At 38.3% G+C, this 72,089-nt stretch overlaps 4 protein-coding genes across 6 annotated transcripts; 2 read left to right on the forward strand and 2 right to left on the reverse strand.

Moving 5' to 3' along the window:
• Positions 1 to 2,422: 2,422 nt before the first annotated feature.
• LOC132601440 (uncharacterized) lies at positions 2,423 to 16,904 on the reverse strand. The gene is made up of 3 exons (XM_060314520.1): positions 16,704 to 16,904; positions 4,656 to 5,199; positions 2,423 to 2,982 (listed from the first exon to the last, which is right to left on the reverse strand). Exons 1-3 carry the CDS (start codon positions 16,902 to 16,904, stop codon positions 2,960 to 2,962), a joined length of 768 nt encoding a protein of 255 aa, XP_060170503.1. The 3' UTR covers positions 2,423 to 2,959.
• Positions 16,905 to 18,512: 1,608 nt separating this feature from the next.
• On the forward strand, positions 18,513 to 22,439 carry LOC132601441 (uncharacterized). The gene is made up of 7 exons (XM_060314521.1): positions 18,513 to 18,577; positions 18,876 to 19,185; positions 19,350 to 19,557; positions 19,664 to 19,901; positions 19,952 to 20,268; positions 20,359 to 20,456; positions 22,398 to 22,439. Exons 1-7 carry the CDS (start codon positions 18,513 to 18,515, stop codon positions 22,437 to 22,439), a joined length of 1,278 nt encoding a protein of 425 aa, XP_060170504.1.
• Positions 21,016 to 37,530, forward strand: LOC132603356 (alpha-aminoadipic semialdehyde synthase). Of its 3 annotated transcripts, none has more exons than XM_060316379.1 (25): positions 21,016 to 21,236; positions 22,398 to 22,693; positions 22,775 to 22,861; positions 22,946 to 23,075; positions 23,280 to 23,453; positions 23,601 to 23,683; positions 24,203 to 24,319; positions 24,944 to 25,019; positions 25,537 to 25,708; positions 26,270 to 26,366; positions 26,465 to 26,631; positions 27,085 to 27,142; positions 28,170 to 28,310; positions 29,577 to 29,915; positions 30,476 to 30,556; positions 30,787 to 30,852; positions 31,329 to 31,446; positions 33,699 to 33,828; positions 34,357 to 34,436; positions 34,774 to 34,932; positions 35,581 to 35,818; positions 35,966 to 36,074; positions 36,158 to 36,316; positions 36,406 to 36,475; positions 37,268 to 37,530. In XM_060316379.1, the coding sequence occupies exons 2-25, from the start codon at positions 22,442 to 22,444 to the stop codon at positions 37,318 to 37,320; spliced, it is 3,156 nt and encodes a 1,051-aa protein (XP_060172362.1). In that variant the 5' UTR covers positions 21,016 to 21,236; positions 22,398 to 22,441; the 3' UTR covers positions 37,321 to 37,530. The 3 variants fall into 3 exon arrangements, with proteins under 3 accessions (XP_060172362.1, XP_060172364.1, XP_060172363.1); XM_060316381.1 differs by having other exon boundaries at positions 21,019 to 21,236; positions 22,398 to 22,690; XM_060316380.1 differs by lacking the exon at positions 21,016 to 21,236 and adding an exon at positions 21,476 to 21,646.
• A 977-nt stretch (positions 37,531 to 38,507) lies between these two features.
• LOC132603358 (uncharacterized) lies at positions 38,508 to 47,468 on the reverse strand. Its single transcript, XM_060316382.1, has 6 exons — positions 46,625 to 47,468; positions 45,950 to 46,047; positions 44,177 to 44,201; positions 39,639 to 39,759; positions 39,409 to 39,543; positions 38,508 to 39,018 (listed from the first exon to the last, which is right to left on the reverse strand). The coding sequence occupies exons 1-6, from the start codon at positions 47,076 to 47,078 to the stop codon at positions 38,796 to 38,798; spliced, it is 1,056 nt and encodes a 351-aa protein (XP_060172365.1). The 5' UTR covers positions 47,079 to 47,468; the 3' UTR covers positions 38,508 to 38,795.
• Between the last annotated feature and the right edge of the window lie 24,621 nt (positions 47,469 to 72,089).

The following is a 72,089-nucleotide window of genomic DNA, read 5'->3' on the forward strand; positions in this document are numbered from 1 at the left end:
TATTACTCCGTATGTTGCTGGTTGTATTGGGGTGAAACCCGAGCCAATTAAACCCTTTGAGGTATCTACTCCGGTTGGTGATCCCGTGATAGCTAGACAAGTGTATAAAAATTGTGTACTCGTGATATGCGATCGCCAGACCAGAGCTGATTTAATTGAGCTGGAAATTCTAGATTTCGATATGATTATGGGTATGGATTGGTTGGCTTCATGTTATGCTAATGTCGATTGTCGGATGAAAATAGTTCGATTTCAATTCCCGGGAGAGCCCGTGCTTGAATGGAAGGGTAATACAGCATCTCCGAAAGGTAGGTTTATTTCCTACCTTAAGGCAAGGAAGATGATAGCTAAGTGCTATATTTATCACTTAGTCCGAGTCCATGACATCGAAGCAAAGTCGCCAACTTTCCAATCCGTTCCGGTAGTGAATGAATTTCCAGATGTATTCCCAGATGAACTTCCATGCCTTTCTCCAGAAAGAGAGATTAATTTCGCCATCGATGTGTTGCCGGACACCAAGCCTATTTCTATTCCTCCTTATCGAATGGCTCCGGCAGAATTAAAAAAGCTAAAGGAACAGTTGAAAGATTTGCTTGAAAAGGGGTTTATTAGACCCAGTTCATCACCGTGGGGAGCACCAGTCTTGTTCGTGAGAAAGAAAGATGGTTCCCTCCGAATGTGCATCGATTATAGGCAGTTGAATAAGGTGACAATAAAGAACAAATATCCTCTCCCAAGGATTGATGACTTGTTTGATCAACTACAGGGTACCAAGTGGTTTTCTAAAATAGACTTGAGGTCGGGTTATCATCAAGTGAGAGTTAGAGAAGAAGATATTCCCAAAACAGCCTTCAGAACGAGATATGGCCATTATGAATTCCGGGTGTTGTCGTTTGGGTTGACTAATGCTCTGGCAGTGTTCATGAATTTGATGAATAATGCATTCAGTCCACTCTTGGATCTATTCGTGATAGTATTCATTGATGATATTCTGGTATACTCTCGCACGGAATCAGAACATGCAGATCATTTACGTATTATCCTTGGAATTCTTCGAACCCGAGAATTGTATGCAAAATTTTCAAAGTGCGAGTTTTGGCTGAATTCTGTAACACTTTTGGGCCATGTTATTTCAGATGATGGCATTCGAGTCGACATTCAGAAAATTGAAGCTGTGAAGACTTGGCCAAGGCCTACGACGCCTACGGAAGTCCATAGTTTTCTGGGATTGGCAGGTTACTATAAAAGGTTCGTAGAGGGATTTTCCTCTATTTCAGCACCATTGACGAAGCTAACCCAGAAATCAGTTAAGTTTAAGTGGAATGATGCTTGTGAACGCAGCTTCCAAGAGCTGAAGGACAGATTAACCTCAGCTCGAGTCTTAACACTTCCAGAAGGGCCAGATAGCTATGTTGTGTATTGTGATGCTTCCGGCGTTGGGTTAGGATGCGTGTTTGTCACGACCTAACCCCGTAGGCCGCGACTAGTGTCCGTGCTGGACACCCAAACGTACCCAATAACCCAAACCAACATATTATCAAAATATATTAATATAAAGGTTAGTTGGCGTTACTAAATATCACAGATGAACAGATTTTGCACGTAGAGGCCGATAAGGCCATCACCGATCATAACAACCCAAAACATATACAGAACCCACACAAGTATGTCTACAGACCTCTACAGAACATAACAGAATCATAAGATGGGACAGGGCCCCGTCGTACCCCTAAATAGCGTACATATATACAATAGCAGAAGATTGTACCAAAATATAGGCTCCGGATAAAGGAGCGCTCCAAAATAGCAGAATAAGATCCTAAGCGGACGGATCGGCAAACCTGTCGTCGGTACCTGCGCGGCATGAAAACGCAGCCCCCGAAGAAAGGGGGTCAGTACAAAATATGTACTGAATATGCAAAGCCTGAATTACAGAAACAAAATCATAACTGGTACAGAACGTACAGAAAGTAAATAGAAAACCCAAAGTATCAGATACATATTTTCAAAACATGCAGAGTGTGTACAGAAACATATGTCACATCAAATCCGGCCCCTGCCAAGGGACTCGGCAGACAGAACGTGGCCACCCTCCCGACGCTGGTGCCACAACACAGAAGAATCAGAACAGGGGCATAACCCTGTAACATAATATGTCATATCAGATGGCCATAGCAAATCATATCAGAACAAGCGTACATGGCACAGCATACTCCACAAACCCATGTACGCGTATACCTGCCCCCTCACATCGAGGCACGGCGAACAATGCAAAAGATCACGCTTGACAACATATCCTGGCCCGGGCTCAGTGGGGGAAACATTGAGGCATCCACGAACGGAGTAGTGAGAAACTAAATGCACTAAAAAATACCATATATATATTTCCAGAGACTCAATGAGGCATATCGGATGTCAAATCAAATCAATGAAATCGGACGGAAACATAGTAAGTAAATTTAGATGTCATAACGGGTTACGGAGGCATAATCTATCCGAGATCGTTTTCAAGATTCAAAACAATTTATAAGACTTAATGAAATATTTAAAATAGTTTTTATTTAGTAGATAAAGGAGTAGTTAGAGTATCTCTAACGAAAACGCTCGAAGACAAGTCATAGACACATAAAGGGTAAAATTGGAAATAGTGGGCCCACCTCGGGACAAACGAAGCGGTGGGCTCAAATTACGTATTTTAAGCTTATAAAGTCACCTACGGAGGTTCTAGGGACATTCCAAAATTTTCTAGACAATTTGCGGAAGTTTGCACAATTCTTTCAATAAAGCATACTTATAGGGTTCAATTCAATTGAATGAAAAAGGGGTATTTTCAAATGCAGATTCCGATGAGCAGAATACTTTCCGAGGCTCAAATCCGATCCTAGTACACCTAGGACATGCCAAAAGAAGAATCGGGATAGCCTTACATACCTTATATGCTCTTTACGCCTTTCCAAATTCAATTCCCGTTTCGCCCAAAATCTGCAATTGGTCACATTTACCAATTCTCAATTTCCAATCTTTAAGTATTCAGTCTTTATTCATAATTGCCTACAGAAATTTGGGCAGCATCTCCCCTATACATATGGCATCCCCGAGAATTTAACTCGGCCAAAACAATCAACAACAACCCAACAACAACATCAACAACAACAACAATCACTATAAACACAATATAACTTAACTAGCTATCTTTCCAACATAATGTCATAACCTTCATTTCAACTTCAATTTCCAAACTAATCTCAATGGTTTCACATTCATCATTAATCTAGATCATCACAATATAATTTGGAAATATTTCATATCATTTCTACGAAATATTCACAAAATATACAAACTTTCCACCAAAACATAATTCACCCAAAACTTCAAATCTTCAACCTACATATTCATAACATATTTTCATCTTCCAATTTCATCAACCATAATCATAATTCACATCTTAACAACTTCATTTCCATAATATCACAAAATCATTCTAAAGTGACATAATCTTCTACATTCCAACTTCAACCAAAATTCATTCAACTTTCATTCCCAATATAATTTTCACCATAACCACAACTAGAATACAACATAAAATTCAACTCATATATGTATACGACATATATACACTCATGGCTACATATATATATACATACCCACTTTGCAAACTTCCTTATTTCCATAATTCTACTCATTTCCACATACCACAACATAAACAAACCTTCATAACATAAGAAAAAGGAATTGATTCTTACCTTTTTCTACAACTCCTTCACTTGAACAAGTTGTCAACTTGAAGAAATAAGTGCTCCTTCTTCCAAAACAATTACACCAAGTTGTAAAGGACCCTTAAATTAGTAGGAATACCACAAGAAAATAATTTTTGGAGGAAGATTTGGAGGGGTGAATTTTCTATGGCCAAACCCGAAATGGCCCTTTTTTTTTTTTTTTGCTCTTGTTTTGTTTGTTCTTTCTCCTTCTAAGTTTCTTGAATCATCTAAGGGATAATGATCCCTTTATAATTAATTTGCCACATGGAAATTAATTAATTTGGTGGGCTTGGACCAGGTATGGCCGGCCACCCTCTCACCTTGGGCCTAAATTTTTCTTTTCATTTTTTTGGGCCAACTCGGTTGGTCCCGAGTTGGGCCTAGCCCACTGACCTTTCGACCTTAAAACGTCCATATCTCCTTGTACCGACGTCACCTGGGAACCCACGACCTATGGTTGGAAAGATAATTCAATTATCTACAACTTCTACTTCTTGGTATGTTTCCAAATTCCAAACATATAATACCGTGTTTTCCCCCCAAAGTCAGGTCACCCGAAAACGTTTTCTTAAAAATATTCGTTTGGAGGACTTCCACTTTGATTTGGCCCAAGGGTCCTTCTTGAGTTGTGTTTAACTTCACATATGTGATTCATATAATTTGTTACATGTCCCAAAAAAAAAAAAAAAAAATCTTGACGTGTGGGCCCCACCTCAGCTTACAAATAATCCGACGTTCAAAAATACGGGATGTAACATCCTCCCCCCCTTTAGAACATTCGTCCTCGAATGTTAAATTAATCTTATAGGGTCTTGTAAGCATTTTGGGGAAAATATATCACAAAGTAGAGGCTAGATCTGTCAATACACTTATATTTCGAAAAAGACATTAGTATACCTGTATCCGCGTTTGGTAGCGCCTCCGGGTCCTGTCGACTAGTCAAGGCATAGATGCGGTTCGAAGGACCGCTTGAACTGGGAGCCCCGCCACTACCTCTGCCGCGGCCTGCTGATGTCGACGTACCCTGCCCCGCAGGGCGCATGGCTATCGAAGGAGACGATGACCCAGCGACTGATCCGGTAGGCTGCGCTGCACCTCCCAAATTACCCTTATACGGACACTCTCTCACAGTATGGCCCTGACGGCCACAAGAATAACAAGCACCTGTAGCACGGTAGCACTCTCCAGGGTGGTATCTCCCACAATAAGAACACTGAGGCCTGGGTGGCCTCGTCTGACCGGAACTCCTGTCTACCCGCGAACCTGAAACCCCGGAGCTCTGGCCTGCTCCTAAATACCCTGGGCTATCAAATCTCCTGCCTGAGAACTGCGGAGGTGTGCTCTGTGCCGGCTGGGAAGAATGCCTGCTAGACTGCTGCTGCTGCTGAGGCTGCCCACTCCGAAATTCCTCAAAATACCCAGATGATCTGGCCCTCTTGGGCTGTCTTCGATCCTGACTCCTATCGGGCTGATGACCCCTGTGCCGGTCCTCCATGCCCTGAGCGTGCGCCTGAATCCGGGCAATATCCATATCGGGCTGAGCGGCCAATACCAAGCAACTGTCGACAAAATAACGGTCCAGGCCCATAATATACCTGTGCATCCTGTCAGCCATAGTAGCTACCACAGCAGGTGCATATCGGGCCAATGAGTCGAACTCCATACTGTACTCTCGAACACTGCAGCCCTTCTGTCTCAGCAATAAGAATCTGTCAACCCTGGCCCGCCGTAACTCCGGAGGCAGAAAATGGCTAAGAAAAGCCTCAGAAAACTCATCCCAGACTGCTGGGGGAGCACCAACGCCTCTGGCTAACTCCCAAGACTCGTACCAATTTGCTGCTACATCATACAACCGGTACGAAGCCAACTCGACTGACTCTGTCGCAGATGCCTTAATCAAATGTAATGTGCGCCGCATCTTCCTAATAAACTCCTCAGGATCCTCCTCGGGCTTTGTCCCGAAGAACTCTGGAGGATTACAGGTCAGGAACTCACGAGCTCTCGAACTGTCACGTCTATCTGCACGACCATCCCCAAGTCCGTGCCTATGAACCTGCCCTGCTACCAGTCTGGTCAACAACTGGACCGCATCTCTCATAGCCCGATCCTCAGCCCCTGGCTGTGGAGCTGGAGGCTCAGGTACTGGAACCTCTGGAGCTACTGGTGGAGCTGCCCCAGACTCCTCTGATGATGAAGACGTAGCAGAGTCTGCTGGCCGGGACGCAATATCAAGCATCATCTGAGCAAGGGTCCGAGTACCCTTCTGAGCCCGGCTGGTCTCTCCTACCACGCCCTTTTTCTTCTGGGCAGCCGTCGCCTTTTTCGGAGGCATCACTGAAAGAAAAACAACAACGGATCAGGACAGAATCATCCTAATAGCACAGCTCTATCGCACGATCTAAGATTTCAAAAAAAGAAACACCCTAAATGTCCTGTAGCTTCCTGTTTATAGGTGTGGTGCACAACACACCGATAAACAAGACTCTACTAGACACGGTCTGTAGACGTTCCGAGGACGAACCGCTCTGATACCACTTTTGTCACGACCCAACCCCGTAGGCCGCGACTAGTGTCCGTGCTGGACACCCAAACGTACCCAATAACCCAAACCAACATATTATCAAAATATATTAATATAAAGGTTAGTTGGCGCTACTAAATATCACAGATGAACAGATTTTGCACGTAGAGGCCGATAAGGCCATCACCGATCATAACAACCCAAAACATATACAGAACCCACACAAGTATGTCTACAGACCTCTACAGAACATAACAGAATCATAAGATGGGACAGGGCCCCGTCGTACCCCTAAATAGCGTACATATATACAATAGCAGAAGATTGTACCAAAATATAGGCTCCGGATAAAGGAGCGCTCCAAAATAGCAGAATAAGATCCTAAGCGGACGGATCGGCAAACCTGTCGTCGGTACCTGCGCGGCATGAAAACGCAGCCCCCGAAGAAAGGGGGTCAGTACAAAATATGTACTGAATATGCAAAGCCTGAATTACAGAAACAAAATCATAACTGGTACAGAACGTACAGAAAGTAAATAGAAAACCCAAAGTATCAGATACATATTTTCAAAACATGCAGAGTGTGTACAGAAACATATGTCACATCAAATCCGGCCCCTGCCAAGGGACTCGGCAGACAGAACGTGGCCACCCTCCCGACGCTGGTGCCACAACACAGAAGAATCAGAACAGGGGCATAACCCTGTAACATAATATGTCATATCAGATGGCCATAGCAAATCATATCAGAACAAGCGTACATGGCACAGCATACTCCACAAACCCATGTACGCGTATACCTGCCCCCTCACATCGAGGCACGGCGAACAATGCAAAAGATCACGCTTGACAACATATCCTGGCCCGGGCTCAGTGGGGGAAACATTGAGGCATCCACGAACGGAGTAGTGAGAAACTAAATGCACTAAAAAATACCATATATATATTTCCAGAGACTCAATGAGGCATATCGGATGTCAAATCAAATCAATGAAATCGGACGGAAACATAGTAAGTAAATTTAGATGTCATAACGGGTTACGGAGGCATAATCTATCCGAGATCGTTTTCAAGATTCAAAACAATTTATAAGACTTAATGAAATATTTAAAATAGTTTTTATTTAGTAGATAAAGGAGTAGTTAGAGTATCTCTAACGAAAACGCTCGAAGACAAGTCATAGACATATAAAGGGTAAAATTGGAAATAGTGGGCCCACCTCGGGACAAACGAAGCGGTGGGCTCAAATTACGTATTTTAAGCTTATAAAGTCACCTACGGAGGTTCTAGGGACATTCCAAAATTTTCTAGACAATTTGCGGAAGTTTGCACAATTCTTTCAATAAAGCATACTTATAGGGTTCAATTCAATTGAATGAAAAAGGGGTATTTTCAAATGCAGATTCCGATGAGCAGAATACTTTCCGAGGCTCAAATCCGATCCTAGTACACCTAGGACATGCCAAAAGAAGAATCGGGATAGCCTTACATACCTTATATGCTCTTTACGCCTTTCCAAATTCAATTCCCGTTTCGCCCAAAATCTGCAATTGGTCACATTTACCAATTCTCAATTTCCAATCTTTAAGTATTCAATCTTTATTCATAATTGCCTACAGAAATTTGGGCAGCATCTCCCCTATACATATGGCATCCCCGAGAATTTAACTCGGCCAAAACAATCAACAACAACCCAACAACAACATCAACAACAACAATCACTATAAACACAATATAACTTAACTAGCTATCTTTCCAACATAATGTCATAACCTTCATTTCAACTTCAATTTCCAAACTAATCTCAATGGTTTCACATTCATCATTAATCTAGATCATCACAATATAATTTGGAAATATTTCATATCATTTCTACGAAATATTCACAAAATATACAAACTTTCCACCAAAACATAATTCACCCAAAACTTCAAATCTTCAACCTACATATTCATAACATATTTCCATCTTCCAATTTCATCAACCATAATCATAATTCACATCTTAACAACTTCATTTCCATAATATCACAAAATCATTCTAAAGTGACATAATCTTCTACATTCCAACTTCAACCAAAATTCATTCAACTTTCATTCCCAATATAATTTTCACCATAACCACAACTAGAATACAACATAAAATTCAACTCATATATGTATACGACATATATACACTCATGGCTACATATATATATATACATACCCACTTTGCAAACTTCCTTATTTCCATAATTTCTACTCATTTCCACATACCACAACATAAACAAACCTTCATAACATAAGAAAAAGGAATTGATTCTTACCTTTTTCTACAACTCCTTCACTTGAACAAGTTGTCAACTTGAAGAAATAAGTGCTCCTTCTTCCGAAACAATTACACCAAGTTGTAAAGGACCCTTAAATTAGTAGGAATACCACAAGAAAATAATTTTTGGAGGAAGATTTGGAGGGGTGAATTTTCTATGGCCAAACCCGAAATGGCCCTTTTTTTTTTTTTTGCTCTTGTTTTGTTTGTTCTTTCTCCTTCTAAGTTTCTTGAATCATCTAAGGGATAATGATCCCTTTATAATTAATTTGCCACATGGAAATTAATTAATTTGGTGGGCTTGGACCAGGTATAGCCGGCCACCCTCTCACCTTGGGCCTAAATTTGTCTTTTCATTTTTTTGGGCCAACTCGGTTGGTCCCGAGTTGGGCCTAGCCCACTGACTTTTCGACCTTAAAACGTCCATATCTCCTTGTACCGACGTCACCTGGGAACCCACGACCTATGGTTGGAAAGATAATTCAATTATCTACAACTTCTAATTCTTGGTATTTTTCCAAATTCCAAACATATAATACCGTTTTTGCCCCCCAAAGTCAGGTCACCCGAAAACGTTTTCTTAAAAATATTCGTTTGGAGGACTTCCACTTTGATTTGGCCCAAGGGTCCTTCTTGAGTTGTGTTTAACTTCACATATGTGATTCATATAATTTGTCACATGTCCCAAAAAAAAAAAAAAAAAAATCTTGACGTGTGGGCCCCACCTCAGCTTACAAATAATCCGACGTTCAAAAATACGGGATGTAACAGTGTTGATGCAGCACGGTAGAGTTATTGCTTATGCTTCGAGACAGCTGCGGAAACATGAAAAGAATTACCCAACTCATGATCTCGAATTAGCTGCAGTTATTCATGCATTAAAGATGTGGAGACATTACTTGTATGGCGTGCATGTTGATATCTATACAGATCACAAGAGTCTTCAGTACATTTTCAAACAAAAGGAGTTAAATCTGCGGCAGAGGCGATGGTTAGAATTGTTAAAAGACTATGATGTGAGTATTTTATATCACCCCGAGAAAGCAAATGTAGTAGTTGATGCGCTTAGCAGTCGATCAATGGGCAGCCTATGTGAAGTTCCTCCGAAAAAGAAATAATTAGTTCATGAGCTCCATCAACTAGCTAATCTCGGAGTACGTGTAATTGATTCGAGTAATGCAGGAATTAATATAAATGATCCCACAGTTTCGTCCTTGAATGTAGAAGTGAAAGAGCGTCAGTATGAAGATCCTGACTTGTGCCATTACAGAGACATATCTCATGAAAAGGAGAAGTCTCCATTTGAATTTTCCACGAATGGAATTCTTAGGTACCGAGGCAGGCTATGTGTGCCGAATATTACAGAATTGCGCCGACGAATTCTAGAAGAAGCCCATTATTCTCGGTATTCTATTCACCCACGGGCAACAAAGATGTATCACAATCTCAAATTGATGGATTGGTGGGATGGCATAAAGAGAGACATAGCAGAATTTGTAGCTCAGTGTCCAAATTGCCAGCAAGTGAAAATCGAACATCAAAAGCCAGGAGGATGCAAGCAATAGAAATCCCTACTTGGAAATGGGAAGTGACCAACATGGATTTTATTGTGGGGTTACCTCGTTCTCGAGGAAAGTATGATTCCATATGGGTGATTATGGACAGATTAACAAAAGCAGCTCATTTTCTTCCAGTCAGAACCACATACTCAGCAGAAGATTATGCGAGGTGGTATCTAAAAGAGATTGTGTGACTCCATGGTATTCCTCTATCCATTATCACAGATAGAGGATCGCAATTTACAGCCAAGTTCTGGAAGTCTTTTTAAGAAGGTCTAGGTACCCAAGTGAAGCTTAGAATGGCATTTCATCCGCAGACCGATGGACAGGTCGAGCATACTATTCAGACCTTGGATGATATGCTAAGAGCATATGTTCTGGATTTCGGAGGAAGTTGGGATGATCATTTGCCTCTAATCGAATTTTCATACAACAATAGTTACCATTCCAGTATCCAAATGGCTCCGTATGAAGCTTTATATGGAAGAAAGTGCAGATCCCCAATTGGATGGTTTGAAACAGGAGAAGTCCAGCTAATAGGCCCTGAATTGATTCAGTAAGCGGGAGAAAAAGTCAAAGTGATCCGATATCGATTGTTGACAGCCCAAAGTCGCCAAAAATCTTATACGAACAACCGCCGACGAGACATGGAATTTCAGGTTGATGATTGGGTATTTTTGAAGGTTTCGCCAATGAAAGGGGTGATGAGATTTGGCAAGAAAGGGAAGTTAAGTCCTCGATACATTGGACCTTATAAAATTATCCGCAAGGTGGGCCATGTAGCCTATGAATTGGACTTGCCTTCAGAACTTAAATTAGTCCATCCAGTCTTTCATGTCTCAATGCTCCGCAAGTGTATTGGAGATCCCACGAAAATTGTTCCAATAGATGTCGTTCGGGTGACAGAAAAGCTAGCATATGAAGAAGAGCCCATTGCCATATTAGACAGGCAAGTACGGAGACTTCGAAATAAGGAAGTAGCTTTAGTTAAAGTATTGTGGCGAAATAACAACCGAGAAGAAATGACGTGGGAAGCAGAGGAGAGTATGAAATCCAAGTACCCGCACTTATTCCAACCCCCAGGAGAGATTCAAGATGAATCACCAACATTATGAGGTATGTATGCTTACTTTTCATGTTTTTGGTCGTGTGTGGCCATAAATATATTGATATTGTATTGTAGCCCTGTGAGGCAATATTATTATGGGTTGTTGCGACAGGACGGTAGTGCCATGTTACAGGGGAAACTCTGGCGAAATTTTCGTAGAATTCCCAAGTGTTTAACATTCGAGGACGAATGTTCCAAAAGGGGGGGAAGAATGTTACACCTTGGAAATTTCATGTCGTCACGTAGTGAGTGAACTACTGCGAGCTTAAGAGTAACAGGAAGTTCTTAAGATAACAAGATGGATAATTAGTGGTCTTAGAATGCCTACGTTAAGATCTTGGAGCTATATGAATTGATGGAATAAGGATGGATAAGAATAAGTGGAGTATAAGTGAGGTTTAGGAAAGGTTTCGTAAATTATTGCGTTAAGAATTGTTTGGTAAGGCCTTGAGGACGAGTTATAGGGATGCTTAGATCATTAATGAATTATTAAACAAGTGTTAAGAAGGTTGTATAAGGATTGGAGATCAAACGAAACGACGAGAACAACTTCGGAAAAATTGTGAGTTACACGACCATGTTATACGGCCCGTGGAATGTTATACGGACCATATAATGGTCCGTATAACTCAACAGCAACTAAGTATTTCATGGTGGTGAACTACGACCACTTTCACAGACCGTGCCATGTTCCACGGACCGTACAAGTGTCCGTGGAAGTCCCGACGGGCTGAGTAAGTTCAATTATATAAATGTGATTCCACTTCAATAATTTCATTTCCCACACACTTCTTCATCTCTCTCAAGACTCCTAGAAGGTTCCACATACTTCATCTTCAAGAATACAAGGGAAATCAAAGTTTTATACCATAGATTCAAGTGAATCAAGTGCAAGGAAACTCACTAGGGTTCCTCCAAGTCAGGAATTCTCTTGGGAGTGAAGTTAGGGTTTTCTCCAAAGGAAGTATTACCAACCAAAACCCGTTCCTACGCATTCAAAGGTGATTTTCATGATTATTCTATGTTTTTTAAGGTATGAAAAAGTTGAAACACTTGGATTATGGAAGAAAATGGGAAATGGATCACAAAAGGTGAGATTAGTGACAATTGTGAATAGTGGATTAATATGAATCATGAATCTTGATATGTTGAGGTTGTAATCACGTTATGAATGATGTTAGGAGTATGAGAGAAACATTAGATGAGAATGAATGTAACGTTGTAGTATGATTATAACTATGGATGACCATGAGAGTAAATTGTAGGAATTAAATAATGACGATGATATTATGAATGTTATTATTGACGTTTGGGAGTTGAAATATGATATGAGGAAAGTAGTAGAAACAAAGGAGATGCGGCTCAATTTTCTATAACTTTAGTTCAATCACACTTATATTGTTGATTATCTAATACGAGTATGAACTCTCTTGAAGGTAGAGACGTGAATATTGAAGAGGAACGTTCGAGCGATAGTGTAGCTAGACGAAAAGGTATGTAAGACCAATCCTTTCCTTCTAAGGCATGAATCTTTCAAATTTTCCATGATCTTCCTATACGATTGAGACTATGAGTCCATGAATATACAAAGCTACATACGCCCATGATTAAGAAAGGAAATATGATACGAGCATGATGATGATGATGATGAACATAAGTAAGAGGAATCCTAGCGTAATATAAGATGTCCATGAAGCTAATGATTCTAAGTATGGTTTCATCGATGCTTTTCTTTGCATACACTCACCTTAAATTGTTAGTTCCTTCAAGGTGAGATATGATGTTGATAATTACTACATAATATAATCGGGGGTTCACGACCTTATGTCACCCCGACATAGCTATAGTTGCCTCCAAATTCTAGTGTATGTTCTTAATGATAAATGTCTAATGATGCTAAGTCATGATATGTATATGAGATGATCAATAATGTAAGATTATGTTATGCCTGTGAGATGTGTAAAAATGATGAATTTATGATTGATTATATGACGATATGATTCCACCGTGCCTAAACGACCGGGCATGTCACCGCCAAGGCGGGCTGCATATGATTCCACCGTGCCTAAATGGCCGGGCATGTCACCGCTAAGGCGGGTTGTTATGTTTACACCGAGCCTAGAGGGACGACCATGATCACCACTAGTGGGCGGCATATGATGGTTACCCGGACGCGGGTTAACGATGAGGATTATGATGTGATGATATATGCACTGTGATGACATATGTACTACGAGTATATAAATTTACGATAAATGTATGAAATGTATTCACCTATTAAACTCATGCAGGTTATATATATATATATATATATATATATATATATATATATATATATATATATATATATATATATATATATATATATATATATATATATGTATATGTATGTGTATTTTGGGCACGACGAGGTCTTGTCCCATCCACATGTCTAGTACTCTAGTAGAGGCTCGTAGATACGCATGTGTGGGTAGCATGGTCTCCGATGCTACGATTGTATATATATAGTAAAATTATTTTGATAGCCGAAGGGCTTATGTATATAAAATTAATTATGTTTTCTTTGGAAATTTCATGTCGTCACGTAGTGAGTGAACTACTGCGAGCTTAAAAGTTACAGGAAGTTCTTAAGATTACAAGACGGATAATTAGTGGTCTTAGAATGCGTACGTTAAGATCTTGGAGCTATATGAATTGATGGAATAAGGATTGATAAGAATAAGTTGAGTATAAGTGAGGTTTAGGAAAGGTTTCGTAAATTATTGCGTTAAGAATTATTTGGTAAGGCCTTGAGGACGTGTTACAGGGATGCTTAGATCATTAATGAAGTATTAAACAATTGTTAAGAAGTTTGTATAAGGATTGGAGATCAAACGAAACGACGAGAACAACTTCGGAAAAACTATGAGTTACACGACCATGTTATACGGCCCGTGGAATGTTATACGGACCGTATAATGGTCCGTATAAGTCAACAACAACTAAGTATTTCATGGTGGTGAACCACGACCACATTCACAGACCGTCCCATTTTCCACGGACCGTACAAGTGTCCGTGGAAGTCCCGACGGGCTGAGTAAGTTCAATTATATAAATGTGATTCCACTTCAATAATTTCATTTCCCACACACTTCTTCATCTCTCTCAAGACCTCTAGAAGTTTCCACATACTTCATGTTTAAGAATACAAGGGAAATCAAAGGTTTATACCATAGATTCAAGTGAATCAAGTGCAAGGAAGCTCACTAGGGTTCCTCCTAGTCAAGAATTCTCTTGGGAGTGAAGTTAGGGTTTTCTCCAAGTGAAGTATTACCAACCAAAACCCGTTCCTACGCATTCAAAGGTGAGTTTCATGATTATTCTATGTTGTTTAAGGTATGAAAATGTTGAAACACTTGGATTATGGAAGAAAATGGGAAATGGATCACAAAATGTGAGATTAGTGACAATTGTGAATAGTGGATTAATATGAATCATGAATCTTGATATGTTGAGGTTGTAATCACGTTATGAATGATGTTAGGAGTATGAGAGAAACATTAGATGAGAATGAATGTAACGTTGTAGTATCATTATGACTATGGATGACCATGAGAGTAAATTGTAGGAATTGAATAATGACGATGATATTATGAATGTTATTATTGACATTTGGGAGTTGAAATATGATATGGGGAAAGTACTAGAAACAAAGGAGATGCTGCATAATTTTCTATAACTTTAGTTCAAACACGCTTATATTGTTGATTATCTAATACGAGTATGAACTCTCTTGAAGGTAGAGACGTGAATATTGAAGAGGAACGTTCGAGCGATAGAGTAGCTAGACGAAAAGGTATGTAAGACCAATCCTTTCCTTCTAAGGCATGAATCATTCAAATTTTCCATGATCTTCCTATACGATGGAGACTATGAGTCCATGAATATACAAAGCTACATATGCCCATAATTAAGAAAGGAAATGTGATACGAGCATGATGATGATGATTATGAACATAAGTATGAGGAATCCTAGCATAATATAAGATGTCCATGAAGCTAATGATTCTAAGTATGGTTTCATCGATGCTTTTCTTTGCGTACACTCACCTTAAATTGTTAGTTCCTTCAAGGTGAGATATGATGTTGATAATTACTCCATAATATAATCGGGGGTTCACGACCTTATGTCACCCCAACATAGCTATAGTTGCCTCCAAATTCTAGTGTATGTTATTAATGATAAATGTATAATGATGCTAAGTCATGATATGTATATGAGATGATCAATAATGTAAGATTATGTTATGCCTGTGAGATGTGTAAAAATGATGAATTTATGATTGATTATATGACGATATGATTCCACCGTGCCTAAACGACTGGGCATGTCACCGCTAAGGCGGGTTGCATATGATTCCACCGTGCCTAAATGGCCGGGCATGTCACCGCTAAGGCGGGCTGCTATGTTTACACCGAGCCTAGAGGGTCGGGCATGATCACCACTAGTGGGCGGCATATGATGGTTATCCGGATGCGGGTTAACGATGAGGATTATGATGTGATGATATATGCGCTGTGATGACATATGTACTACGAGCATATAAATTTACGATAAATGTATGAAATGTATTCACCTATGAAACTCATGCAGGTTATACCTTCCTCTCATGGCTCATGATTCTTCTAGTATGTTTATTTCGTTCTTGTCTTACATACTCAGTACAATGTTCGTACCGACGTCCGTTTTCTTTGGACGCTGTGTTCATGCCCACAGGTAGACAGGGAGGTGAGCTTAATCCAGACTCGTAGGAGCTGTCAGCTGACTTGAGCGCACTCCATTGTTCCGGAGGTGCTACTTGGTTTATTCCTTTGTGTGTGTGTGTGTGTGTATATATATATATATATGTATATGTATTTTGGGCACGACGGGGTCTTGTCCCGTCCACATGTCTAGTACTCTAGTAGAGGCTCGTAGATACGCATGTGTGGGTAGTATGGTCTCACGATGCTACGATTGTATATATATAGTATAATTATTTTGATAGCCGAAGGGCTTATGTATATAAAATTAATTATGTTTTCAAATGAAAAATGGTTGTCTTATGATTATGAGTATTTGAATGATAAAGAAGTGTATAATGACTATGACGAGTAAGGAAATGAGTGGTGCTCGGTGGTTAGCCCCGAGTACCCGTCATGGCCCCTAGTCGGGTCGTGACAGTATGGTTCTCAGCGCAAATGGCGGAATGGTCAGATGACACGTGGCTTGTTCCATAATAGATTTTTCGAACCTATATTGAGTATGCTCTCTTCAGGCTCAGGTTTTCCGTGCACATCAAAATACCCTCAGTTTTGACGCAGAGTTGAATGTACGCATGACCCCTCGATTTTTGTTCCTATCAGTTGTTACGACCCTATTCTCCTTCGATCTCATATCGGACGGCGTTAAACTTTACCCCGGTTCTTACCAGGTACAAATTGCATCGGTTTTTACCGTATACATTATGGATTAATGAAGCATACGTAAGTTTTGTTGGTGGTTCTCCCACAACTTGAAGCTGGGGAGAAGGAGACTCGGCCATAGAGGCCTCAAATTCTCCATAAAATCGCCCAAGAGATGAGAGAGAGCACCCATGGGGTTTGGGGTTAAATTCAATCTCTCCGGTCATGTTGTACTCTATCCAAACGAAAAAATGATGTGTGGTACTATAAATGTAGGGAGCAGTTGTCTATTTTTGATTTATTTTGGTGTGGCAAACAGTCTTTCTATCCCGTAGGGGTAAGATCTGCATACATCCTACCCGCTCTAGACCTCACTTGTGAGATTATACTGAATATGTTTTCGTTGTTATATCTATAGTGCAGTTTTTTGTGTTATATATTTTAATTTTTTATGAGACTTTTTTTTGTTTATGGTCCTTTTTCATTAATCTAATTAAGATAACTATTGAATATTTAATGGAAAATAAAAATATTAACTTCTCACAAATTTAAATTGATAAAAAAATATTCAATACATACTTAAAGGACTATTTTCAGGGGTGGATATATGTTGGTCCAAGGGGTGTCACGTGACATATATGAAAAATCAATGGAACGAAAGTAAAGGTAAAAAGAATAATGTAACACTGCTTCAGCACAAAGGTGTGCGTTGGTCTATTGGTAAAGAGCTTCATTTTGAAGGCAAGGTCGCGGGTTCAAACCCGCCTGGCAATAATTTAGCCATTTCCTACTCTAATTCTATACCAAATTGATCAAGTAACTTAAAAGCTAAAACCCTAAAAAGAACTCACAAGTCATAACCTTAAAAATTCTTTTATCAATTAGAATATAATTGATGGCTGCCCACCTTTCAAATTAGAATATAAGTTCTTCTCATTCTTTATCCCATTGCCACATCAGGTTAGCACTTTCTTCACCATAATATTTTATTAAGTGCTTGCAATGTTTTCACGACAATAATTTATTTTCTTTCTAATTTCTACAATGAAATTTTTTAGTGTTCATTATATTGATATTTAAATTTACCTATGTTTTATTGTTTCTTTATGATTTTTAATCCTCGTAAGAGCTATCGACGTGAACTTTTTATTTTGTGTCTTGCTAATATCGAGATGGTTAAAAGTTCAATTTGAGAAAAGAGTTCAATTTATTTTCTGAAGGCATCCATAACACAATATTTAATGCAATTATATATTGTAGTTACTGAACTAATCAATATTATATCCTATTTATGTATAGTACACGAATCCTGTCGAATTTTAGAAAAAAGAGAAAAAGTCCAGATTGTCAAAGGGAAAATGCTTTCAAACTTTTTATGTCTTATAAGTTATAACAAAAAATAAAAAGTTAATTCTATCATATCATTCTATCTCTAAATAAATATTTGATCCTTAATTACTAATTTTGCAGATTACATCGCATTAGCCTAAATTTCAATCGAGCGATATTATCATAAAGTATCTTCCAAGCATCCAAAGCCAAGTTCAACAACTCCAGATTTAATTGACTCGGGAGAAAAAATTAATGAGTCGGAACAACATCGACAAAATGAAGGAATTGATTTAAGTTCCTTACCAACTGATCCTGGAGAAAGATTAGTTATTCGAAAATATCATCCAAATGACCATGATGCAATAAGGAGATCGTACATTCATCAAGGTCCTTCCAACCTCGAAAGCACTTGTTTCCTAAGAGATATATGTATGGTAAGTGGCGTCGTTTTAATTCTAAATGGCTTGATGAGTATGATTGGTTGGAATATAGTGTAACAAAAGATGCAGCTTTTTGCTTCTACTGCTATTTGTTTCAAGATGAAAACACCAATCAATGGGGAGGAGAGGTATTTTCAAGTATAGGTTTTACAAGTTGGAATAAGAAGAAAAGTTTTAATGAGCATATTGGCGGACCAAATAGTGTTCATAATCAGTCAAGAAGAAATGTTGAAGATTTGATGAGACAAAAACAATCCATTCAAAGTGTACTTGCTAAACAGTCTGATCAACAAAAGTTAGAATACCGAAATCATTTAGAAGCTGCAATTGACGTGATAAGATATCTTTTGAACCAAGGATTATCATTTCGGGGGCATCGTGAAGATGAATCGTTTTTAATAAAGATAACTATATTGAACTTCTTAGATGGTATACTAAACGATGTGATAATATTGCTGATGCATTTAAAAAAGCTCCAAAGAACAATCAGTTGACTTCTCTATACATTCAAAGGGATATTATCACTGCATGTAAGATGGAAACTGTTAAGTATATCATTAAGGATTTAAATGATGATTACTTTTCCATATTAGTTGATGAATCTCGTGATGTGTCATGTAAAGAGCAAACGGCTATTGTTTTGAGGTATGTTGATAGAAGGGGGAGTGTAATTGAACAGTTTATTGATATTGTTCATGTTCGTGATACTAGTGCTTTGTCCCTAAGAAATGAAATTGTGATTTACATGCTCAACATTCTTTAAGCACATCTTATATACGTGGACAATGTTATGATGGAGCAAGCAATATACAAGGAGATTTAAATGGGCTTAAAATCTTGATACAAAAAAAAAAAAGTAAAGCTGCTCATTCTAATCATTGTTTTGCTCATCAACTCCAGTTAACTCTTGCTGCGATTTCTAGAAGATGTTATGAAGTGCAGGAACTTTTATCGTTGGTTTCTGATATATTAAATATGGTTGGAGCTTCTTTCAAGCGTAGAGATGAACTTCGTGAATCTCAAGCAAAAGAAATTGAAGAAGCATTACGTAAAGGCGAGCTTGAAACTGGTAGGGGCTTGAATCAAGAATTAGGTCTTGCTAGAGCCGGTGATACTAGATGGGGATCTCACTACAAATCCTTTAAAAAAAATTCTTATGTTTGGTCCTATTATTGATGTACTTGATGCTATTGTTGTTAATGCCCGTTTTGAAGAAAAGTGTAGGGAAAAGGGATATCTTAAAGCATGTTTAACATTTGAGGTTGTCTTCATGTTGCACTTCATGCGCACTGTTTTAGCAATCATAAATGAGCTTAATGCAGCTTTTCAAAAGAAAGAGCAAGACATTGCAAATGCCATGCTACTTGTTGGGATGGCAAAGGAGCGACTGCAAAAACTAAGAGAAGAAGGTTGGGATTCACTTATTTATGAGGTATTTAAATTTTGTATCAAGTATGATATTTCGATACCTAATTTGGTGAGTTTTATGTTATCCTTGAAAGATCACGTCGAAGAGTTGCTGAGTATATTGTTTTACATCGCTACCAAGTTGCAATATTTTATAAAATTATTGATTGGCAACGTCAAGAACTCAATAATCGCTTTGATGAGGAGACATCTAATTTGCTTCTTGGAATTGCTAGCTTGAACCCACCTAACTCTTTTTCAAGCTTTAACATTGAAAAAATATTGAGATTAGCTGAGTTGTATCCTGATGATTTTGATAAACATGCTAGGATTGACCTCCGTTTTCAGCTTGAGAATTATATTGTTGATGTATGTGGTCATGATAAAAGGTTTTTCGATCTTAAGGGACTTTGTGATTTTTCCAAGAAACTAGTACACACAAAGAATCATGGAACTTATCCTCTCGTGTTCTGACTAGTGAAATTTGTGTTACTTCTGTCAGTTGCTACTGTTACAGTTGAAAGAGCTTTCTTTGCGATGAAGTTGATTAAGATTGACTTACGAAATCGAATGGATGATGAGCTTTTAAGTGGTTGTTTGGTGCCTTATATAGAAAAAAGAAGTATTTAGTACTATTTCTAATGAGGCTATTATGGATACCTTTCAAAAGATGAAATCTCGTCGAGGAGAATTATAATAATGTACTTGGAATGAGTTTTATTAATATAATTTGAGTTATCTTTTTATAATATGATATCATTATAGTGATTTATTCAGTTATTCACTCTTTTATATAGTGACACTACTTATGAAAAAAAAATGCATTTTTCTCGTGTAGTTTAGTTCACGTGGAAAGGTCAAAAGGCCAAAAAGTAAGTACCCATCTCTTTCAGATGACATAAAGAGGGGACGAAGGAAAAACAAAAAACAAAAAATCTTTAGCAGTTCAGTTCACGTAGAATAGGAAAAAGACAAAGGACTTTCTAAGGAAGTGAATGACACGTAAACATTATTATTATTACCGAAAAAAAAGGACACGTAAACATTTGGCCGGTTACGTTAGTTAGACAAAAAGACGTATAACGATTTGAAAGAAGATATTGGTCTCAATCCAGTTTTGATCATAACGACACGTCAGTTACCAGTCATCACTATCTCTATTTTTCTAAAATTGAACCAATCAAAAATCCTATTGATGTAGTAATTTACTTGCTTGTTTTGGTGATATATTTTGTACACTAAAGAGATTGATTCACCATAAATACACTGATCACCATTACAACTTTTATGCTCTCCATTATAGACTTCACGTTTAAAGAAAGGTCAAAAAGGAAGAAGAAAGAGAAAGAAAAGATTCAGTGCACTTAGTTTAAAAGTCAGGTAAAAAGTTTCTCAAGTATATTCAATGGATTCCCTTTTCCTTTAATTTTCTACTTTTTGCCCTTCACCTTTTCCGGTTTAATTCATTTTTTTTTTGTGTGTGTGTGTGTGTGTGTGTTGTGCTGCAGTGTAAGATTGTAGGGAGTTTTTTTTCTTATTTTTGCCTAGTTGATATGAAATTAGCAGGAATAGTGAAATAGGGGATTTCTGTAAGTTTGCAACTTCGGTGTGAATTTTATGTTGTAATTTTAGCAAAAATAAGAGTGACCATATTGGTTATTTCAGTTAATTCCACCTGATCCTGTCAAAATTTAATCCTCATCTGATTTCTAGTTAGGCTTTTGCTCTGAGTGTACTAGAATAGCTTACAAGAGATTAATAGCCAAAAGTGCTTTGTTTCCTTCAAAGAGGTAATTTTTTTCAAAGTTGAGGTGTTTGGCCAAGCTTTAGGAGAAGAAAAAGTATTTTTTGAGTAGAAGCAGAAGTTATTTTTGAGAAGCTTCCAAAGTACTTTTATAAAAAGCACTTTTGAGAAAATACCTCAACTTTGAAATTGTTACTATGTTATAAAAAAAAAAAAAAAACACTTCGGGTGTGTTCAGTATGAAGGAAAATGTTTTCCAAAAACATAAGTGGATTTCTTACTTATTTTCTTATGTTCGGTATGTAAGCAAAAAATATTATCCTAAAAACATTTGTATATAATTTAGACAAATAATATGGGGTGAGTTGGGTGGTGAGGGCAGATGGGGGTGAAGATGAAGTGCGTTCAAGGGTGGGAGGAGAGAATCAATGTCGAATGCTACTTGTGGAACTTGTTTTCCCTACTTCCATAAGGGAAGTCATTTTCCTCATTTTTTAGGAACTTATTTTCCTAGAGAAAATGTTTTCCAAATTTTTTTGACTAACTGAACATGAGAAAATTGGAAAATATTTTCTCCAAACACTAATTGCTGCTCAAAAGTACTTTGCAAATTGATTAGCCAAACACAAATTGCTTCTCACTAGAAATACTTTTTTGAAATGCACTTTTCAAAATAAGCTGATTTTAGATGCTTGGCCAAACAGGCTATAACTTGGAGTAGCTGGTTTCTGATTAATTGAAGATCAGTTGATGCTAATGTCTTCAATATTTGTGTTGTTTCTTTGTTTTGGATGCAGATTAATTTGCCAAATTTTGATCAAGACATAGTTGGCAACTGATAATGTTTGGAAATGGAGTTGTTGGCATCCTCTCAGAGGCGACCAACAAGTGGGAAAGACGGGCTCCTCTGACTCCTTCACACTGTGCTCGATTGCTGCATGGTGGCAGAGGTAAGACTGGAGTGTCACGCATCATTGTGCAGCCATCCACGAAGCGCATTCATCACGATGCTCTCTACGGGGATGTTGGATGTGAGATATCAGAGGACTTGTCCCAATGTGGTCTCATCTTGGGTATCAAACAGCCCAAGGTGGTAATATTTTTTTTAAAAAAACTCTGATTGAATTGTTGATTTTTGCTTCTTGAGGTGATGATTCTTTAACTTAAATTGCAGTTGGAGATGATTCTTCCTGATAGGGCCTATGCCTTCTTCTCCCATACTCACAAGGCGCAAAAGGAAAATATGCCCTTGCTGGATAAGGTATGCAGCTGTAATTCTAGTCAGCAATGATTGAACAGGGGTGGTGATTTTCTCCTCGAAGATTAACATTCTCATGGTATTTAGATCTTAGCTGAGAGGGCATCTCTGTTCGACTATGAGCTCATAGTTGAAGACACTGGAAAGAGGTTACTTGCATTTGGACGTTTTGCTGGTAGAGCTGGAATGATTGATTTTCTTCATGGATTAGGACTTTGTAAGCATCTTGTTTGTAACTTGAAAAGATTTATTGAATTTCATGAATAGTTGCTTGTTGAATTTTATATGAGCATAGACCCTTCTGTTTATTTTCTTTGAGACTCCGGTAAATGTGTGAGCGTGTGTCTTCTTTCTTTTCTTTTCATTTTATTCATTTGCGTTTCTGTCTTTTTTTCCTAATATGTAAGGATGCACATGTCAGGGTATCTCAGTCATGGCTACTCAACACCTTTTCTCTCACTCGGCTCGTCTTACATGTACTCTTCATTGGCTGCTGCTAAGGCTGCAGTAATTTCTGTTGGTGAAGAGATAGCGACCATGGGACTTCCGTCCGGAATCTGTCCTCTTGTTTTTGTTTTCACTGGTTCTGGAAACGGTACTGTGGATAGTAATTTAGGCTCACTACTTGCAGTTTATTGACCTATATAGTTCAAGATATATTCTATTCACCTCTTTCCTTGATTCACTCTTTTCACCGGATTATTCCATAAACTTCTCATTATATATCTTTTATCCTTTGTAGTGTCTCGTGGTGCACAAGAAATCTTTAAGCTTCTTCCTCATACATTTGTGGATCCAAGAAAACTTTCAGAACTACATGAGACGGTAAGATTGAGCATACATTCTTAAAAAAATGTACTTGATATATTGCTTCACTGTTTTATTGAGTTTCTTACAAACTTTCTGAAACCAGAGCTCAAGGTATAATTTTATATTCATCTGTTGAGAAGGGAACACCTTGAAGCTACATGGGTAGCTGGGGGTTTTTATTTAAGTATTAGAGTATAAACCTTATTATATGATCATTATCTGGTCTACTAATAGTTTAACATGAAACTTCATCCTTTAATTTTATTTCCATTGAAATAAATTATCAAAATTGTCTCCAAAAATTGTGATTTCTATACACTTGGAGAAACTGTTTCACCGGTGGTTCTCGAATTGTTAAATTTTATCTAGTGTAAAATCTGATTTCTTTGTACCAATTTTGTTTTAAAAAGATACTGAAATGCCAATGATCTTTTAAGACACTTCATGTGACCTGTCAAATCTTATTGTTTTGTACTTCAAATAGTTAGAAAATTTCATAACTTTGTGTTAGAGAAATCTGTTTGTCATGTGTAGGCCAAGGATCTTACTCAAGCAAAACAGCCATCAAAGAGAATCTTTCAAGTGTATGGTTGTGTAACGACCTGCCAAGACATGGTGGAACATTCAGATCCTGTAAAATCCTTTGATAAGGTACATACTCTTAGAATTTAGAAGTATGATTACCTTTCTTTAATCTTTTGTGTTTATTGTTTTCATGTCCATTACTTTTTAAAAGTAAAATAGTGGTGCAATATAACAAATGGTAAATAAATCAACTGCCAAAATTCAAGAATGGAATGTATCCTCTTATGTCATGATCGTTATATATAGTCTGGACTTCTACATTAGAGTTCTGAACCTTGCTGTGCTTTGAATGAGTTAGTATCAGACATTGTATTGACCGAACAATACTGCTAATTTCAAATTCTGCTCCACTTATTACCCAGTAGCAGACTCGAGGGCTCCTTGAAGTTTGAACTGGATAGCTTTCCTTATGTCAGTGATGAATAGTTCTGTCTGTTGATAACTTCAAAAAGTCACTGTTGTTGGTAGACTTGAATAACGATAGCAAGGAGTTTTTCCTTCTTTAGCTTTGGTAAATTTGGTGGTATTTGTAGTTCTAAAAATGGGAAAGGGAGATCAAATTTGAGTTTGTGCGCATTGATTCTGGTACCTTTTGATTTAACATTATTGAAAATGAAAGCATCCAAGTTCTTCGCCTGCCATAATGTTATCTTATGCATTATGCTAACATTAGACATGTAATTCTTTCAGGCTGATTACTATGCGCATCCAGAGCAATACAGACCTGCTTTCCATGAGAAAGTAGCACCTTATGCATCTGTTGTAGGTCAGTGATGATGAGACATTTTCTGTTCATATTCTAATTACTCATTGGCAAAATTATTTCAGTGTCTAGTCTTATGTATTACCTGCCGTGGTCTGACCAAATCTGATACATTCTAACCAAACTGTAAACTTTCATTTTCTAGACTTGAGCATGCATTTATTTTCCTGAGGGAATCAAGGCTTTAAATGCTTGACTGTAGGACTCATCATCCTAGAGCTTATGCTAAATCACTAGCCTCTGGTGTATTATTAATAAATGGAAATATAGTCTCTTCTTCATCTTTTTATGAGTTTCTTATTAGTGTTGCTAAAAGCAAAAATTATTTATAAAAATTATGGTTTTGACATCTTATGCAAGTAATTGTATCAATTTGACAGTTTTGACATTCTTATGTTACTGACATTCATTACAAAATTTCTACTGTACCTAGTACAAGAAGTCTTTGAGATTCTCTTTATAATGCTCTCTAGCAATTTTGTGAAACTGCAAGTTTGGTAACTCTCCCCGTTTCTTCCAGTAAATTGTATGTACTGGGAGAAAAGGTTTCCTAGGTTGTTGACTACTGAGCAGATTCAAAACCTTATGAGAAATGGATGCCCACTTGTTGGAATCTGTGACATAACTTGTGATGTGGGAGGCTCGATCGAGTTTATCAACCAAACTACATCAATAGACTCACCTTTTTTCAGGTAAGTTTTACATTGTTATGAAGATTCTATTGTATCGGATGATATGTTTTCTACCTCCATTTATACTTTTTACACTGCTCCTCATTTCGTAGAATTTATTGGAAACTCAGATCATTTGGGTGCAGTTTTAATGGTGTCGCGTTTCTTTTTCAAAAAGGAAATGGGAAAGATAGGAAACACATTTAGGTTGAATAACCTAAAGTCCATATACAGTTACACAAGAAATTTGTAATTATAATCAGTTGGAGCACTTGAATCGCACATTCATCTGTATATCTATATGTTTTAAGCCATTTAATTTTCTCACAATACTAGCATTCATCAAGAGCATTTTTCCAAATGCTACCAGCCCTATCCTAGGCATGGTTAGAGTAATAGGTCCAACGCCTTGTACTAAGTTTAATGGTATTTCTCTCGAGTTTCTCACAAACCACATTCCATCATCATATTTGGAAACATTTCTTTTACTCAGCATCTTATGTTCATTTCCAATTTAATTTACAGCAATGCACTTATACAATTCTTTCCTGGTGATTATAATTTGTTAACCATGGCTCCTAGGTATGAACCTTCCAGTGATTCATATCATTATGACCTAGAAGGTAAAGGTGTGATCTGTTCAGCTGTTGATATTCTTCCTACTGAGTTTGCAAAAGAGGTAATCTCAGTATCAAGGGCTACAGTTAGAGTTGTTTACTTGTCTATATATATTTATGAGTTTATGATATCTGTAGCTATGCTTCTTTCATGTAATAGGCATCACAACATTTCGGAGATATTTTGTCCCACTTTACTGTAAGCTTAGCTTCCTTTAGAAATCTTGAGGAGTTACCTGCACACCTAAAGAGAGCTTGCATAGCCCATCACGGAAGTCTTACTCAGTTGTATGACTACATACCTCGGATGCGGAAATCTGATCTAGAGTAAGTCATTCATGCTATCTTCATTCTTTATTATCTCTCTTTTCATCCCTTTCAAAACCGTATTATAATTTTTGAAGCTTCAGAATTCATGCGCTGGTCAACTTTCACATGTGGAATTGTTGTGGGCAATAGTGACTTCTGGTCTTGAATACTGTAATCATCAACCAATTATAGGTCAAATTCTCAACTAGAGTGAAGCTACTACAAAATCCCTTTTGTAACTATGATAGATAACTATGTCTCTTTTGATACCATCATCCATTCCCAAGTTGTGTATCCTTGCACTAGATGAAATTATATTCAACTTTTTATGTGTTTTTCAGTTTGCTTTGATCTCTATAATTTTGGTAAAGCATGTAACATGCGCGTTGAAATTATTTTTCTGGAGCTGATATGAAGTAGCTTGTATGCTAATGACGTGATGATGATGTTCTGTTATATTTTGATTGGCAGTGACCCTTCGATAGTTCTTTCTAATTCCAATGCTAACGGGAGGAAATACACCGTATTGGTAAATTCTGATATATTCTTTATTTCTTTTTTATTATTAATTGAACATACAGATATGCAGTTTTGTATTTGTGTTTCATTTGTTACGAGAAGGGGTTTGAAGAAGAGGAAAATGGCATGACTTCGAAACTTAAAAGGTTTTCTAGGGGAATAGGCCACCGTAATCCAAGACTAGTCTTGTTTATGTAGTAAGCTTATCCAGTTTGGCCAAACTTTCAAAATTTTCTTATTTTGAAAAGTACCTTTTGCCAAATGGAGTTTTCAAGAAAGTACTTTCAGATAGTAGTAGTCTAGCAGTCTGTGTTTGACTAAATCATTTAAGAATACTTTTTGCAAGTATTATAGAAGCAGTTTGCTTTTGGCCAATCTTTCAGATGCGCTTTTGAGCATCAAGTTACGAAAAAGACATGTAAAGATTCATTTTCGATTAGTATTATTTAGGTAGATAAATGATTTGAAATCTTATTATTAAAGACAATAATTAAGTGTTTCAACTTTATTTAGTTAAAAAAAAAATCACAAAATAGAGACAAGGAGCATGTTTATGAGACTTTGGTCATAGATGTCTTGTCGACATTATATGAGGCTAGATTTTATTCTTACTGTTGTGATAGTTTGATAAATTGAATTTTTGTTAGGGATATTTTTCTCCTGAAAAAATTAGAAAAAGCTTTTGCTTCTACTTCTAAAGAGAAGCTATTTCTTCCCACTTTATCTCTATAGCAGAAAAACAACTCCTCAAAAGCACTTACTGTGTACCCAGAAGTTAGGTTAAACACCTAAATCTCTAAATAAGCTTTTATTTTTGTAAAATAAGAACTTTTAGTTTCCACACTTGGTCAAACAAGCTATTAGATGGGGTCTTGGGCATTTGAGTCTTCTTACCTGTTCTGAATTTACTTCTTTAATCAGCAACTGCAACTAGTTGTTACTAATCACTGCTGACTTAAGAATGAAATATATACTTTTCTTATTTCCTTCAAGGTTTTATCTTCTTATGCTGGTACTCCATCATCTGAAATTGACAGGTATCTCTAAGTGGTCACTTGTTTGATAAATTCCTCATAAACGAGGCATTGGATATTATTGAAGCAGCAGGTGGCTCCTTCCACTTGGTGAAGTGCCAAGTTGGTCAAATGACAAGTGCTTCGTCATACTCAGAACTTGAGGTTACTTTTATTTTTAATCTAGTTTTACCTTATAAGACAAGGAATGTTATTATACATGTAAATGCAATTCTTTATGAGAAGAATGTTTGTTCAGATCAAAGAGAGTCGGAATGAAAGTCATTCCCTTAACATAAGAAAATTTGTAGAGTCTACAAACTTATGTTAAGGCGTTTGTCCGTAATTTCAGAACTTGTAAAAATTATTTTCCTCCAGTCTCTTTGAAGATCCATGAAAGCTATTATTTGAAAAATAACCCTGCAATCATACACCATTAAAGAAGCCAGGGCAGCTGTTATATCTCACCACATATGCTGGAGGGGTACTCATATTCTAGCATCATGCTCTAGCCAAATGCACCAAACACCTATAGGAAACAGACATTGCATAGTCTTCAAGTCATTAGTGTTGCCAAACAACCCCACCCCACCCCACCCCCCCCCCCCCACCCCCGCATCCAAAAAAAAAAAACGTGCTTGTTGTCACTATATTCGCTAACCCTTGGTTAGGAACAGATCATATATCCGTCCTGGTAGCCTGAATCTCTGTGGGTTTTCAACACATTACTCTTCCCATAATGCAGAGGGATAGAAGTGCTGCAGTTTCACTTCCTAGTGCTCTTCAAGGACATCTCCTCTGCCTTTATCGTACTTCTGTTTTCATGCTAGAATTGTTATATATGTTGGAGAAGTGATCTCACGAATGAATACAACTAAGCTACATAAATACTGCTCTTTGATCATGTAAAATTATTTGTACTTCTCGTAGTCCATTATCATGATTATGTGAAAAAATTCACCCAGCATCTACAGGGCCTGGATTTCTTTTCATACGCTAAAATATTTTGAAGGAACAGAGCTTCTTAGATGTGGCACAAGAGAGTTTAAATTTCTGACATCTCAATCTCCTTTTTCCGAGATAGTCTAAAAGAGACTAGCAGTGCACATTTCTCCTGATAATTGCATGGATCTTTCTATTGGCTGTCAGGGTATCCAGAAACAAAAACGAAACAAACCGATTACTTTCTGGTATCACTTTAAAACCATCAGCTACCTGTTGATAAATCTTAAAGCTGCACTTCCACTATATTTGTTTGATTGTTCCATGTCAAAATAAGACTTCAGGTTGGGATTTTCATGTTTTTCTTGATTAAGGGGGAGATTAAGATATTTGTTTCTTTTGTGGTTTCTCCAGTCATGCATATTTACCTCTACATGATGTGAAACTTGATGACTCTTATTTCCTTTTTGCTTTCATTATTTTGGACAGGTTGGAGCAGAAGATAAAGCAGTTTTAGATAAAATAATTGATTCTTTAACTTCCCTTGCTAATTCAAGCAACTCTTTGGGATCTCAAGAAAATGAAAACAACATGATATCTTTGAAGGTTGGGGAATTCCAACAAAGCATCATAGATGAGAAATGTGATGTAAAGAAGGTCTTAATTTTAGGTGCTGGTCGGGTTTGCAGACCAGCTGCTGAACTTTTAGCATCAATCGGTAGCATGTCATCTAGACAATGGTTGAAATCATCTATAACTGCTGAATTTGAAGAGCAAAATTGTGTTCAAGTGATTGTTGCTTCTTTGTACTTGAAGGACGCTGAAGAGGTATACTTGTATATCAAGTTTCATGCAACTTCGTAGACCACTCTTAATAAAATAGGAACCTCGTGATTTCAGTTCTGTAAATTGACAGTACTTTTTCACCAACAAATCTTCAAATAAGTCCGTGTCTTCATTGTCCTAATATTATAGTTTTTGAGATTGTGTAAGATTTATTTCTTATTATGTTCTGTCTTTTTCCCACAGCATATGATCCTCCTGAGTTCACTTCTCTGATTCTCCTCTCCATTTTGTTTTTCCGTCAGCTTTGCTTCTGAAATGTAGTGTTTTTTTTCCCTGGCCCTGTGTCCCTGACTATGGTTTGTCAGTTCTTTTCTTGTGTACGCCGGGATTTTGTTACAGCATGAAGTGACGATCTGTTGTTTATTTAGGTATTAATTATCTATTCCATTTTCAATTGTTGCATATCTTGTTGAGAGACAATATAGTTTCGTTTAACATTTGCATTTTATGCTTAAAGCTCTATGTTTTTCACTTTTATAGCCTTTATTTATTTATTTTTTATTATTTATTTTTGCATCACTAATCGTCTTCCAGTAGTACAGGTTACTGAAGGTATTCCAAATGCAAAAGCGGTTCAGCTTGACATTACAAGTCACGAGTCCCTTTCTGGTTGTATCTCACAGGTATTGTCTTTTCATTGCCTGGTGCGGTGAAATATTCTCTTTGAGGAAAAATAACCTTGAGACAATTTGTGGTAGTGGAAACTGTACGGATTGTGTTTTGAAGCTTCTCAAATACTAAACATAGTGTTAGAAGTACTGGACGATTGCAGAAGGCTTTTCTGGTCTCCTTGAAGTTATGTATGTTGTAATAAGTAGCATTGTCTCACGCTGTCAATCGTGTCATCAAGCAGGTTGATGTTGTCATCAGCTTACTACCTCCAAGTTGCCATGGTATTGTAGCAAAAGCATGCATTGAGGTATTTGTTTTCCTTTCTTTATATATGTCCAGATTCCTATCATATACGCATAATGACCAGGGCCGTGATGAATGGTAAAACTAGATCAACGTAAACTAATAAAAATTGATCAAAGTGCAAGTGTTGACTGCCCCTTGAAGAGACAGTTTAATTTCAGTTCTTGAATTTTCATTAGAAGTCGATGGGTTCAAAAGCCCGTTGAAGATGTCGGAGGATGGTGAACAACGTAAAACCTAACAGGCCCAAACCACATAAAAAGCACTCTCCCTAGATTATATACTGAAACAAATGAATCTTTAATAATTTTATGAGTATATCCAATAAAATGCACCATGCCATGGCCAAGAAATCGTAAAATCTTTACAATTTTTTCAAGAAAAGCCCCATGTTCAAAGCTAATATCTATCAAACTCTCCTAGTCACCTGAATTCCTGGTTTACTCCTACTATAATGTAACTCCAATTCTCCTGATGCAGCTGAAGAAACATCTTGTCACAGCTAGCTATGTTGATGATTCTATGTTAAAGCTAGACAAAGATGCTAAATCTGCTGGAATTACTATTCTTGGTGAAATGGGGTTGGACCCAGGAATAGGTAACCTACCTGAGAAAATTAAATGTTCTATAGGTTTTTTGTTCTTTTTTGTTTTGATAAATTTATTCTCTGTTAAATGATCTGCATATAACTAACCTGAATAAGAGCATCAATGAATTTGTTGGAAGCTTCTTCATGATATGAAATTTCCTCTGAATGTGCTTGTGCATAACCTATGGTAATAGTACTGCATTTGCAAGTTACCTTCTTTCACTTTGTTCAGTTATAGTCATCAAGAAAGTAGAAAGTATAATGTCTCCGTGAAAGAATGCACACTATTACCTCTTTCATCCATCCATATAAAAGTCGAAAAGGAAGGCTGTCTGCTTCAGGGCCTATTCTCTATGATGAGCAAAAGAGGAAATCTTCTAATGAATGGAAGATGTGATTGAGCTTGTGAAGGAACTAAAAAGTTCAAGATAGAGCCCTTTCAATTGAAGAAGGATGGATGAACTATGAACCTGTAAGCATAACGAATTTAAAAAACCGGCACGTAAACATGTTTAGATGTTGAACTTGCTTTTTCCAACAAATCTATGAACACAAAAGCGTGAGGTGAGGGTAAGACCTGATACATGAAGTTAGGTCCTAGTGGACAGTGGCAAATAGCTGAGCAATTTCAATTTTTAGATGCTTTAAAGATATTCAAGATAGGTGAATATTCTGAATAGTGGAAAAGATAAAAAGGTTAAAAGACGAGCATGTGAAGAAAATTACTAAGTTGACAATCATTAAAACGTTTTTAGCAATATACATCGTCATCCGTATAAATCCTTATATAAAAACAGCAAAAGAATTTCAAAAGACAGAATGAAAGGGGATAATAAAGCAACGCATGTCATCGTCCCGACCTTGATGGGTATAAAGACAAAAGACTGGGTAGAGGAGTTTCCGATAAAATCTGCAAACTGGTTGTCCAGTTAAGACTTTTCAAAGATTACATCTGTTATCCTGATTATACTCTCAATTTCTCAATTCTTTGTCCAACTCTTCTGAAAGCTTCAGTTTCTATCTCTTTATCCTGCATTGGTATCTAGAGTGTGATCTTACCGTCTGGCTTCCTCTACCCTTAGGGAATGGAATATAAGCATGAGAGAGAGAGTGAGAGAGAGTTAAGTTCCCCACTAAAGGTGTCACTAATTTCTGTAGTCCTACCGGGGAATAGATAGCTCATTAAGGTACATAGAGACATATGGTACTGCAATTGCCTCAGGGAAATTTTAACTAAGGATGCTAGAGGCACACCCTAAGAGCACCTGGACATCTGGAATCACTTTCTAAGATTCTGAATATGGCAATTCTCTTTTGTGGATGCTTTATTGCTAAACGGATATCTTCCGACTCTATTTGCTGCTATCCAGGTTCATTTCTTATAGCTTGAATATAATAAAAGATGATCCTCTTAACTTTATCACAAAAATAATAATAATAATAATAAGTTATGATCCTCCAAATGCTGTGTGTTATAAGTATACTATTTATCGAAGTTGAAGATACGTGAGGCAGACTACTTTTTTTTTGATGTGCAAGGTTACTTGACAACTGAAAGAAAATGGGCAAACTCTCGTACACGAGGTGTATGATAAAAATTGGAAAGTCTTACACAAAAATATCCAATAATCTATACCAAGGGGCAGATTGTACAGTATTGACCAGAAAAATATATATATAAAGTTGCAATTATTAAGAAGGATGTAATTCCTACTTAGGTACTACTCCCCTTTCCCTCTCTAGTAACGCTTCCCAATTTGGGATTGTAGCTAATTATTTGAGGCAGCAATAACTATTGTTAAGCACCAATTACCAGACTGAAAATTTCCAAATTCACCAAATAATTAAACCGGAACAAAAGTGTGGTTTTGTTCTTTTTCTCATCTGAAAGACGTCAAATTACAACTCTAACCTAATACTACTCTATATTAATTGCCTCCTCTTCCCTGCATTTAAAACTATGTCAATTGAATTAAATTTAGTTGAAGTGGTTAAAGTAGTTGTAACTGGAGATGAATAAGATATATTAACAAGTCTTGGGATTATCAGAAAAAAGAAACAACATGGGTTAGAGAATGCTCGAGATGTATCATAGAAAATTGCTGAGATAAATGTTATATCTTTTAGCTGAATTGTGAGTGCCTGGTGAAGAATATATTTGCTGCTGTAAATTTGTATTATCAAGTCTAAGTCTTTCTTGAGAAGACAAGTATGTTTTTACCAATCTTAGGTTAACTAGTGGCACCTATTTTATGTTGTAGATCATATGATGGCGATGAAAATGATCAACCAAGCCCATGCAGCAAAGGGAAAGATTAGGTCTTTCGTTTCTTACTGTGGTGGTCTTCCCTCTCCGGCTGCTGCTAACAACCCATTAGCTTATAAGTTCAGGTATGCCTTCTAATTGAATTGAATGTTGATTCAATAAGGTTAACTTGTCAATATTGAGAAGCTCCATTGCGTATTCTTGATATGACATATTTGCAAAAAGTTGTGGGGTATTTCTTCTGCTTTCTTCATTGGCACTTCTTGCAAACCAAAAGCACATAAAGTGGCCTCTCCAAACTTCCTCAGAATTTCCATTTTCCTTAGTGATTAAACTGTCTCAACTAACCTTTGAACTAGAGAGTAACTTCTCTTTTTCCCAATCTAAGACCGTGTACACAGAAAGCAGATAATTATTATGTTCATTCACTTGATCTATTATCCTCTGTAACCTTCTGAACATAATATATTCACACGGATGTTTACCGCATTCCATTTTGTGGTACTTAGTTTTTATATTACTTTTCTGATTATTAGTGAAGTAGGCATAATCTCTGTTAGCTCTTACTTGTTAGTATTCTCCCTACTCTGTTGATTTTACATCTCAATCATCCTACTCATTGATTAATTTTGGTATGTTGAAACAATATCTAGTTGGAGTCCAGCCGGAGCTATACGAGCTGGGTGGAATCGAGCAGCCTATAGATATCAAGGGGAAATTATCCATGTTGAAGGTGAGTTGTTTAGCATAAGAACTGTTTTTATTTCTATCCCATGAAGAAGTACTGTACTTAAAGTCTAAAACAACTTCCGAATCTACTTTTACTTGCCTCTGTACTATGCAGATGATAGGTTCCTATGTATCCTTGGACAATCTTAAAGAGTTTATGTCCTCATTAATCATTATAACTTTTTGGTCTCTTGCAGCCAAAATTAATAGCTATTCATCTCCAAAATTCCAAAATTCCAACTGCTATCTCCCTAAGTCATCTTCACCCTTCATGGGCCATTGGCATGGGTGGTAGTTGATATTAAAGTGCTTTTTCTTCACTAACAATATTTTAAATGCAGGTCAGAGGCTTTATGATTCAGCTGCAAAGCTTCGTATTCCTGATTTTCCAGCCTTTGCATTAGAGTGTCTCCCAAATCGTAACTCCTTAGTGTATGGAGACTTATATGGTATAGGAGAAGAAGCATCAACCATCTTTCGAGGAACACTACGCTATGAAGGCATGTTACATTTCTGGGCTTCATACAATGCTCTTGGTTAAAGAGACTTGAGTTCTGACCCAGGGTTTAAATGAAATTGGGAATAATGTGGTTGCACGAGAAAGAGGGCTTTTATATTCTACTTTCATCAATATAACACATTAAAAGGAAAAAGAAATGTTCAAAAGAAGTTGAATCACCGCCCTTCTCAAATTGTTAATCCGCTTTGTGATTTTGGCAAGTCAACTATTCTTGTGAATTGTGTGACTACGTCGTCTAAAACTTTTATTTATTTAGGCATAACACGCACTCACATGGGAGCACCTAATTCTTTTTCTTGGTCAAGCATGTGGAATATTTTTTGTAAAGGACAACCTTGTCTAAAATTTTATATTATTCAAAATTTTAAAATTAAACTTTGAATACAATTTTCTTAAATAGTTCCTTGTTTGAACTTGATAATATCTTCAGCTTTTAACGTAGTTCATGTTGCTTCTAAATATTATTTTTGAAATGACAAAGTTATTCCCTTCCCATTTCCAGACTGGTGAGATAAATGCTCAAAAATACAAAGTGGGCAATTCTTAGGGATTGTGGTAGTAATAGACTTGATTGCTTTCTTGTCATCGGATTTTTGGTTAACATCTTACGGGCTGATATTCTCTGCAGGTTTTAGTCAAATAATGGGGACACTTGTCAAGATTGGGTTCTTCAGTACCGAATCTACTCTGATTCTTAAAGATGGGATCAGACCCACACACAGAGGAGTTTTGCTTGGACTTCTTGGAAGCGATGGAGAGATTTTTCCTGAATCAGTAATTGATGAAAAATACATCACGGATAGGGTCTTAGCTCTTGGGCATTGCAAAGACAAGGACACTGCAGTTAAGACAGCAAAAACAATTATGTAAGTTGAAATTATTATCTAAGGCCAATATCTACTGTGTCTATTCTTTGAAACAAATATTGGTATAAAATGTGAAGTGCCGCTTTTATTCTTTAAGAGAAAAAGGTTGTGATTGAATGATAAGGAGTTTACTTTGTACCCAAATAGATTTTTGGGATTTCAAGAGCCTACAGAAATACCATCGTCCTGCAAATCTCCATTTGAAGTTACATGCTTGCGCATGGAAGAGCGATTAGCATACTCCAACACAGAGAAGGTAGTTCTCAGAATCACTTTTCGTGTCGACTTATTACATGGAACTAGTGACCTGGATTACCACTGATGTCACATTTGTGTCAGGACATGGTGCTTTTACACCATGAAGTGGTAGTAGACTACCCAGACGGTCATGCTGAAACCCATAGATCCACACTCTTGGAATACGGAAGGACAGAGAACGGGAAAACCGCCATGGCAATGGCTCTTACAGTAGGGATTCCAGCCGCCACTGCTGCTGTGGTATTCTCCTCTTTAATTTGTGTTTGATGATCACAAGTAGCTTTGTGTTATGTATGAAGCCATAGTTTACTCTCTTTTTCCAATTGCAGTTATTACTTGCAAACAAGATTAAAGCAAATGGTGTACTAAGGCCTATTGATCCAGAAGTTTATGAGCCAGGTAATTCAGCACCATTGGTTTCTAATTTTTGTCTAGGGAGGAAAAAATGCTTGTCAATAATGCATTCCTGGCATAGAAATGAATAATCGATTTTGATTTTCTAACATTAGGTGTGCTTGGTATGATACAGAATGATTTTAATGAAACATGTTTTATCGTGAAAAACACAATTTGATTAGGCTCAGTAATTGTTGTAAAATATGCTTCCATTTAAGGAAATTGTTTTATTAATGTAGGACAACTACTCACTGTAAATGATTTTGGATTAAACATAAGAAAATTCTCAAATAAGATAAGAACCCAAGGTGCTGATAGGAAAATATTTTAGCCAATATCGAAAGTTAGTGATTTTGTTCTTCGTTTTTATTTCAAATGAGAAGTATATATTTTATCTCAAACGAATAGTATATATTTTATCTCAAACGAGTAGTATACATGTTATTGCTCCTTTTGTTTTTGCCAAAATATAACAGAAGAAAATTTTAAAAAGCTCTTGCTTGATAAGTAATGTTGTGTGTAGAGTTCATGTATTCTGTGTGGAAAAGGAAGTGCAATTAATTGTTGTCACCCTGGGTAAACCACCCGTTCCTCTCAACAAAATATTTCTAGAACAGTCACTTGCCTTTTGAATAAGCAAACAAATGAACGAACTCTATGTATGCTTAAGTTGAAATCATTCTATTTATTATATCAGCAGTTAATATAGCGGTCTATTTTGATCATTTATCAGCTCTAGTTGTGATTATGGAAACTATTAGTGACATAAATAGTTCATTTTCTGTAAATTTGCAGCACTGGATATTTTGGAAGCATATGGTTTCAAGTTGCTGGAGAAGATTGAATAATTAATACAGACGTTTAGTTGACATCAAAAAGTTCCTTTTTTCTGAAGGGTGTCAAAGATGTTTTCCTGTTCATCAGAATAAGCAGGGGAAACTATGGTCATATTACTGTAAATAGTCTGATTAGTACCAAAGTAATAAAGTTGTATATTACAGTAGATAAGAATTTCTATTAGATACAACTAATAATAATAACCGAGCAGTTACTCAAGACTCGCAGGTGTTGTACCGTGTTATTTTAATTGCTTGCACTGGCATGATGGAAATTTCCCCCAGCTCTCGCAAATAGCAATGACTGAACTCAGCAAAGTAAAGGAGCCATCAACTCTGAGGAAAGATATAAATACTTTTTTTTTTTTTTTTTGAGGTTCTATTGTTCCAACCACACCAAAAACAGAAGCACATAAGATCCCTGGTCTAGCAGTAAACATGCAGCACCTTGTCTGTGAACTAGGCGCATGTCACATACTTGAATGCTATAGAAGATTAAAAGTCTAGTATTTAAATGAAGGATATGTTCATTATCCAGAGTCTCGAACCTAGTATGACTATCCCTCAGGCTGTTTTCAATTATCCAAAAAAGTGGGAGAAATGCACAGAGCCGATTTAAGGACCGCTATTTAAACATAGTTGAAGTACATAGATCTTTGTAAGTATGATAGCTTCAAAATCACTTCAAATATTTAACAACATACCAGTGTAATCCCAAGCGTTACACTGTTATTCCCCAGCTTTAAACAATTTGAATCACCAATATCTGAAGTTTGCCTGCATGTCCAAAACCAAGAGTAGTTTACACAGCGCCAATTCCACTTGTTACCTGTCAATACGATTGGCAGTTCCGGTGATGTGTCTAGAATTGTCTGTTTGGTATTTTAGAGCTATACAAATACTTAGTTTCTCTTTCACTCTAGGTTCCTTGACAACTCTATACTTTGTTAACTTTCCCAATGTAACTATGTCTTATATTGTGAAATTTTTCCTTAGATTGGAGGTTGTTGGTGTTTATGTCAGACCTAGAATCACCAGAAAGAATTGTGTATTTGAGCCTTGCAACAGATGAGCAACTAAGCCAAATACTGTCTGAAGTTTGCCAAACACTGGTGACAAGTAAAATACTTCTAAGAAACCGGAAATAACTTAAATAGCAAGGTTACCGGGTGAAATTCCCACAAAAGAAACAGAACACATACTTCAACTAGAAAATAAATTTCAAGAATATCGTCTTTATCTTTATGGATTGCAAGTACAGTGAGACCGTCCAGGCATCGACTCTAACCTATTTAAATAAGTCTCGTTACTAACACTCGACGGATTTTATATCTGTACAGAGCAGAAAGGCAAAATGGAAGAAAACGTGTTTACCAACTTCTTAACAGCAGAGGCTTGACCCTTTGATCACCAGGTTTACCATTGCTTTCCAAATATGAAGTCAAATAGAATACAAATCATACATTTTATTCTCTTTTTTTCTGAGTCTACTTTGGAGAGGAATTTCTGGGAACTATCCATGAAGCTAATTGATGCTCCACTTCTCCCCAGTTGTGCACTCTCTTAACCATGGGATGCCCATTAAGTGACTCACTTTTGGACCATGGGTATGAATTTTCATAATCAAAAAGAAGAACCTTGATTCCAACTTCCGCACACTCGATAGCATACCTCGGGTTGTCATCAATCAAAACAGTTGCTCCCAAGGACCTAGCACAAGCAGTTATCTAAAGTAAGTCAAACAGCATACATTCATAAACGGCTTCACAGGTCTAAGAATACAATCTAGTGACTGACAGAATGGACTTCTAGCTAGATACTAAAACCAAAGGGGTAACAATCTGCTGCTTTGTAATATTGTGTGAAACTAAAAATGGCATATGTAACGTCAAAAAAAGGTTACATTAAAAAGTGTTTAAAAGGCCTAAGGAATGCCAATATAATGAGACTTACAAAACAGTAAGCTAGCTAGATATCAAAATGGACGGGTTATCAATCTGCTGCTTTATGACATTATCAGAAAATGGCGAGGCATTGCAGAAACATAGAACAAAGAGAAAGATAAAAGCAAACCCGGAAAAGGAGATTGATGATATATACCTGCACATATCTGATTTGGCTATAGACTTCCCATTCAATGCAAAGTGATTGCCGAAGTGAATATCCTGAAATAATCCAGGATAATGCCTCTCAATCCACTCAATCGTGTGATCTTTAATGGCGTTTTGCCGGGACCTATCAAAACATTGGTTAAATTAGTTACTAAGCAAATGCACCATGCAAAGGGTATCAAATAATTGAAGCTACCAAAGGGTCCACAAGTTACGTACGTCACAATTGATAGGTTACAGAATCTAGACATCTTTTGAAGAGTCTGTCGAGCACCGGGAATTGGACGAATTCCGGTCTTGAAATAAGAAGTCTTGAAGAATTCATGGACGCGGATATCAGCTGCCACCATATTTATGTAAGTTAAAACAGAAATGTTCAGTCACAGATGCCATGCATGTCGAACCACAAATGGATTACCTTGTGTAACATACACAAATACTACATCCATAAACTAAAAGAATACGTAAAGAAACAATAACAAATTAATCTGATGCCATATGTCCAAATCAATTACAGCAATCCACACCCATCAAGTTCTCAGTTATTGCTACACTAAAACACAAACAGCAAACAGTCTGTTTATTTCAAATTTAAGAATTTCAATAGCCAATTGAAGTCCTTTCTTTCTATAGTCGAACTACTTTTTTTACTGGTTATAGCCAGAGTATTATGAATGTCAATTAAAATGAAGAAGAGTAACAGAAGTTATGGAATGGGAAACATAGGCGCGGCAAAACAATACATTAACAAAACACCAGGAGAGAGATAGTTGTTCATAAGAGCAGAGGGCAGAGGAGCATACGCAGAAGAAGAAGAAATGTGCAAGAAGAGAAAAAGAAACAGGGTTGGAGCCAAAACTGGGGAGGAAAAAGTGGCGCAGGAGAAGAGCAGTAAAAGACGAAGAAGAAGAGAAAAGAATGCAGGAAGGAAGAAGCGATGGAAGACGGCAAAAACTGCAGAACACGAGATAGGCAAACTAACACAAAAGATGAAGAAAGAAAGATGGGTAACTGTACTTGTAGGCTGGACTGCACTGATGGGTAACTGTACTTGTAGGCTGGACTGCACTCCAAGCAGTTGAAGTTGGGAGCATTCAAAGTTGAAGCCTGGATGGCAGACAGGCAAAGCCGCAAAGGATGCAACAGATATGACCAAAAGCCTTAATCCTCTCCTTTTCTTTAGCCCTTTGCGAAGGAAACCATAGCTTAGAAAAGGACACCAATCACAGTACACTACACTCCATGTCCATGTGCTTAGTTGCAATCACTTTTCACACTGTCACCTATAATCTATTTCAAAAAATAAGATACTGTCGTTTCAGGAAATCCAATATATTTAGTGTCTTGGAAAGAGGTAACCCAACATAAGTATAGCCAAAACGGGAAATGGTGTACAAATGAGCTGACAAATACCTATGGTGTGGGGGTATGGAGGACCATTAGAGCTTTCTGGCTGGCTCTGAAGGCAAATGTTAACTACAAGGCGGGTAGGGGTGACAAGATTCTTTTCTGGAAGGAAAATTGGAGTGGACAGGGGACATTACAACTACTGTTTCCTAGCTTATTTTCTATAAGCACAAATCCAGATAGTACAATAGAGGAGATGTGGTCTCCCCAAGGCTGGAATTTAGTTTTCAGAAGACTTCTAAATGATTGGGAAATAGCATGGGTAGCAGAACTACTAACAGTAATTAGTGGATTTCAAGGAACTAATTTTGAGCCAGATAAATTGACATGGAAGCATAATAAAGATGGATTGTTCTCTGTGAACAGATTGTACTACAAGGGTTTGACTGAAATTTCAGGGAGGACACCAGGACCTTGGAAATCCATTTGGAAGAGTGTGGCACCAACTAAGGTGAAGTGTTTCACCTGGCCGGTAGCTTGGAGAGCCTGCTTGACTCATGAAGCACTGCAGAAAAGAGGAATAAACATTGCTTCAAGATGCACATTGTGCAAGGAGGCCTTAGAGACAAACCATCACCTTTTCCTTCATTGTAAAGTTACGGCACAAGTCTGGGCATTGTTCATTAATTTGGCTAGGGTGAACTGGACTATGCCTGAACACACTGCAGAACTTCTAAGCTATTGGATAAGAAGGGGAGGGAGCAGGAGTCAAAAGATTTGGTGGAAAACAGTTCCTGCCTGCATTTTGTGGAACATTTGGAAGGAAAGAAACGACAGAATTTTTAAAGGCAGAGAAAGTTCATTGCAGAAGATCCAATGGAAGGTCATTACTTCATTAAGTTTTTGGTGTAAAGAACAATATGTAGAAGAGGAAGTTCAGTTAGTGGACTTTTTAGGATTACTGTAAGTATTTCTCTTTTAGTAAAGTGTAAATTTTTGGAGGTGGCCAACATACCCTTAATGCTGAGGAATACAAAGTTACAAGTTTCAAAAAAAAAAATATTTAGTCTCATTTCAGTTGTTTGGAGGTGGGGGGTTTTTTTTTTTTTTTAAACTGGTAATTTTGTATTCCTCAGCATTAAGGGTATGCTGGTCACCTCCAAAAATTCACACTTTACTGAAAGAGATATACTTACAGTAATCCTAAAAAGTCCACTAACTGAACTTCCTCTTCTACATATTGTTCTTTACACCAAAAACTTAATGAAGTAAAGACCTTCCATTGGATCTTCTGCAATGAACTTTCTCTGCCTTTAAAAATTCTGTCTTTTCTTTCCTTCCAAATGTTCCACCAGATGCAGGCAGGAACTGTTTTCCACCAAATCTTCTGACTCTTGCTCCCTCCCCTTCTTATCCAACAGCTTAGAAGGTCTGCAGTGTGTTCAGGCATAGTCCAGTTCACCTTAGCCAAATGAACAATGCCCAGACTTGTGCCGTAACTTTACAATGAAGGAAAAGGTGATTGTTTGTCTCTAAGGCCTCCTTGCATAATGTGCATCTTGAAGCAATGTTTATTCCTCTTTTCTACAATGCTTCATGAGTCAAGCAGGCTCTCCAAGCTACCAGCCAGGTGAAACACTTCACCTTAGTTGGTGCCACACTCTTCCAAATGGATTTCCAAGGTCCTGGTGTCCTCCCTGAAATTTCAGTCAAACCCTTGTTGTACAATCTGTTCACAGAGAACAGTCCATCTTGATTATGCTTCCATGTCAATTTATCTGGCTCAAAATTAGTTCCTTGAAATCCACTAATTACTGTCAGTAGTTCTGCTACCCATGCTATTTCCCAATCATTTAGAAGTCTTCTGAAAACCAAATTCCAGCCTTGGGGAGACCACATCTCCTCTATTGTACTATCTGGATTTGTGTTTATAGAAAATAAGCTAGGAAACAGTAGTTGTAATGTCCCCTGTCCACTCCAATTTTCCTTCCAGAAAAGAATCTTATCACCCCTACCCACCTTGTAGTTAACATTTGCCTTCAGAGCCAGCCAGAAAGCTCTAATGGTCCTCCATACCCCCACACCATAGGTATTTGTCACCTCATTTGTACACCAATTCCCATTTTGGCTATACTTATATTGGATTACCTCTTTCCATAGTGCCTGATCTTCCTGATTATATCTCCATAACCACTTCATGAGTAAGCTTTTATTCTGTAATTTTAGGTTCTTCACCCCCAATCCTCCATGCATTCTACTTTGTTGAACTACTTCCCAATTTACCAAGTGGAACTTTTTTCCTCATTGTTTCCTTGCCATAGAAAGTTTCTCCTTAGAGTGTCCAGAGCCTTAACCACCTTGCTTGGGATAGGAAATAAGGACATCACATATGTTGGCAAGGAATCCAAGACTGAGTTGATTAAGATGAGTCTTCCTCCCAAGGATAGGTATTGAGTTGATTAAGGGGGGTTTTTTAATCCCTTATATGCTTTCAAACGAACTTAAAGAGTGAAGAAACTTGTCTTCCAAATGCAGGGTCCTCAATGGATAACATAGTGATCATATAGGTAAGGTGATAAAAGAATGCCAAGATAGGATTCACAGTAGGTCATCTTTGACAGAGTGTTTTGAGCCATTGCACAAGCATTACTTTCAAATCTAATTGGAAAACGAGATTAAATGAGACCACAGTGACAATTTTATCAATGGAAGGAACTTAGATCACATTTTTTTGTGACAACGGTGTTGTCCAACTATTCCACAGAGTACCTACTATCTCTCACCAGCTATGTTGCTCGGACTCTCCAAAAATGATGTCGCACCCGTGTCGGATTCTCCAAAAGTATACTACTTTTGGAGTATCCGACACGCACCCATCGACAATTTTGAAGAGTCCGAGCAACACAGCTCACCAACACAGGTACCGAATAATTCTGCCCATCAGGTTTAGGCAAATGGTAAAAAATCACCTACTGTTTTTTTAACCTCTACTGCATATTTTTTCCCAAGACCACCATTGTGGTTGGGAGTTAGACCATGACCCATATTTGTACATATATATCACAAAAGAGCAAAACTTGGCGGAGGACATACATCTTGGCCTCACTCTACTAGGATTTGAACCCTGGTCTCCATGTTTTCCCCTTACTTTATTGACCGCTAGGGCACACGCTTGGGTGCAACTTAGTAGCAATATTATGACCAAAATAAAATAGAATAAATCTCACTTCAGCTAGCTAAACTGTACCCTCAATATCAGTACTATTTTAATCACAAAGATTGGAAAGAAAGCAATGTCAAATGTCTCCATTCCGAAATGAACAAATAAAAGAAGAAAAAAAGTTGAAAAACACCTTGAAATAGTTGTTTCTACCTAAATAACTCAACTGAAAGGAAAGAACCAATAATACCTTCATCTCTTGAGCATTTCCATATCTGCAATGATTACAGAAGAAGTAGCTCAGAAAAGCACAAAGTTGCAGGAGAAGGAACACACATTAAGGTTAAAAAACAAGTGATACCTCCTCAGTTAGAACAGCATCTCGTAAATTTCACTATAATTTTTTTGTTCACCCACTTAATATTTTTGATAGTAAAAGTGGATAAATTGTTAATACTAATTAGCACTTAAATGGAGGACCAATTCCAAGAGATACAAATAGGCTTTCAACAAAGTCTACTTACAAAAACAATGAGAGCACAGACCCCAAATGACCCTATTACAAAAATATACTACCCTAGCAACACAATCTATCTTCCTTGATACAAACTAAAACCTTTTACCTAGATAACTTCCACCTAGCATAATTTAAACCACACTTTAGAAGTCTTAACTCATGCTGTTATCTTGTAGTTGATCTCTTTTTGTTGTCCTCTTAATCTGTCTTCTAGCCATCTTACATCAACCTGTCACAACTCCTTGCCTTATCTTCACTTCCACCCCAAGCGACTCCCAAAGTTTCCCAATATCTGTCATTATGGGTTGTGCATTCTCTTCCACGACCATTAAGGATATTGTCAAATCATGTATCCAGATTCATATTTGACCCACTATCCAAATTGTCTTGCTTCTCCATCATAACAAGCACCAGAATCCCAATAACTACTTCAGCATCTTAATTGTATCTGCTCTTGAACCCCTGTGGCTCATGTTGAATTGTTATTCATCTTCCATTCCCTTCTCCTTCTACTAACATAATTAATTAAGCCCCTTTAATCTCATTACCTTTTATAGCACCTTCAATTCTTCCTGAATTATCAATTTTGCATTGAGAGAGAATGGAGAATGGGATTGAACTCTCAATTTTTCAATAAAGAAGGATTGAACACTCAATTTAACCTTCTCCTTGATATGGTATCTTCTCATCCATCTGTCGTATAAAAAGTAGTTCTACTTCCCTTTTCCTGAACTTCTGCAAATTGTGTCCACTTCCCTGAAAGACTTAATACTACCAAAAAAAATAAAAAATAAAAATGTAAGCATCATATGGCACCTATTTTTACTTAATACAACTATTCCTTGTGTTTTTTGATCAGGCACTAGGAGATTTACCTAGTTCTCATTTTCGCATTGTTTTGATTTGCTTGTCCGTATCTGACTATTTTTCCTTGTTTTCTTTTGAGTCGAGGGTCTTTCGGAAACAGCCTCCCTACCTTCCAAGGTGGGGGTAAGGTCTGCGTATACTTTACCCTCCCCAGACCCCACATTGTGGGATTCAACTGGGTATGTTGTTGTTGTTGTTGCACTAGGAGATTTACCACTCCAAATTTTCTTTATTTTTATTCTTAAAAACCAAATTGGCCATTTCCCATATCCAATAGTAAACGAATCATGTTACACTCTTCTTCTAAACTGGAATGAAGAGAGCAGTTTCTTTTATCATCAGCCCGTCAAATGAGTGGAAGATATCGGTAAATCCATTCCAATTGGAGCACTGAATCTTTAGTTGCATAAATCTTCATTCAGTTGTCAACTGAGGTAAACCCTCTCTCTCTCTCTCTCATGCTATTAATTACTTGGCACTGCCCGTTAGGCAAATATCATATATTGGATCAGTAATAGATTGGCCAGACTAATCTTATATTCCGTGTTGTCAAAGGTGAAAAGCATAGAAAAGCACCAAAAGCCAAAGTCGTCTTGTGACATGCCAAACAATATGCAAGACAGTAGATAGGCATGGTACCTTGAAGAATTCATATACATGATACTCAGACACCGAATGGTATGATGAGTAACGATCCGCGACAAATTCGTTGAGAGCTGAAACAAAGTTCCCAAGGACTGCAAACCAGCAAATAAAACATAAGGATGACGGAAAAGCACAAACAATCAGTTTAGGTGAGAGAAAGTAACACAAATTAGAGAATTACAAGGAAAAGAGAGTGAAAGAAGGATGAGAACTGCCAACATTCTGTGAATAGGGCAAGCAACCTTGCAAATGACAAGTGATTCCACAAAATCCTACTCCCTCCGTTTCAAAGTCTTTTACTTTCCTTTTTAGTTTGTTTCAAAAAGAATGTCACTTTCTATACTTAGTACTAACCCTTTACACCCAACATACTACATGACATATTTCAGACCAGAATGCATACATTACACACATCTTTAATTTAAGGCCACAAGATCCAAAAGTCTAATTTATTTTCTTCAACTCCGATCCAGTCAAACTAAGACAAACAAATTGAAACTCAATAGTATGTGTTACGAAAAAGATGATTAAAAAACTACGTAAAAATGGTGATAATGTACTTTTAGGAGAATTGTTGCAGTGACTGCAAAGAGAATGAATGAATCCAGCATGAACCCCAATGCTAACAACCTTACAATACAAGCAAAAAAGTGTTTTTTTTTCAAATACCTTCATCAACATCAACCGCTACAACGATTTTATCCTGTAAATCCTGGTTAAAGAATCCACCACGGCTTCCTCTATGATTAGTGTCCTTAGTAGCACTACTAGTACTAGTTTCCTCAGCATCATGTAGCAAGACCGGATTCGCTGGAGCATAAACCTGTGCCCTTTGAAATCCATTCATATAGTACTTATTATTACCCGCACTACTTATATTTGAATCATTATTAGAAGAACAACAACAACCCCAAAGCCTAAGATTCGTCGAATTATTAAAAGGGTATTTTCCTCCAAAAACCTGTGCATCGATTGTAGATAAAAACTTGACACATGACAAAAACTGAAATCCCTTGTTATTATTAGATAATACAAAAGAATAATCTTTTGGGCCAACAGAAAAAGTAGATGTAATGGCCATTAAAGAGCGATTAATACTATTGTGAATTCTTCTGCTTATCATAACGATTCTAAAATAGATACCCTCCCACACATCTAGGTAAAAAATCAAGAACCAAAGAAAAAATTGAATAAACAAAACAACACACAATGTCCTTTTTTTTTTTTTTTTTTTTTTTTTACTTCCCAATAGGTTCAAAATGCAAAAGGGTCCTCATAAATGGTGTCCCTTGAATGGATTTCATATAGGATCAAATGTTACAATATGGGGAAAATGGGCTTCTTCTTTTTTCAATTTCAAGAAAAAGGGGTTCATGTATGGAAATTGCTATAGTGAAAATGATTGAAATGAATTGTATAAATCCCCAAAAGGGAGTTGCATTATTCGATGAGATGTCTAAGAACAATAAAGTTGCAAATTTAAGATAGAGAAGGTGGCGCTTCTTGATCCAGCCCTAATATCCGGGGAAATGCACCGGCTATTAAAATTGTGGTGTGCCCAATGGCCCCTAAAGAATTACAAATGCACCTAGGACCCCCCTAACTTCAGCTGCAATTCATTTTAGTCTTTTACGTATAATTCTATCACTTACCTAAAATTTTGATTAACTATTCCCTCTGAATCTGTTTATTAATTTTCGACGTGTGCGTTACACATATATGCAGAATCATCTAGTATAGGATTTAAAAAAAAAAATGTTAAAATTACTCCCTTTGTCTCAATTATGAACCATTCGAATTTGGGACATGAAATTTATAAGTTTTTTTGAAATAAAATTTACATATTTGGATACTACGTCAATAAGTCTCGATAGTTGAAATTTTTCAATATTTAAAACACGTATAACAGAATCGCAGTCAAAGAAACTCTCGTTTGACTTTTGGAATCCGAATTGTGCCACATAAATTGAGATGGATGGAGTATTAAAATAAAGCTTTCAGCAAATTGTTATACATGAAGAATGAAGTATCAGTTTATGTGAATGGTTAATATATATAGTTGTCTGATGACTTTTTGTTGAGGTTAAGATAAGTTGATAGCATTTAAACCTACAAAGAAGAATATTCAGAGTTTAATTAGATACATGTGATTTTTTAACTTATTTTGTTTTATGACGTACAAATATGTGTTCAACTTCCTTATAGACGATATTCCTAGTGTATTTTTCATTCACCTGTTTCGATTGCTCTGTCATCACTAGGAATCTTATTATCGATGTTGACAAAGTGCAACGTAAAGTTGGTAATGTAAGAAAATTTGTTGTAGTAGATACTATCCAACATTAAAGATTGTTGATTTTGTGATTTATTTATCGTCATTGCAAAACATAAACATACAAAAAAACATTTTCGAATGAATTTGAATGGATATCCTTCATTTTCATGGGGAAAGGGTTGAATTCTTGGGATAAACACATGCTTGGTAATAGATTGACCCGTTGTAACTTTACAGGTATGATATGGTGATCAAATCCTCTATTGATCATCCTTTGTACTGCTATATAAGTTATTTGAAAGGTCTAAATTTCTAAGTAGCATGATGACATTTTTTTTTTCAAAACTTACTTGTTCAAGAAAACACGAATACATTTAATTTCTTGCTATATATATATATATATATATATAGGGAGAGAATCAAGAGAATTAGAGAAACGCAAAATGGCATAATAGATTTGACAATATATCGTTGTCGCGGAAGATCATTTGGTGTTAAAATATTAAGGTATTCTTCTTGTTAGTAGTTATTGGTATCATCGTCTGCTGAGTCAAAGCTAATGGAATAAATATCTTGCTTTCACATGGAAAGGTGGCTATCACATTTCGTTTAGTTGATCTGCATAGTCTGTTTCCTACTTGTAAAGATAACCTTTTATTTTACGAATTTTGCACTACTAACATTTTTGTGTACTTATAAGCATTAATCTACCTTTCTATCACCATTATGTTTGAATTATTTATCAGAAAAATATCAAATTGTTTTTTATTAGGTGTTCTATTTTGTTACCAACGCAAGTAAGAAGTGTTTTTGACAATTGGACCCCGCTCGTGCTCTAATATTTGTTGTAAAATGAATCTTTTGCATTAAAGACTATTAATCAGGTCCACCGACCACACAAGTATCTCCACTTCATAACTTTGTTCTTGTTGATCAGTGAAAGTCTCGACTTTGGTCTCCACCTCTGTGATTGTTGCACTCAATTTTGCACTAATCCTTTCTATGGATTCTTTTTTCCGCATTCTGCTCCACTAGTTGCTTTAACACATAAATTAAGTTGAGCTTTATGTTCCCCATCCTCCACTACATTGCTCCATCAACATCACAAACAAAATGAGAATCATCATCATATAGGCTTGGGAAAGGGGAATAAGAGTTAGGATAATCATTCCAATGGCCATCCTGACCACCACAATCACTACAAATAGTTCGCTCAAAGGATTGGTAAGGTGCGCATAACCTTCCTTCGAAAATATTATGATAGCTTTTTCAATAAGTGGAGTTCTTCACATATCTGACAAAGATTACCAAAGTATGAATATTCAACATTCACCCATTTTTATCTATGATGTCATGTCAGGAAAAGTAGCAAGTGTCACGAACCAAACCAATGAGCCGTGACGAGTGCCCGATCAATACTGACCAAGCACCCCTAAATTCGCACTTGCCATATGCTGAACAACCTGGTGGCCCATTTCTAACTTATATTTGAATGGTAGCATCTGCTGTAATATTTATGCAATAAACTCTACCTCAAAACTCATAAATAGTCCACATGGATACATATATATAGGCATACGTGCAAAGGATGACAACGCAGTCCGACATGGCCACTACATGTACTGTACATAAAATAAGAGACCACAAAGCTACATGACGTTCCCACTATATACAACTGTCTACAGACCTCTATAGAATATAAACTATAGAAAAGACAGGACAAGGCCCTGGCATACCCACATATCTACGTAGCAAGATAGCATACCAAAAAGGGCTGCAGCTCCAGACCAATGGAGCGCACTGACTGCGGCTGAGGGGAGATCCTACTGGTCTGGATCGTCTGGCTGGCTACCTGATCCTGTGGGCATGAATGCAGCATCCACAAGAATGAACGTCAGTACGAATAATGTACTGAATATGTAAGGCATGAATAACAACATAACAAGAAGTATGGAACATAACATGAGATAAAGAGATAACCTGTACATCTGATTGCCTCATAAGGCGGACATCATGCATGCTTAGCTTTCAAAAGAAAACATTTCTCATATACATATATCATAATAGTGTTGCAGAACGTGCAGCCCGATCCATAAACATATTATATTGCTGCGGAATGTGCAGCCTGATCCATATGTACATATTATATTGCTGCGGAACGTGCAGCCCGATCCATACCCATATATCCCGCGTCCGGGCATCCCGCGACCGGGACGATATCATAATATACCAACTGATCAGGTGGCTATGCGTATATAACGCCTCGCCTTTTTCCCATATATATATATATATATATATATATATATATATATATATATATATATATATATATATATATATATATATATATATGTCATATAAGTAGCATGCATGAGAGCCCAAATAAACGTTACCACTGTATCGGAGTGACGTAAGGTCGGTAACCTCCGATTTGTATTATGGAACAATCATCATCGATATGTCTCACCTTGAAGGAACAATGATTATAAGGTGAGATCAACAACAATGAGTAACGTCAAGGAATTCATGAAATAAACTTAATAATCTCATAATGGCATTAAAATCATAAACCTTGGAACCTTTAGAAATAGGATCATCATCATTTTCATCATGAAAACATAATCATCTTTTGCGCGATAAGAAACTTTAAGAATCATGAATCTTTGGCTTTTGGAAATAAGGACATCATGGAAAATATGTATGAGTTCACAAGAAAGGAGTCATCATTGTCATCACGGACATCATAGAAAACATCTTATCTTTAACATCATAAAAACCTTGAGAACCAGGAACTTCTAGCGTTTTGGGACAAGGATGTTGTGGAAGACATGTATGGAATCATAACGTAGGAATCATGCCTATAGAAAGAAAGGGACTAGCCTTAACATGCCTTTCGGTCTCCTTAGCGATTCAACATTTATCCTCCCGAGTTGTAAATCTACATTCGAGAGAATTCATGCTATTGTTAGACTTATTGTCGTATACTTGCACTAGAATTTCAAATAAAACCACTCTATATCCTGCCGAAAATCGGACAGCATCTCCCCTGTTTATATGCCTAGCCCGAAATCACAATCCAACAACCAACAACAACAACAACTATACCAACATCAACAACAACATTATCAATACCAATATGCTCCATAAAACATCCCACGTGATGTTTTTCTAAGCTCCTCAACTATCTAACTTGTTATACGACTATTTAATAACTTTATCTCCATAAATAAACCTAATTCAATATCAATAAAGGAAGCTTCATACCTTACTTCCGCTAGAACTACAATATCTTCACTTTCCACCTTGAATTTGAGCCAAGACTCATCGCTATACGATTTTATAATCGCAACTATACGCTGTCTGGACCAAAATCCGGGGATTATACACGATTTGCGTCAAAATTTGATATGTGGAAGTTGTGGGGAAATTCCAAAAGTTTGAGAGAGGTTTGAAAGGTGTTTGAATGGAAAATAAGGGGGTAAGCCCCTTTTAAAACGTTCTAAAGTCGGGTTGCACTGACCTAGAAATTGCTCAGCGCGTTCGGGCTGAGTTGGCCCTTGGTCCTTTGCGCGTTCGCACCACTCCCTGGCGCGTTCGCGCAGACCATTTTCCTAGCCTTCCATCCCGACTTGTAACGTCCATATCTCCTTACTCCGATACCGTTTCGATGAGCGGTTTGTTGCATCGAAAACTAGACTTCATGAACTTCACTTTAGGCTTTTGCTTTGCCTTAAAACTCATCATATTCTAAAAGATATTCTTCCTCTAAATTGGACCAACAAACATAGTTTCCGCAACTCACCTGCTCTCCAATCCTCTTACAACTTACTATATGAGCTAAGCCTTCATAACCATAGGATAAACACATGGAAATATATATATCCTTGAAGGCAACTCCAAAGTCCATATTTGAAACGACCAACACTTACGAATTTCAACGTACAGAACTACGGGGTGTAACATCCTTCCCCTCTTAAAACATTCGTCCTCGAATGTTGTAGTTGTAAATCCACGACGTTTTCATTGATTTCTTGAAGTGATTGCCCTTCTCCTAGACTCCGATCGCCTCATCTTTATAATATAAGTTGGTCAGCCTCTTCTTGTTCTCTCTTAGCTCTTTATTGAGCTATTCCATAAATTATATAGCCTTCTGTTCTTATGTATGCAATCAGGAATTAACTAATACTTGGTTATCATTCTCCTTCCATTAAGATGGTTCTGACTCGCAACTGCTATGGCTACCCATTGACTTGCAAGTATCTCTTCTTACTTGCTGATAGACAATTCTCTTATTCAACTATGGGACCTTCCTTTGCTTTCTTCTTTTGTGCTAATTTGGGCCATCCCTTTTCATACTCGTTGATCTCGCATACACACCACATCATCTCTTTGTAGCCTATTGATCAGACTCCTTGATTTCTCACAATCTCATCATAGTTACTTTCACAATAGTATTTCTATTGCCGACGAATCCCTACTCTTAACGGTTGTTTATCTCAACTATCCATTCCAATTCCTTTCCAAGATTAACTATAAAAATACCCTCACACAATCTCTTAAATACGTACATATGTAATGTTTCCTCACCATCTTTATTATTCCTCGTAGTGGGGTTACACTTATGATAAGCTAATAATCATAGTTCAAACTAATTCATGACTCGAAACATCCTCAAACTCATATTGGAACTTTTCCTTTACTTTCTTCTCCTCAAATTTTGCAATGTAGATCTATAAGTACGAGACTAAAGTAAAATCTTAGTTTACCACAATTTTTTCCAACACGAGTGTACTTATCCTTGATTCCCTTATACTCGTGATCACTTAATTAGACTTTATTCTTCTTTGGCTTTCCCTCGTTGCCCTTACACCATTTTGTTGGGAAATTCCTTACGACGATTATTCATATAGTTCTATAATACATGCTCTCGTATTCGGCATCACTGGCGACTTGTAAAATACTCTCTAATCCCTAGCAGTACTGCTATCTTGCTACCCATAAGCACACTACCTTTCTCCTCTTTGGAGATCGCCGCCTGCCTATAATTATCCTTTTTGTTAAGATTCTCAGTTCTTCTGGTACTAAGATTCCTTTTCGTTGTAACTCAATTGTCCTTTGTATTCATTTCATTCATTATTTTTTGGATGGCTTGCAAACCTTTCTTATCCTCTTTGTTACCTTTCAGAATATATCACTGCGTATTTAGATGAGGTCTAATTTTTCCGATACGAGCGGTTTGAACTACGGTCTAGAAACATCATATCTCACATTAATGAGAATCATTCTCTTTGACTCGTTAATCCCCTTAATTTCCTATCGTACTTTCTTTCCCGTACCTGCCCCATAATATACTTATTTTCAATCCATTTTTGCTTCCACCTGATACATTCTCGATATGTCAGAACATTTCGAACTTTGGCTTCTTCAAGCTAATACATTTCTTTCTTTGGAATTTTGAGAATGTCATAATTCATTTCAGGACTAAATTTGCTCTTTCTCCCTTTTTAAGGATTTTCTTATACACCGGTAACCTTTGAATAGTACTCATGTTTGATAATCACCTGGTCGACCTTAACGATCCTTCAGCTACTCTGGCGAATTTTTTGTAGAATCCCTAAGAATCTAACATTCGAGGACGAATGTTCCTAAGGGGGGAGGAATGTTGCATCTTGGAAATTTCAATTCGTTTGCACTATGAGTAGACTAACGCAAGCCTAAAGTGGACATGAAGTCCTTACGAGGTTAAGGAGAGCATTTGGTAACTTTAAGTGCGTACCCTAAGGTTTTGGAGTCATATGAATCGGTGGAATTAAGTTCGTTGAAGGAAGCGGAATTTGAGTTATGTTTTGGGAAGATTTCGCATCAATCGAGTTATACCTTGTTTAGTAATGCCTTGAGGGGGCTCTACAAGGCCCCTTAGATGGTTAATGAAGTGTTACACAAGTGCCAAAAAGGTCCCATAAGGATTGGAAGTCAAACGAATCGAAGGGAGCAACTTATCGGAAAGGGGCAGTTTGACAGACCATTTGACGGACCGTAGGGTGTTTGACGGCTCGTCAAATGGTGGAGCCACGACCGTGAAACATTCACAGAGAGGCCTGTTTGGATGGGCTATTTGACGATCCATTTGACGAACCGCAGGACGTTTGACGGTCCGTCAATGTGGACATCAAAATGGCCGACGGGATTTTAAGTGACGCTTTATATATTTCGTTTTACCTCATTTGGGTTCATTATTTCCCCAATTCATACCCTAGAGCTCTCCAAAACCCTCTACCCAAGTTTATACACTAATCCATACTAAACCCAAGAGGATCAAAAGATTCAAGTGCTAAAAAGCTTTCTAGGGTTTGTGAAGCTCAAGTTTTCCTTTGGTGTTTGATACGCTCAAATTACACCTATTAATGGCGTAAAGCGGACGTTGTCAAAGAATCCCAAAGCGAATATGGAGAGAAAAGGGTACTAATTGTATGTGATACTAGTCTTTAAAGGCTTTAATCCTGTTCCGAGTATTTTAAAAAGGAGATTTGGTTTGTATTTGCTATTTTGAACTGCTTAGAATTTGTTTGGATTTGGAGAACCAAAGTTGTGTCCCCGCAATGATTAGACATTATGCTATGGGTGTCAATATGATATATTTCTAATGGGTCGCGGTTATGTATGCACTTAATCCCTAATACACTTTCTAATATTTTCCAATAGTTAGAAAGTATTTCTTTTCATGATTTTCCCAAATGCAGAAAAGTTATAAATAACTGTCACGACCCGACTAGGGCCGCGACGAGCACCCGGCGCTACCTCACCTGGGCACCCCTTTAACATACTTTCACATAACGTCTAAGTGAGCCATAAATCAAATCATGCATTCTAGTCATCAATCATACTAGTCCCATTTGGGCGACAACATTTCCTATATAACATCATAGGCATCTATGCCACATCAAATGCACATGGGCCGACGTGGCCGACAAAATAATATACAAAACACGGGCCAACAAGGCCAGACATATCTAACCATAAACACATAACTACGAGCCTCTAAGAAGAGTATAACATATCACATGAGCGGGACAGGACCCCGCTATGCCCATAATTATATACACAAAAGAATAAGTACCCAAAAGTTATGGCTCCGAAGGAAATGGAGCTCTGCTATGTAATCTCTGAATAAGCAGCTATGGACCAAGTCTGTCTCCCTGTGCACCTGCAGGCATGACGCAGTGTCCACAAACAAAAGGACGTCAGTACGAAGAATGTACTGAGTATGTAAAGCATGATCGACATTGATATAGAAGCATAATGAACAACATGTGAAGTAGCATAGGAGGGGAGACAATAATACCATCATCATGGCACTTACTTTCTTTCCATAGAGACATTCCGTTTCTATTGCGTATCCGCATACATACATCCATATCCGTACTTAAATACCCTCATAATCATTTACATCTCATATACATAACATATTCGTACTCTTAATGATGTCATATACATAGCATATACACAGATATACATAGCATGCCCGACCATGAAGGTTCGGTGTTTCATACATACTTGGCCAACCAAGGCTCAAGGTTATATCTACCTGGCCCTACCAAGGCATCAGGGTTATCCGTACCATCTGCAAATGTGCGCGCGCGTTACGTAATCATATACATACATATACATATATTCTACCCGGCGTTATAAGCTCGAGGTTTCATTATAGCCCTTCATAGGCACACATAAGTATAATAGCCTATAGGCACCTTTAGCATCATTATTATTATCATCATCATCATTTCTATCATTATTATTATCGTCATCATTACTATCATCATCATTATTATCGTTACGTCTGCATTATAGGCTTACTCGTCGTGTGAGGAACGTAGTACACATCAAGGATCGCAGGCTCAGTAGCTTTGAGAATAGAATCATATGGAGCACATCATGAGCTCAGAGAAGGATAAATGATTGGCCAAAGAACCATGCCTTACGAAAGAAGGGTTAGCCTTACATACCTTTTCTTTGAACTATTCTACACTTGCACGTACTCCTCTGATGTTCACGTTTCTACCTTCATTAAGGTCATACTATCGTTAGAATTGACAACTAGCATACATGGCTAAAGCTAGGGAAAATCGGACAACATCTCCTTTATTTATACAACATTCCTCCATATCGTAATTCAACTCCCAAACGTCAACAATACATTTACAATATCATAACAATAGCCTTTAGTCATCTACATTATCCATATTCTCAATTCACTTCCAATTTTCCATATTCAAGACCATAACACACGATTTCGTCCATTCACATACAATGCCTATTTCACGATCTTAACGTTATTTATAACCCATTCATGTCACAACACAACAACAATCATGATTCAATTCAAACTATTTCTCAAAACGTCACTATTTATCTTTCATGACCCATTTTGCTGTACTCTTCTAAAATCCAAGCATTTCAACTTCCAAATACCTTAAACAACATATAAATACCATAAATCTTACCTTAGATGTTGTAGGAACAAGCCTTAGTCGAAACACTCCACTTGAGCAAAAACCCTAGTTTTTCTCCATTTGGATTTCTTGACTTGGATGATCTTTAATGGGTTTTTCTTACACTTGATTCACTTGATTAATGTTGTTGATGACTAATGATCCTTGAAAACTTGTATAATAAATGTAGAGAGATATTTTAGAGAGAAGGGGTGTGATGTAGAAGTGAAATGAAATAAGTCTTGGTCCCCTTATTTAATGACTTAAAAATCTGAATTGAAGTGCACAGTGGTCGTAAAATTGGTTTACGGCCCGTATTCCAGTTTACGGACCGTCCTTCGTGGTCGTGTTTAACCATAACAGAATCAGAAACTCAGGCTGCAACATGGTGATTTACGACCATGGTTTACGGGCCGTAAATCACTTTACGGTCCATATTCCAGGTCGTATTTAACCATTGATCATCTGGCAGAAAGTTGAAGTCTCAAATGCCAAAATACGACAGGCCAATTTACGGACCGTATACCATTTTACGGTCCGTATTTCACTTTACGACTGACTGGCCAGATTGCAAACCTGCAACTTTTCACATTTCTTGACTCTTCATTCTAATCATCCACATCCATTTGCCTACCTTGCTCATCACATACCTTGCCTTATCTTAGCCAACTTTTTCGTCTTGCATCGGATGTCTTTGAAATCTCGCCTAAGGTCGTCGAACGTCATTTCTTACTCATGGAGCGTCACACACTCGTACTCATCACTAGTTCATTCACTTTCGTACCAACGAAATATTTTCCGAGTTGTAACATTCTCCCCCCTTAGGAACATTCGTCCTCGAATGTTAAAGTCTTCGGGAGTTCTATGAAAATTTCGCCAGAGTTTCCCTTATAATATGGCACTACCAACCTGTCACAGCATCCCATAATAACAAGCCTCATAGGGCAACAACATAATAGCAACAAAATTTGGCCACACACGACCCAAAAGCATAAAAACAAAACATACATACCTTATGATCTTGACGTCTCATCTTGGATCTCTTCCAAGGGCTGAAATAATTGTGGGTATCTGGATCGCATACTTTCTTCCGCTTCCCACGTCATTTCCTCTCGTTTACTGCTTCTCCATAGAACCTTAACTGAGGCCACCTCTTTGTTTCTAAGCCTCCGTACTTGCCTGTCTAGTATGGCAATGGGTATCTCTTCATAAGTCAATTTCTCTGTCACTTGCACATCATTTACTGGGACGATCCTAGTAGGATCTCCAATACATTTCCGGAGCATCGAGACGTGGAAAACTGGATGGACTGACTCCAAATCGGAAGGTAGATCTAACTCATAGGCCACCTTGCCTATCTTGCGCACAATTTCATAAGGCCCAATGTACCGGGGACTAAGCTTCCCCCTTTTTCCAAATCTCATCACGGCCTTCATCGGCGAAACTTTCAAGAATACCCAATTTTTCACCTAGAACTCCAAATATCTTCGACGATTATCCGCATAGGACTTTTGACGACTCTGAGCTGCTAATAACCGATCTCGTATGAGCTTGACTTTCTCTATGGCTTGCTGAACCAAGTTTGGCCCTATCAACTGAGCCTCCCCTGTTTCAAACCACCCAATTGGGGATCTACACTTCCGCCCATATAAAGCCTCATACGGTGCCATTTGAATGCTAGAATGATAACTATTATTGTAAGCAAATTCAATGAGTGGCAAATGATCATCCCAATTACCTCCAAAGTCCATCATACATGCCCGTAACATATCTTCAAGAGTCTGAATAGTACGTTCAGCTTGTCCATCGGTATGTGGATGAAATGCCGTGCTAAGGCTAACTCGGGTCCCTAACCCCTCTTGGAAAGATTCCCAAAATTTAGCGGTAAACTGAGTCCCTCTATCGGAGATAATAGATACTGGAACACCATGAAGTCGCACTATCTCTTTAACATAAAGCCTTGCGTAATCTTCCGTCACATACGTTGTTCTGACTGGTAAGAAATGAACCGACTTTGTGAGTCTATCTACGATCACCCATATAGAATCATATTTACGTCGAGAACGAGGTAAGCCTGTAATGAAATCCATGTTAATTACTTCCCACTTCCAAGTTGGGATTTCTATAGCTTGCAATATTCCGCCCGACTTTTGGTGCTCGATTTTCACTTGTTGGCAATTAGGACATTGAGCTACAAATTTCGCTACATCTTTCTTCATCCCATTCCACCAATATATAGACTTAAGGTCATGATACATCTTCGTCGCTCCCGGGTGAACGGAGTAACGGGAACAATGAGCTTCTCTCAATATCTGGTGGCGTAGACTCGCCACATCGGGAACACATAATCTGCCTCTACATCGGAGAACTCCATCTCCTGAAATATCAAATGATGACTCCTCCTGCCGAGGGAGTGTATCTCTGCATTGCATTAGCATGGGGTCTTCGTATTGCCGCTCTCTCACTTCCGCGATTAGCGACAAAACTGCTAAATTCTGAATAATAGCTCCCTTGCTACCTGAGCACACTACTCGGACTCCTAGGCTAGCTAATTGCTGAAGCTCACGGGCCATTTCTCTCTTCTCCAGTCGTACATCACATAAACTTCCCATAGATCTGCGGCTAAGAGCATCAGCTACCACATTCGCCTTTCCGGGGTGATACAAAATATCAACATTATAATCCTTTAGCAACTCCAACCATCATCGTTGCTGAAAATTCAACTCTTTCTGCTTGAAGATGTATTGAAGGCTCTTATGATCTGTATAAATATCCACATGGACACCATATAAATAATGTCTCCATATTTTTAATGCATGAACCACCGCGGCCAATTCTAGATCATGGGTAGGATAATTCTGCTCATGTTTCCGCAATTGCCTTGAAGCATACGCAATCACCTTACCATGCTGCATCAACATACAGCCTAGCCCAACACCTGAAGCATCACAATAAATAACATATCCTTCCAATCCCTCTGGAAGGGTCAAGACTGGGGTAGAAGTCAATCTATCTTTCAACTCTTGAAAACTGCGTTCACAAGCATCTGTCCATTGAAACTTTGCTGACTTCTGGGTCAACTTTGTGAGTAGTGCGGAAATAGAAGAAAAACCTTCAACGAATCTCCTGTAATAACCTGCTAAGCCCAGAAATCTATGAACCCCCGTAGGAGTCGTGGGCATTAGCCAAGTCTTCACAGACTCAATCTTTTGGCTATCCACTCGAATACCATCGGCCGCAACAATATGGCCCAGAAATGATACTGAGTTTAACCAAAACTCACACTTGGAGAATTTTGCAAACAACTCTCGAGTTCGAAGAACTCCAAGGAAAATACGCAAATGATCCGCATGTTCTGCCTCGGACCTAGAATACACCAAGATATCATCGATGAATACAATCACGAACAGATCTAAAAAGGGTTAGTCGAAACACTCCACTTGAGCAAAACCCCTAGTTTTTCTCCATTTGGATTTCTTGACTTGGATGATCTTTAATGGGTTTTTCTTACACTTGATTCACTTGATTAATGTTGTTGATGACTAATGATCCTTGAAAACTTGTATAATAAATGTAGAGAGATGTTTTAGAGAGAAGGGGTGTGATGTAGAAGTGAAATGAAATAAGTCTTGGTCCCCTTATTTAATGACTTAAAAATCTGAATTGAAGTGCAGAGTGGTCGTAAAATTGGTTTACGGCCCGTATTCCAGTTTACGGACCGTCCTTCGTGGTCGTGTTTAACCATAATAGAATCAGAAACTCAGGCTGCAACATGGTGATTTACGACCATGGTTTACGGGCCGTAAATCACTTTACGGTCCGTATTCCAGGTCGTATTTAACCATTGATCATCTGGCAGAAAGTTGAAGTCTCAAATGCCAAAATACGACAGGCCAATTTACGGACCGTATACCATTTTACGGTCCGTATTTCACTTTACGACCGACTGGCCAGATTGCAAACCTGCAACTTTTCACATTTCTTGACTCTTCATTCTAATCATCCACATCCATTTGCCTACCTTGCTCATCACATACCTTACCTTATCTTAGCCAACTTTTTCGTCTTGCATCGGATGCCTTTGAAATCTCGCCTAAGGTCATCGAACGTCATTTCTTACTCATGGAGCGTCACACACTCGTACTTATCACTAGTTCATTCACTTTCGTACCAACGGAAGATTTTCCGAGGTGTAACAATAACGTTGATTAAATATGCCAAGTAGAACTCATCTTATTCCTAAGCGAGTTCATTAAACGAGGGTTAGCGCCCCGAATCCTTGTTATATTATTTCAAATCACACCCCAGTTCATCTTTCTAAATAAACTAGGGTTTATGCATGAACAAGTGTTTGCAACCACTTATAGAACAATGAATACGGGAAATAACAAAACACATCACAACCCATTATATATATATATACATGTTAGATACCCATTACATAGCACCCATCATTTGGGTCCACAACTTTGATTAAAGAAACTACTCACACATTATGGTCTCAAAAGTAGTAAGCAATAAATGAGATATAAATCTTGCAAATGTAATAAAGATGATGGAAAATGGAATCTTGTTGTCTTCACTAAGCTCTAAAAGGGGAGTATTCAATGCTCACGCACCAATGGGACTTTTTAAGTGAGCACAATAAAATTTGGATGTAAAGAAAAACCTAAAATGTTCTTTAAATAGGCTCCAAAAATGCACAGCAGAAAACTGACAAAAGTGCCCCCGATAGCAAGATCAACGGACCGTCGATCGTTCGACGATCCGTCGAGTATTCCGTCCTTTGTACCTTCAGCAATGTGTTCCATTTGACGGTGCCATCGACCAGTTCGACGCTCCGTCGAGCAGTTCGACGCTTCGTCGAGTATTCCGTCTTTTTCTCCTTTTGTTGAAAGTTCCTGTTTGACGACACAAACAACAAATCGTCGATCAGTTCGACGATTCGTCGATGCCTCCGTCCTTTGTCATCTTCAACTTTGTCATCACTGGAAAATTGAGCTTATCGACGCTTCAAAGGACGGTTCGTCGGCTGATCGACGGACCGTCGATTCTTCATTTCTGGCCAATTTTTCTTTTGTTCTTTGCTTTTTTCTTTTGGGCCATTATTTTCCTAAAAACACAACAAAACATATTAACGAGAACCAGACTTACTTGAAAACAACCAAAATTCATAGTAAAAAGGCGTCGAATGTGCCACAAATCCGCGGCACATCAATACCCCCAACTTAGGATCTTTGCTTGTCCTCAAGCAAGTCAGACAAAACAACCACAAAATAAAATTGTAACTATGCTAAAAATAAAGTAAAAGTGACTACAATGTTGTTTGCTCATTGCTACCGGCATGTGCATTTTTCAAATCAACTCCCTCTTTCATCATTTCCAAATAGGGTTCTTTCAAAACAAACTTGTTAGAATTGACATTGACGCTTCAATTGATGACATCACATTATTAGAAGCATTTATGCATGCGAGTATTCGCCATTATGCCCTTACTTAGCTTGGAGAATGTCCCACACACAATTTTTCAATAAGAATTGGGAGAAGGATGGATGAGAATAGAAAGCACTCACGCTCACAAAAAAGTTCATGATTTACAAGTGCATATACCATATGCTTACCTTTAATTTCAATGCCTAACACTTTCGGATGGTTTAGTTGTGATCACTATAGGACTTGTTCTTGGGTTGTAATGTAGGCTCGGGGACGGGTAGGATACTCATTTGGGAATTAGTGACTCATCCTCCTCGACACTACAGAATTTGACCTTTCTTCTCATGCCCAATGTATTCATTCTTCAACTCATGACTAAGATGTGATTTTACTCTTACTAGAATTTACAATCTTTTTATGAGACAATATTATTATTGCTATAAAACTATATATACACACACACACACACACACACACACACACATATATATATATATATATACATACACATATGTACATGAAATTCTCTTCTTTTTTTTTAAAAAAAACTTTTCTCAAATTTAATCCTCTATCACATCTAGTCCTTCATAACGCAACTCACACACCCCCAGCTTTAGGTTCTTGGCCTTTACTTCACACATATACCACCCCCAGCTTAGGCGATTTGCCTCTTTTCTCTACTAGTGTCAAGGAGGGAATGGGTGCAAAGATGGAATGAAGTCATGAAATGGGGAAAAGGTTTGTTACAGCTAATCAAGAGAAAAAGTCAAAGGCTCAACATGGGAACTGGTGATATTCATATAGAACAGGTTTTGGGCTTTTTAAGGCTGACGTGACTATTCAGAAGGAAAGCCTATGATCACTTCAAAACCGACTATCCTAAGTAATATAGCACGACCTAGCAGGCAAGTTCTGGATCCACATATGCTAATAATGAACACAAGAAGTTCTCACACTCACAATGGCATAAGGATTTGAACACTCAATTCATACACACTATAATATCTATGATGTCACAAAAAGAACCATACATGTCAATTCTTATAACCTGAGATACGCAATAAAATTTGGAGGGGTCAATTTCAAATCAATCCATAAAACACATCATAAATATCCTTTTTCATCCAAAATCCATGCCATAAGTTCAAAATGCAACAACCATGAAAATCACAATTACTTTAATCCATAAAACAAATATAAATACTGAAAAGTACATCAGGTTACCCCACCCCCAGCAAAAAGAAGAAGCATTGTCCCCAATGCATCAAAAATCATACCATCACCCTATGGTGGTGGTGCCGACCTGAAATACTCTAATCCCGCTTTTTCTGCTGAGGTGCCTCCCCCGCAGTAGTCTGAATGAGGGTCTGCTTTGATGTTGGCTCGGTGGACTGAAGTGGTGGAGCTGACTGGCTCTATGGTTGCAGGTCCTGAGGAGCTATCATGATTGGCCTGGCCGGCGCTGGGATAGTACTAGTGCTAGAAGAAGTGCCGGTGAACCTCATGTCCAAGCGTGACCGTCGAATACCCTCCTGAAGCTCGAGGTCTGCATCCTCATTATCCTCCTCCTCCTCATCATCATCAGCCAATGTGACAGGCCTCTTTCTCTTGCGACTTTCTCGAGGCTCATCCTCAGTCACCAAGTCAACTACTCTGATCAAATCGGAAATGCTGGCGATTGGTGCTGGTGGTGTCGGGTCATCCACAATAACTTTTTCTCTCGTCCGAAGGGCCGCAATCTCAGCTCGGTATTCAAATCTCCCGAAATACCAGACTCACTCTTCTTCTCAATAGTGAGTATCCGCATCTCCAAACTGTCAAGTCGGGCATTGACTCTAGCATGATGCCTCTCCATAGCCTCCTGAAGAGGCTCTAACTCCGGTGCAATCTCTTGCCGGATGAACCTATGCAACTGCTACAATATCCGGGTCACCTGCTGATCAGCACGCTCTGGCTTGATTGCAAACTCTCTGAAGTTGGCTCTGTTGAGGACAAAGAGATCCTTAGAAGCTAATGCTGATTTGTTCTTCTTCTTGAATATTTCTCCTCGGATGACCCCATCGACTGTAGTGGCCCCTTTTACATAGTACTTGCGGCACCCTTCATAGGGGAATCAGATTGCAGCTATCTCCATCTTTTGCAGCAGCAGCCGCTCCTCATCTGAATTTCGCTCAAGAGCGGCTGGTTGGTCTGTTGCTGCATCGCTAGAGTCAGCGGATATGGAGAATGAAGTCCTCTCTGTAGACTGAAAGGAGAGTAAAGTGGGTGATTCACCTTAGGGCGTGGTGGTCTATGCCCTCTATCGAGTCGTTGGGACTACCGCTTGCTGGTCAGAGTCAGAGGGTTCGTCCCTAAGAGTAAGGGCTGTTTGACCCTGACCTCGGCCTTTTCTGGGACCACCACCCCGCTTGACTGAATTCTTTGGAGGCATACCTGAGAAAACAACACACTTCCTTGTTAAGATAACCATAGAAACATAACAGAATCAGTCAACAGTACAAGACATGCGATAATTTTTAAAGATGCCAGTGGTCCGTCGATGTGCTAAAGAGTCGTCAAATAGATCGACGAAGCGTCGAAGTTCCCGTCGAACTGATCGATGCGCCGTCGATCTCATCATCGGTTGCTGGTGAGCCACTGGAAATTTCGATCAAAAGACGGTGAGAAAGACGCCCCATCGATCGATTCGACGGGCCGTCAATCTCATCGTCAATCTCTTTACAGCACCAAGTTGGCCACTGGAAATTTGAACTAAACGACGGTGGGAAAGATGCCCCGTCGATCGATTCGACGGGTCGTCGAATCCACCATCGATGCTATTTTTGCCAGGAACATTTGATAAGGCTCATTCGACGTTGAGTAGGACGACGGGCCGTCTAACTGAGCGTCGAATGGTTTCGCATGCTAGACAACAGATCCCATACATTCTTTGGTTGATGTGCCAATCGTCACGTATTTTGGGGTTACTCAGACTTCACCCCATGTTAGCTTGGGTTAGACTAGGGAAAACATTTGGCGGGCAAAACAACTCGAAGGTCATAATGCCCTCCAAGCCATCGTGACCCACAATGCCCTACTTTGGCATTTCATCGAATAGTTGGTGGGCAAAACAACAAAAACTTCATGAATGAGGTGTGTTTGTCGTAATGCACTCCGACTTGGCTAAAAATCAATCACCCAACAACCACAAACAAATCAACAAACCACCCCCAGCAAAAAATATGAGCATACCCGGCGAAAATAACACGATGCAAAAACAAGGACAACAATAAAAAATAAGCAACATAAGCCCTACAATGCAAAAATAATCAATCACAAGGGAGTACTAATCCAGTAAGTCACATACCTTGAAGTAGAATGAAAATGATTTCAACTTTCTAGACTGGAAAAATACTAGAAAAAACACACACAAAGAGGGACAAAGTAGTAGGGCAAGGGGGGAATAAGTGGAGGTAGTGGGTTGGTGAAGGAAGGGAAGAGTGGGTAGGGTTGGGGTAGCAGTTAAGGCAAAGGGGGAGAGGTGGTAGCGAGACACAGAGAGAGAGAGAGAGACGTTACATATGAAATAAGGGTCAGGGCACAGACGTGGGTTATAAACCCATGTTCCTGAACCATCGGGTTAAAAAAACGGAGGGGGTGTTCCGACGGAGCATCGAATCAATCGGCGTTCCGTCTTTTTAACACGACCCTCCGTGTCTTTTTTTTTTTTTTATGAAAAAGAGCAGAAGAATGCCCGTCAATGTGACCGTCGATCAGTTCGACGGAGCGTCAAACCTGTCGTCGATTTGCCATTATTTCCAGAGACAATCTTTCATGTGATCCACTCGACGGTACATTCGACCTTTCGTCGATCAGATCGACGGTCCATCGAATGTGTCGTGTAACTGTTGTCCTGACAATTTTTGGGTTTGACACTTAGGTTCTGCAATACATCAACAAACATTAAAACAACACAACAACAAAAATTTACCGAATGAAAGAAAAATATATTGCGAAAATGCACATGGGTTGCCTCCCAAGAAGCGCACAATTTAACGTTGCGGCACGACGTAATACCACTTTGGATGCTAAGGTCCGGTGCCATGTTTTAACCGGTGAGCATCGACAATCTTGTCTCCATCAACCATCCAATGGTAGTGCTTTACCCGATGGCCATTGACTCTGAAGGTACGCGTCCCATCGTCAGACTTTAGCTCCATTGACCCATTGGGTGACACACTCACCAAAGTAAAAGGGCCGGACCACTTGGATTTCAACTTGCCCGGAAAGAGCTTCAACCTTGAATTGAACAGCAACACCGAATCACCCGGTTGAAAATCTCGCTTCAGAAGTTTGACATCATGATAGTGTTTCATCCGTTCTTTGTACAAACTCGCACTCTCATAGGCATGATACCGAAACTCATCCATTTCATTCAATTGAAACAACCGCAGCTTGGTTGCTTCGTCCCAATTCATGTTCAATTTTCTTAATGCCCACAAAGCCTTGTGTTCAAGTTCAACAGGTAAATAACAAGCTTTACCGAACAACAACCGATTAGGAGAAGTACCAATGGGTGTCTTGAACGCTGTTCTATAAGCCCAAAGAGCGTCATCATGCTTAGATGACCAATCAGTTCGGTTTGCATTAACCGTCTTGGCTAAAATGCTCTTTATCTCCCGATTGGAGACTTCGACTTGCCCACTAGTTTGGGGGTGGTAAGGAGTTGCCACCTTGTTGGGCAATGCTATAGCTTCAACCCACTTGGACACATAGTCAACCGCGACAAGGATGTATCGCATACCACGAGAATTTACAAAGGGGCGCATAAAGTCGATGCCCCAAACATCAAATAGTTCAACCTCCATGACAAAATTCATTGGCATTTCGTGCTTCCTCCCAATTGATCCTTGGCGTTGACATTGGTCACAAGATTTCACCATCAAATTTGCATCATGATAAATGGTGGGCCAATAATAGCCACATTCAAGCACTTTAGCTGCTGTGCGGTTCCCACTGTGATGACCCCCCACGGGAGAGTCATGGCAAGCTTTCAAGATTTTCATGGCCTCAGATTCGGCCACACATCACCGTATGATGTTGTCGGCACAAGTGCGGAATAAATAGGGCTCATCCCAATAGTATTGATGACTATCTCTCAAGAATAATTTCTTTTGATAAGCCTTGATATCGTCGGGGATAAGACCTGTCACCAAGAAGTTGGCGATATCTGCATACCAAGGGGCAACCTCACAAGATTCAGCCAAGAGCCTCTCATCAGGGAAAAAATCATTTAACTCAAGATTTCCACTTGGTCTCCCAGCTTCCTCAAGTCTAGATTGATGATCCGCAACTTGGTTTTCACAACCTTTTCGATTTTTGACCTCAAAGTCAAACTCTTGCAACAACAAGACCCAACGAATCAACCTTGGCTTTGCATCTTTCTTTGTCATCAAGTATCTCAAGGCCGCATGATCCGTATGAACAACCACTTTGGATCCAAGTAGATAGGCTCGGAACTTCTCAAACGCGTAGACAATGGCTAGAAGCTCTTGCTCGGTGACGGTATAATTCATTTGAGCTCCATTGAGGGTCTTGCTAGCATAATAAATTGGGTGCATGATTTTTTTGTGCCTTTTCCCAAGTACCGCACCAATAGCAAATCCGCTTGCATCACACATGAGCTCAAATGGCATTGACCAATCCGGAGATACAATAATTGGAGTAGAGGTGAGCATTTCCTTCAACTCATTAAATGCCTTAAGGCACTTCTCATCAAATGCAAACTTAGCTTCTTTTTCAAGAAGCTTACACATTGGGTTGGCGATCTTAGAGAAATCTTTGATGAATCGCCGATAGAAACCGGCATGTATCAAGAAACTGCGAACCCCTTTGACAGAGATTGGTGGAGGGAGCTTGGCTATGACATCAACTTTTGCTCGATCTACCTCAATGCCCTTCTCAGAAATCTTATGGCCCAGGACAATCCCTTCTGTCACCATGAAATGACATTTCTCCCAATTAAGTACAAGGTTGGTTTCTTCACACCGCTTCAATACCTTACCGAGATTGGCAAGACATTCGTCAAAGGAGTCACCAACAACAGAAAAATCATCCATGAAGACTTCCAAGAAATCTTCCACTATATCTTAGAAAATAGACATCATACACCGTTGGAAAGTAGTCGGGGCATTGCACAAGCCGAAAGGCATGCGACTGAAAGCAAAAGTGCCAGAAGGACAAGTGAAAGTGGTCTTCTCCTGGTCCTCTATTGCAATGTTGATTTGGTTGTACCCCGAGTACCCATCCAAAAAGCAATAATAAGCTCTTCCAGCTAGCCGATCAAGCATTTGATCAATAAAAGGCATAGGGAAGTGGTCTTTACAAGTTGCGGTGTTTAGCTTTCGGTAGTCCATACACACTCTCCATCCGGTGACTGTCCTTGTAGGAATCAACTCATTCTTGGAGTTAGGGACAACAGTGATACCCCCTTCTTTGGCACACGTTGCACCGGACTAACCCATGGACTATTTGCAATTGGGTATACAACACCCGTATCCAACCATTTGATTATCTCTTTCTTGACCACTTCTTGCATAGGAGGGTTTAGCCTCCTTTGATGCTCTACACTTGATGAACTATCCTCCTCAAGCTCGATTCTATGTTCACAAATACCGGAGGGAATTCTCCTAATATCCACAATAGTCCACCCAATAGATCATCGATAAGCCCGCAACACTTCAAGCACCTTTTGAGTTTGTTCCTCACTTAACAAAGATGAGAGAATAACCGGTAAAGTATTATCTGAGCCAAGAAAAGCATACTTCAAATGAGAGGGAAGTAGCTTGAGCTCAAGTTTTGGAGGCTCAATAATCGAAGGCTTAGCCGGCTCATAAGAGTACGAACCCGGCCAATGAGAGAATTAACTGTTTCAATATACCCCTTCATGTTATCCGCCTCGAAGTTCACCAAAATAGCCAAAAGTGTCTCGTCAAAGTGCTCCTCTTCTAACTTATGCTCCACCGCTTCGTCTATCACATCGAACGAATCAATGACCGAAATGCTCTCATACGCACTAGGCAATTTTAACCCCTTGCTAGCTTGGAAGGTTACCTCTTTATCATTGACTCGAAATTTTATTTCATTCTTTTTCGAGTCCATTAGGGCTCTCCCGGTGGCAAGAAATGGCCTTCCCGAGATAATTGAGACTTCTTTATCAACCGCACAATCAAGGATGACAAAATCCGCCGGTAATAAGAATTCTCCCACTTTAACAAGGATGTCATCAACAACCCCTACCGGTATTTTGATGGTTCTATCGGACATTTGGAGACGCATGCTCGTTGGTCTAGGTGTTCCCAAACCAGCTTGCTTATATATGGCTAGTGGCATCAAATTTATACTAGCTCCATTGTCACATAAAGCACGAGCAAAATCATGATGACCGATGGTGCAAGGGATAGTGAAAGCCCCGGGATCTCCCTTATTTTCCACCTTTGATGATGAAATAATAGCGCTTACACGGTGGGTGACTCCCACCGTATCATGCTTGATTGGCCTTTTCTTTGTCAACAAATCTTTCAAGTATTTAGCAAATCCCGACATTTCTTGGAATGCGTCTAGGAATAGGATATTCAGTGACAACCCTTTCAATTGGTCGTAGAAGCGTTGGCACTTGGCATCCTCCGTTCTTTTCATCAATCTTTGTGGGAATGGGGGAGGAGACTTATATGTTTGAGTCAAGGGTTTAATAGCCCCCGTGACCTTACTCTGTTGAAAGCTATCACCAGTATCTTTTTCAACACTTGGATCCTCGTCATCCTTTTGAACACTAGGGTGTTCTTCCTTCTCTTTCTCAACAATAATAGGCACTTTAATTGGTGCCTCTATTTCTTCTTCAACCTCTTCTTCAATAACCTCATCAATAATCGGCTCGACAATGATAGGTTCAACCACTTTTTGATTTACCGCATCAAGGATCTTTCTGCTTCTAGTGGAAATAGCTTTGCATAAGGCAATGTGATCGCCTCCACTACCCCTCTTTGCGGTGGATGTTGCTCACGAGAAAGATCTCGCATTTGTGACTCCAGTTTATGAATTGAAGCGGTGTGAGAGCCTACCACTTCGGTCAAATTCTCCATCTTCTTGTCACTCTTATGCTGGTTGTCCAGTATCTTTTCAAGCATAGATTCCATTCGAGAAGTCCCTTGCTCATTGGAAGGACCTTCTCGCCAATTCTGAGAGTTAGACGTGCGGCCCTTTGGTGGAACATAGGCATTGGGATTCCAATAACCATAATTATTGTTGTTGTAATCCCTCATGTCTGAACCACCATATTCATTTCGGCCATATTGATTGCTTTGTGGTTGGGGTCTCCATTTCTTTTGATAACCCCCTTGAGAGTGATCGTGTTATGTCCCGTATTTTCGCATAACGGGAAATCAAGAAATAAATAAGACTCGTGTGTGTTGAGGAGATATTTTGATTCAAGTTGCTATGCTCATGTTGATTATGAAATCATTGATGTCGAGACCTCGGGGAAGGCCGAGGGTAAATTTGGAATTTTGGAAATTTGTTCGGGAATTACAAAACGGGACGTTTAATGAATCGGGCCAAGAAATGGAACAAAAAAAATTGTGGCCCAAGTAACTAGGGGTGGCCGGCCATATTCATGGCCCAAGCCCCTTTGTTAAATGATCATGTGCCATGCACATGATCAACATAGTGGATATATATCATGTAACCCCTTTGAATTATCTAGAATCAAGATCAAAAAAAAAAAAAAAAAAGAGAAGGGGCATCAAATAAAGGCTCTCGGCCGAAAGGGTTAGGAGAAAAAGAAAAATCATCCAAGTTTTGTTGTTGATTCAAAAATCTCAAGTTTTACATAATTGTGAAGTACTCAAGACACTCTCCGACGTGGTACAAGTAGTTTGGAGAAAGAGCGACGTTTGCGACAAGTCGGAAATTCAAGAAAAAGGTAAGATTTTTATGTTTTAATGTTATGAAATGGATATATATGTGATAGTGATTGATGTTGCATGAGGATTGTGGGTTGGGGTTGTGTTTGTGCTTGGCGTGTGTGTGTGAAAAGGGTGTGTTTGGCCGTGTGCCTTAGATGGGAAAACAAGTGTGAATTGATTTCGTTTAAGGTTGTTAGTTGTGTCGTCATGGCCTTTATAACGTAAATGAATGGTTGGAGAATTGATTTGGTGCTAGAAAATAATTCCGGACGTTATCGGAAAGCGTATACATTTGGTATATTTGTGTATATCATAGTATATTTACGACACTAAAGACCTTAAATAAGATTTATGGTTGATGATAACGAATTTGGAATGAAACGACGCAAGTTAGAACGTTCGTCGTAACTTTTGGTGTTTTGAATGAAAATTGGAAAGTAGTGAACTTTGGGGATGTTTGTATGTGATTTGGAACTTGTATGTAGTGTGTTTGAATAATTGGGAATGAGTTAATGAATGGACTAATGTGGAAATAGATTTGGAATTTTGAAGTTGAATCAAGAATTTGCCAACTTATGTATTAAAGTGAAATTTTGAAGTTAACGTAGTATGATTGTGGTTTGTATGGTTTAATGATGTTTGGGCTGTTGTTGTCGTTGTATTTTGAGCCGAGCTAAGTCTCGGGGGTGTTAGATTTATAGGGGAAGTGCTGCCGAAATTTCGGTAGCCAAATATAGCCCAAAGACTAAAATGTTAATTCTCATGAATAGTAACTGGTAAAAGTGACCATTTGCAGTTTCTGGACGAAACGGGAATTGCGATTTGAGAAGCGTAAGGCGCCAACCAGGTATGTAAAGCCTACCTATCCTTCTTTTGGCATGTCCTAGACATACTAGGTTAAGATCGGCCCCTCGGGAATAATCCTACTCTTGGAAATCGAAGTTCAAGTTCGAGCACTATTCATCCAGCGCAATTGAACCCTTTTGTGGCATTTG

The sequence above is a fragment of the Lycium barbarum genome, chromosome 7 (assembly GCF_019175385.1).
Source record: "Lycium barbarum isolate Lr01 chromosome 7, ASM1917538v2, whole genome shotgun sequence".
Lineage (NCBI taxonomy): Eukaryota > Viridiplantae > Streptophyta > Magnoliopsida > Solanales > Solanaceae > Lycium > Lycium barbarum.

Excerpts from the sequence above, each read along its gene's own strand:
- LOC132601441 (XM_060314521.1), top strand. The coding sequence starts at position 18,513 with ATGCAGCTTTTTGCTTCTACTGCTATTTGTTTCAAGATGAAAACACCA. Across the intron at positions 19,558-19,663 it reads ATTAGGTCTTGCTAGAGCCG|AAAAGTGTAGGGAAAAGGGA; the intron begins GTGATACTAGAT and ends CCCGTTTTGAAG. Across the intron at positions 20,457-22,397 it reads AGCTTTTAAGTGGTTGTTTG|ATTAATTTGCCAAATTTTGA; the intron begins GTGCCTTATATA and ends TTTTGGATGCAG.
- LOC132601440 (XM_060314520.1), bottom strand. The coding sequence starts at position 16,904 with ATGACCGGAGAGATTGAATTTAACCCCAAACCCCATGGGTGCTCTCTC. Across the intron at positions 5,200-16,703 it reads ACCGATGCAATTTGTACCTG|CCCAAGAGGGCCAGATCATC; the intron begins GTAAGAACCGGG and ends GATCGAAGACAG. Across the intron at positions 2,983-4,655 it reads GCTACCAAACGCGGATACAG|ATTTTGGGCGAAACGGGAAT; the intron begins GTATACTAATGT and ends GACCAATTGCAG.
- LOC132603358 (XM_060316382.1), bottom strand. The coding sequence starts at position 47,078 with ATGATAAGCAGAAGAATTCACAATAGTATTAATCGCTCTTTAATGGCC. Across the intron at positions 39,760-44,176 it reads GAAATGCTCAAGAGATGAAG|CTGATATCCGCGTCCATGAA; the intron begins GTATTATTGGTT and ends ATATGGTGGCAG. Across the intron at positions 39,544-39,638 it reads TGTAACCTATCAATTGTGAC|GTCCCGGCAAAACGCCATTA; the intron begins GTACGTAACTTG and ends ATGTTTTGATAG.
- LOC132603356 (XM_060316379.1), top strand. The coding sequence starts at position 22,442 with ATGTTTGGAAATGGAGTTGTTGGCATCCTCTCAGAGGCGACCAACAAG. Across the intron at positions 23,684-24,202 it reads TTTCAGAACTACATGAGACG|GCCAAGGATCTTACTCAAGC; the intron begins GTAAGATTGAGC and ends TGTCATGTGTAG. Across the intron at positions 34,933-35,580 it reads AGGAACACTACGCTATGAAG|GTTTTAGTCAAATAATGGGG; the intron begins GCATGTTACATT and ends TATTCTCTGCAG.